This window comes from Glycine soja, chromosome 1 (assembly GCF_004193775.1).
Source record: "Glycine soja cultivar W05 chromosome 1, ASM419377v2, whole genome shotgun sequence".
Taxonomy (NCBI): Eukaryota; Viridiplantae; Streptophyta; class Magnoliopsida; order Fabales; family Fabaceae; genus Glycine; species Glycine soja.
This window is the reverse complement of record NC_041002.1, coordinates 2,808,851-2,874,469: the sequence shown is the minus strand read 5'-3', so window position 1 is coordinate 2,874,469 and position 65,619 is coordinate 2,808,851. Positions and strand designations below refer to the sequence as shown.

General features: G+C 30.7%; 6 protein-coding genes, 1 long non-coding RNA gene and 3 other non-coding genes across 10 annotated transcripts in view; 4 read left to right on the top strand and 6 right to left on the bottom strand.

The window, feature by feature from the left end:
• LOC114400662 (L-tryptophan--pyruvate aminotransferase 1-like) overlaps window positions 1-948 on the top strand; it is a 3,698-nt gene extending 2,750 nt beyond the window's left edge. Inside the window, exons 4-5 of the mRNA XM_028363266.1 lie at window positions 1-250; window positions 716-948. The exon at window positions 1-250 is cut by the window's left edge and continues 52 nt beyond it. Of these exons, the coding sequence (XP_028219067.1) occupies window positions 1-250; window positions 716-912 (447 nt within the window). The 3' untranslated portion in view covers window positions 913-948. The remainder of the gene's footprint in view (window positions 251-715) is intronic.
• A 2,406-nt stretch (window positions 949-3,354) lies between these two features.
• On the bottom strand, window positions 3,355-8,143 carry LOC114409622 (AP-1 complex subunit mu-2-like). Its single transcript, XM_028373139.1, has 11 exons — window positions 7,912-8,143; window positions 7,678-7,824; window positions 7,524-7,586; window positions 7,238-7,414; window positions 7,033-7,136; window positions 5,616-5,723; window positions 5,393-5,489; window positions 5,181-5,278; window positions 4,888-5,029; window positions 4,658-4,780; window positions 3,355-3,897 (listed from the first exon to the last, which is right to left on the bottom strand). Exons 1-11 carry the CDS (start codon window positions 8,038-8,040, stop codon window positions 3,799-3,801), a joined length of 1,287 nt encoding a protein of 428 aa, XP_028228940.1. The 5' UTR covers window positions 8,041-8,143; the 3' UTR covers window positions 3,355-3,798.
• A 5,818-nt stretch (window positions 8,144-13,961) lies between these two features.
• LOC114409617 (lysM domain receptor-like kinase 3) lies at window positions 13,962-18,749 on the bottom strand. The gene is made up of 10 exons (XM_028373128.1): window positions 17,997-18,749; window positions 17,443-17,652; window positions 16,663-16,802; window positions 16,491-16,580; window positions 16,297-16,402; window positions 16,021-16,172; window positions 15,547-15,644; window positions 15,251-15,389; window positions 14,946-15,044; window positions 13,962-14,408 (listed from the first exon to the last, which is right to left on the bottom strand). The coding sequence occupies exons 1-10, from the start codon at window positions 18,655-18,657 to the stop codon at window positions 14,244-14,246; spliced, it is 1,860 nt and encodes a 619-aa protein (XP_028228929.1). The 5' UTR covers window positions 18,658-18,749; the 3' UTR covers window positions 13,962-14,243.
• A 3,025-nt stretch (window positions 18,750-21,774) lies between these two features.
• Window positions 21,775-23,908, top strand: LOC114400585 (peroxidase 28-like). Its single transcript, XM_028363142.1, has 2 exons — window positions 21,775-22,271; window positions 22,914-23,908. The coding sequence occupies exons 1-2, from the start codon at window positions 21,909-21,911 to the stop codon at window positions 23,691-23,693; spliced, it is 1,143 nt and encodes a 380-aa protein (XP_028218943.1). The 5' UTR covers window positions 21,775-21,908; the 3' UTR covers window positions 23,694-23,908.
• Window positions 23,909-24,215: 307 nt separating this feature from the next.
• On the bottom strand, window positions 24,216-24,411 carry LOC114368867. The gene has a single exon (XR_003657438.1). It is a non-coding gene; the product is annotated as a U2 spliceosomal RNA (small nuclear RNA).
• A 2,597-nt stretch (window positions 24,412-27,008) lies between these two features.
• Window positions 27,009-30,242, top strand: LOC114409612. Its single transcript, XR_003666141.1, has 3 exons — window positions 27,009-27,267; window positions 28,541-28,689; window positions 29,936-30,242. It is a non-coding gene; the product is annotated as an uncharacterized LOC114409612 (long non-coding RNA).
• Window positions 30,243-32,061: 1,819 nt separating this feature from the next.
• LOC114368929 lies at window positions 32,062-32,212 on the bottom strand. The gene has a single exon (XR_003657451.1). It is a non-coding gene; the product is annotated as a U4 spliceosomal RNA (small nuclear RNA).
• Window positions 32,213-33,053: 841 nt separating this feature from the next.
• LOC114368806 lies at window positions 33,054-33,249 on the bottom strand. The gene has a single exon (XR_003657423.1). It is a non-coding gene; the product is annotated as a U2 spliceosomal RNA (small nuclear RNA).
• Window positions 33,250-37,089: 3,840 nt separating this feature from the next.
• On the bottom strand, window positions 37,090-41,290 carry LOC114409603 (ribose-phosphate pyrophosphokinase 4-like). Its single transcript, XM_028373113.1, has 7 exons — window positions 40,811-41,290; window positions 39,623-39,938; window positions 39,388-39,483; window positions 38,930-38,998; window positions 38,632-38,760; window positions 38,406-38,505; window positions 37,090-37,620 (listed from the first exon to the last, which is right to left on the bottom strand). The coding sequence occupies exons 1-7, from the start codon at window positions 41,191-41,193 to the stop codon at window positions 37,487-37,489; spliced, it is 1,227 nt and encodes a 408-aa protein (XP_028228914.1). The 5' UTR covers window positions 41,194-41,290; the 3' UTR covers window positions 37,090-37,486.
• A 10,809-nt stretch (window positions 41,291-52,099) lies between these two features.
• Window positions 52,100-59,514, top strand: LOC114409594 (glutamate--glyoxylate aminotransferase 2-like). Its single transcript, XM_028373103.1, has 14 exons — window positions 52,100-52,527; window positions 53,180-53,326; window positions 54,205-54,270; window positions 54,419-54,536; window positions 55,964-56,045; window positions 56,170-56,257; window positions 56,342-56,500; window positions 56,979-57,152; window positions 57,245-57,376; window positions 58,144-58,209; window positions 58,344-58,408; window positions 58,575-58,666; window positions 58,775-58,931; window positions 59,216-59,514. Exons 2-14 carry the CDS (start codon window positions 53,210-53,212, stop codon window positions 59,343-59,345), a joined length of 1,446 nt encoding a protein of 481 aa, XP_028228904.1. The 5' UTR covers window positions 52,100-52,527; window positions 53,180-53,209; the 3' UTR covers window positions 59,346-59,514.
• Window positions 59,515-65,619: the final 6,105 nt, after the last annotated feature.

Here is a 65,619-nt window from a genome sequence, read left to right as displayed (position 1 = left end):
CAGATGAGCTCCATTGGAGTCTCAAAAGAATCCCAAACTCGAGTTGCTAAGATCATGGGAGTGATTTGCGATGGATACCAAAACTTCGAGTCCATGGAGTCTGAGCTCTTCTTTGAATATAGCAAACGCATCTTGAAGAAGAGGTGGGAGAAATTGTGGGAAGTTATTGATGAAAGCAAGGTCTTCTCTGTGGCCAAGTACCCTAAGGCCTTCTGCAACTTCACTAATGAGTCATCTGAATCATTCCCTGGTAACTAATTTTCCCACTCCTAACAGCCATTATTTCTCGAGAAAAAAAAAAGTTATTTATTAAAAATGTAAAATAATTTTATAATAAATACTTTAAAAAAATTATACCAATTGTGATCTGTAATTCAATAACAATATAAAATTATTTTACATATACATCATCAATAATACAAAGTCATTAAATTCTTATTATTTTATGAATGAATTTATTTAAATTTAAAAATAAGTAACTTTAAAATAAATGTTTTTTTATAAAAATATTTTTAAAAAAAATAGATATGATTTGTTTCTTAAAATAAATAAATAAAAATTACTTTTTTTAAAAGCAGAAACAATTTAGACAAATATACTTTTAAAAAATTAAAAATACTTATTTTATTAAAATAAATACATATTTTAATAAATAAGTTTAAACAAAACTGACTATATATCTTATAATTTGTACATGTATATGTATATCCTACAGGTTTTATATGGTTGAAGTGTGAGGAGGGCATAGAAGATTGTGGGAGTTATCTGCTGGAAAAATTGAAGATTCGTGCAAGAGGAGGAGAACGATTTGGTGTTAGTCCAAAGTATGCTAGAATTAGCATGATAGGAACGGATGATGAGTTCCATGAATTTTTGAATAGGGTGTCGAATGCTAAAAAAGAATGTGATTGATTAGATGTATTGGAACCATAATTTATGTAGCTCTGGTTCGAGCACCACCTTATCACAAAATTTAGAGTTTTTTTTGGGGTATAGAATTGGGTGATAAAGGATGAGTTCCATAGAAAACAGAATAAAGAATGTTGCATAGACATTTCATAAATAAGTTTAATGTTTACCGAGTTAATTTATATAACGTTCAGTTACTTATGTTCAAATTAAAATTAAGTTTTTACCTTTTTTTCTTTTTTAAATCTTAGAGTTTGATGTATGAAAAACCAAATTAGATTCTCTCCCACTGATCTGTTTTTCTCCAGCACAAAAAACAAAAGTATTAAATTTGAAAAAATGAATGAAGCACGAGTAAATGATGGAATGAGAAAGAAGAATATTGAGAGAGGTGGAGATAAAAGGCTCAATAGGAGCTACACGAGAGGATTCACGATATCCTAAAAATCACTTTAAATTTTGATTAATTTGTTTGAGGCAAATCGGGTGTGCTCCAAATTAAGTTTTTATCTGAAACATTTATGCATGAAAGTGTGGATATTATTCACCAAAAATAAAATGCATGGATATTAAATACGAAAAAATGACCGCTAACTAGTTAAAACAGTTCTAGTACCAATTTGTTACGTACAAAGTTACATGTTTATATAGGGATTTAACTTTCAATCAGATATGAAATTATGATGCAGTTTTTGTTGGTTCAATTTGTGCAACAAATTGATAGCATTAAATATTTGTCTAATGAAAATGAATATCAAGATTTTTAATGAAAAAAGAGTTGTGAGCTAATTAGTTAGAACAGTTCTAACACAAATTTATAACAAAGTTACATATTTATATTTTATTGGACAAAAGTTAAATTAAAAATTTAAAACGAATAAAGGATTTGACATATAAATTAAATATGAATTTGTAATATAGTTTTCATCAGTTTAATTTGTACATAGAAAATTGTACCATGGTGCATTTCTCTAATAAAAACGAAACAAAGGATGTTTATATTTTATTGGACAAAAGCTAAAGTAAAATAAATAAATAACGGATTTAACATAAATTGGGTATGAATTTGTGATACAGTTTTTTGTCAACTCATTTTGTACAACATGTTCGTACCATGGAATATTGTTCTAATAAAAATGACTGCCTTCATATTTGATAATTAAAATAAAAGGCAGGTAATTAGGTAGAATAGATCTGGCATCAATTTATTACAAAGATACATATTTATATTTTATTGGAAAAAACTTAAATTGAAAATGAATAATGGATTTGACATAAATTAAGCATGAATTTATAATATATTTTTCATCATATCAATTTTTACAAGAAATTGGTACCATGGCGCATTTCTCTAATGAAAATGAATGCTTCGATGTTTAATAACTAAAACTAAGTGCGACTAATTAGTTAGAACAGTTTTGACACAAATTTATTACAAAGTTACATATATAAATTTTATTGGAGAGAAGGTAAATTTGAAATGAACAAGAGATTTCACATGAATTTGTAATATAGTTTTCCTCAGTCCAATTTGTTAAACAAATTTGTTCCATGACTCATTTCTCTTATAAAAATGAATTCCTGAATATATTCTAAAGCAAAGTACTATTCTTAATTTAGATATTTAAAGCAAAGTACTACGGACTAGTTTTAGCAGCTCTAGTACAAAATTATTATTAGTCACGTGCTTATATTTTTTTTGGACAAAAGTTAAAATAAAAATTTGTCTAAATGCTCTAGTACAAAATCATTAAAGTATGCACAATTTCTTGGCCATTAAGCTTTCATTAGATCAGCTAATAATGATCATCGCAGCCAAACATAATTCGAATGACTAAATGCTCATTTTTCTCTCTCTAGAAATTGTAATACAAAAATGTTATTTATACAACAATTTGCATAAATAAAGCTTTACCTCTTGACATAACCCAATTACTTTACTTTAAGACTGTTGTATGAATCACACAACTCAATTATCAATCACTTTACTTCCTGAGGTATCAAATACTCAATTTGATTCTTAACATTTCTGAAATATAATTCATTTTAATAGATAATAGTAAAACAATTAACAAAAATGATACCCTTTAAAAATAAAAAATAAATAAAGATTTTACTAATTTTTTTTTAAGTTAAAAGACTGAAATGATCAACACTTGCTATTTTAAACGTTAAGGTTTACTCCCATTAAATTGCTAAATTACTCACTTTTAAATTTCAGTTGTTGCCTTTTCCAATGAAAAAAATAATCCAAAATTCTACTTTATTTAGCTTAATATCCAGATGAGAATTATCTATATTCACTGAAATTTACCTACATGTTACATACGACTTTATAACAAAGCACAATTTTTCTTTTCTGCCATTGACCTGCAATCAACTTTTTGAATGAATGGTAAATAAAATACGCGGTTTTCGTCCCAGAAAAGGATATGGCACCATATAAATACACAAGGGTCAGGTTGTGAATAAAATAAAGAGGGGAAAAAATATTCAATCTTAGTAATACAAAAGCTAATAATTCTCTTACAAATAAATCAAATTGAAGACAATGGGAAAATATTGACAGATCATCGTAAATAAAATAGAAAACAAGAGGAAAAATAAAATCAGACATTTTGCCAACAAACAGATTCGAACAAAAGGACTTACACAGAAGATACAACCTTATACTTGCCAATTCCAGACTTGAAGTTATGAACTTTATGGACAATGAGCAACTTACGATCTGTTGCCGAAACTATCATGACGCCAGAGGAGATATGATCAGGCCAAATACTAATTTCACTCTCAAGAGTCCCTCTCCCATCCACCACTTTAAAACCATTGATCATGGAAGCTGACCCTGTTATTTGGTGGAATTCCAGCACCAAAGAAAAATACAAGTTCTTAAATAAGCCTTAATTCATACTCTCCGGCCATCGTTATGTATCTCACCCATGGAAGAGCCTGATACCCACTTTTCTCAATAACCTTCAAATACCTTACCTATAAAACCAAAACATTTACATGTTGATTACCATCAGCTAACTGAACAGCACCATCAAAATATGCGGTAAATTTTATTTATATCATGTAGCTGCACATGTTTCATTCAGATGGTCTTAGTCTTTGCATTTCACATGGACCAAACAAACTAATTTTCAAAACTATTCGTCATGGACAATGGAATAAAATCAAGTGTACCAGTTTTTTCAATATTTTTCTGATGTCCCGTTATTTTTCCACTATCAATTCTTTATTTTAATATTACTATTTATAAACATTTATTGTGAATTTCTCAATATCAACTGAATTGTGGGAATAATTTGAACTAAACCAAATTCATCTAGTTCACTACCACCCTCAATCCATTGAAATAATCAAAAGAGGAGTGCTAGCAACACACTCTTTTTAACACACTACTATTGATTAAAATTTATTGAAAACTACAAAAGTAGGAGAGAGTCATTAAATGAATTGTGGGACCCATCAAATTTTGTAATTTTCAATAAATTCCAGCAAATAATAGAGTTTGTGTACAAGAGTGTGTTGCTAGCATTTCTCACAATCAAAATGTTAATAGGCAAATGGAGAGAGAAACAGAGGGAAGGGAACTAGGGAAGAATTATATTGTTGATGTTGATTAAAATAAAGGGAAACATTCACCTAAATTTAATCAGAGATACAAACAAACTTTATTTCTTATGTTGAGAAAATAGTTTAGCAATATTCTGAATATAAGGAAACCATGTTTATGTAGCAATACCTGTATTCCAGATACAGTAAAATATGGTATTTCAAATTTTACACGTATAGGAGCTTTTCTCTCAGGAGTTGCTTCCTCATCCGTTATACTGGGAAGACGAAACTCTGCTCTTAACATATACTCCTGAAAGTATCAGAGAGGAAAACCAGATCCAATAAATCATTATCGAAATGAGGTAACAAGATGGGTGTTATTTAATGATTCAATGTCAGTTCCAAGTGAACTCATACCTTGCCTCCGGGGAAGGATCTAATTTTCCAGATTAATGCATCTTTTTCAGGTGCATATGATGCAGATCCCATTGAAGTTCGAACATTAGGATTGGTTGCATCAACAGGCACAGGCAACTCAATCTCAACGTTTGTGGCAGTGCTATAAAATAAACTCTATTAGTTGGGGAAGCAAAGACAGTTGAGGCAGTCTAACTTCTAGACAGAAAAAACCTGATTTCCCTCATCTTCTATCATCTAGAGGGGTGGGGGAAGAAACATAACAAACATAAGAACAGAAGAAATCTCACTACCTACGTTCCTTAAATTGACTCCTAGCTTTTACCATAATCTCAATCCGACTCTTTGAATGCTTTTCAACACTTGCTTCCACCCAAATTAAAGGCTTAACCTGAAAAAAGAGATGATACAATCAACAGAGACTTTAAAATGCTTTTATTCTCTCTTTCTCTGTCTTTACCTCTCAAAACAGAAACTTATGTCATATCTAGAGAAAAAGATGAACCTGTGTACTGAGCCTATATGTCATCAAATCAAATGACCCATCAGGTGGTATAAAGGAAATTGTTCGATCGTTTTCAAATCGAGCCAAACGCACACACCTTCATAAAATGCCAGATATAATTTGAGAACTAGCATCAAGAAGAGGAAACATTCTTAAAGAAATTCTATAAAATTTTCGCTCTAAATGATCAGTTTGTAAATACAACAAGGTCAAGCATACATACTGATGAAATTTTATGTCTTCCAAGTCAATAGCCTTTCCCTTGGTTGTTCTACCTTGTGCCTCTAACAATACTCTATCATTTAAGCCAAGTTTGCACTCAGGCATACCACTGCATTAGAAAAGCCAAGAACAACACATTTGATTTTTAGATAAATACTCTAGCATATCAGTTAGAATAATAGATACTTAATGGTTAACACAGTCTTCCAAATAACTCTCAACTGCATTATTTTCAAACAACTTTTCTGCAAACTTACCCAAACAAAAAACTGATCTGATTATAATAGATTATAACAATAATCGATTATTGAAATAATCTAATTTTTGCAGCTATCCCAAACATACCCAATAAAGTAGGGAGTAAAATATGGATTCGGTGGTTGGACCAATCTGCAATATACCTAACAAGTGGGCAGTGGATATGTATTATGTTTAGCATGAGTTGTAAAAGAAAGCCACTGGGCTCAGGAGTAACAAATGAATAAAGGCAATGTAAAAAACCCTAGATAGCAATGTGTAGTGGCCAGCCCCAAAAACGCTACACTGGGATAGCCGTTATTTTAATTTTTTTAATATTGTTTATATAATGTATAGTATACTAAATACATATAATCTCCAAAAATGATAAAAATTACTCAAAATTAATGACATCCAATTCATAATTAACAATAAAAAGTCATAGGTGTCTTAAACAAAACATTCATGTAAATAATAACAAAACTCAAATACAAGTTTCCTAGATAGGAATCATCAATTATCATCTTCAAAATATTATCCAAGTCTTTATCATTTTTCATTACTATTACAACTGTAGATTTTGTTTTTGGAAATTGAAATCCCCAAAAATAGCCCCCCCGAAAAAGCCCTAATGTCTTTGCTCAAAGGGCTTTTTTGGAATCAACACATAGTGCCACTATTCAGCCGGCTATTTGATCCGCTACGCCAGACCCTGTAGCGAGCAGGGGCCGCTCCACACTGCTATGCCACTATAGCGTGCTATTTAAAACACTGAATAAAGCTATTGACAAGCATGTGTCATCAGCATAAAGTAAAAACAGAAAAGAATGAACTCCCAAGTCCAGATTTCAAATTTCATTTACATTTTTCAAAATTTACCTATACATAATTCAAAAATAGTTTTAAAAATATTCAATATAAAAACTCAGTTTAGGCTTGGTTCTCTAATCCCTAATGCACCTCTTCAGTCCTCACCAATAACCAGCACACTCGAGTGAACACGACAACAAAAGCATCCAAAACAGAAAATCAGAAAACTGAGATCGCCACATGCTATCCCCTAAACCAACAGATTAGAATTTAGACAGATCAATCAATAGTAGAAAGCCAAGTCAGTTAGCAGCCCATCTCAAACCACTAGCTAGAAATTCAATAGACCTCACGGAAAGTATAAGGCAAACCTCAAATACGTTCTCATCTTCAACGCCCCAACGACGTCAGATCTAATTATTTGTCCATTGCTATTGACAAGTATATTAACACTCTCCACCACATCCAAGAAAACCTGAAAACACGACCGAAAAAGTACAAAAGTACAATTCGACCACTTAGACCATCAAATTACAATTCAAAAAGCTAGAGACTCTTCACTTTTGTAATGTCTACCTCATTTTTCTTATAGTTTATCCCTTCGCTGCGCCACGACACAGCATTAGTCACAGCCATGGGAGGTCTCTGCGTAACTTCCATTCTATAAGCATCGGTCTTAATAAACTCACTAAGAATCTGCGCCTCAGTGTACTGAGGGTAGCCAAAGTCCATAATCTCATCAAGTAGCTCATACTGCCAACGACACAACAAATCCCAAAACAACACAATTCAATTCAACGAATACATTCACACAATTATCAAAAAATATAGAAAGAACGATCTAAAATCGGCGACATTTTACCACGACGACGAAGTTGTCCCTGAGCGATTCCTCTTCCAATTCTTCAAAGTAGTGCTTGAACACCTACGAGAAACACACGGATCGATTATTACTTATACGAACTAATAGCGAAATTCTCGATTTGGAAAGGTTTAAAGGAGAATCTTTATCGTACATCGACGATTCGGTGCAGGAAGAAGAGGAGGCTGGCGGCATTGCAGTTCTGTCTGGTGGCTATCATGAGGTACACGTTGCTGTGTTGGATGAACATGTAGGTCACGCCGTTGTCGTGCACAACCGGATCTTGAGCTTGCGGATCGGCCTTCAACAAAAAAAAAAAAGAGCTTAGAGAATGAGAATGAGAAATTAGGTTTACGAGAGAGAGAGAGAGAGGAAAAGGTGAAGGAACCTGTTTTTCGATGAGTTTGGTGAAGAAGCGTTCGGCGTCGAGGGCGGAGACATCGCCGCGGTAGTCGCGCCAGATGAGGACGCGGCCTTTGATGTCGAGGAGGAACAGAGCAGAGGCTGCCCCTGCCATGGCTGTGATCGGATCCCAGATTCTAATCAGATCAACGCCACCGTCAACACAGAAAGAAGAAGAAGAAGAAGAAGAAGAAAGACTGGTATACAACGACGCCGTTGCCACTCAAGTAATTAACTAATTATTTATTTTTGCTTATTGTTTTTCAAGTGACTGAGGTTTCAAAAAATAATTAATTACAAATAAATTAGTGTGTTTATTTTTTTTTCTCGTTTTGAGAAATGTTTGAATTAGATTGTTTGGTTTTAAAAATATAAAATTTATTATGTTTTAAATTTTAATACTATTTAATGTATGCGATTTTTTAATAATTACAAGAAGTTATGAATAAGTTTTCTAATGTATTTCTGTTTTTATAATTTCCAACTCATTGAGTGTTAAAAACTAGTACTTCATTGTTATTTTCAAGATTAACAAAAAATAAAATAATAAATAAATAATTTTAAATACTAGTACTTCATTGAATTAGATTGTTTGGTTTTGAAAATATAAAATTTATTATGTTTTAATACTTTTTAATATATGTTTTTTACTACGATATTTTAATAATTATAAGCTGTTTTTTTTTTTTACAAAATTATAAGCAATTATGAATACGTGTTCTAATATACCTTTCTGTTTTCTTATAATTTTCAAGTCATTGAGTGTTAATTACTTCATTCAGTTCATTGTTGATTTTAAGATTAACAAAAATAAAATGCATAAAATAAAAAATTTAAATATCTGTGTTATACGTTGATCCACAAACAACAAACAAAATACGAGACAAAAAGATCCCATGATTTAAGTAATTGTCTCATGTTGTACCTTAGTGCATATCAAACATTCTCATAGTTCCAAAAAATACTTATAAGACCTGGACAATTATTTTACAAATTGACTCTTTCAGTTTTAATTATGTCCTAATTTTGAATCCTAGATACCTCTTCTCCCATGCTTTTGGGATGGAGTTTTATTGGCCACATTAATTTATAAAAACCCATATTTGAGGAAACACTGGAACGAGCATAGTAGCTCAACTACAATGGGCCTAGACAACCCAAGTTAATCATATAGTTTAGTTTCACTTAATCATATCCACAATGACTCCCTCCACATAAGTAATCATGTCATAAAACTCGTCATAGCTATTATGAAATAAAGTTTCTACTAAGGTGATAGCGCCAACAATCACCACTTTAATAACTAACTATCTTAATGATTCTTCAATCACCCTATATCCAACCCACATTCCTTCCTGTTTTGTAAATAAATATAGAAATATCACTTAGTAGAAAAGATCATCTTCATATATATGTATTTTGACGCTTTTTTAAGTTGGATAAGTTAAGAAAAATTCTCTAAAATGTTTGTGAGAACAACACTAAAGATCATCTTAAATAGTATTATCAAATTATGACCGATCATTGATTCGATCAAAAATATTGTGTTACTATGGATCAGGATTTAATCTAATGAGTCAATGATTAACTCGTATGACTTGAACTATATTAAAAAATACTAAATAATTTATAATATGTAAACTTTTATGCATAAAAAACAATGTTGATTTGATGATAGTACATATATAATATTTGTTACTAGCTTGTAAATTAATTGGCTTGGTTTAGTGGTTCTACTTGTTGCAAATAACTATAGCTGTAGGGATTGGGTTTCGAATCGCCTCCTGTGCTCTTGGTAAATTTGTTTTTGATTTCTAATACTTAAATGAATACGTGTGGATGTTAATTAGAAAGAAAATCATTCATCTTAATCTTAATAAATAAAATAGTATAACTTGAGTATCTGTTAATAAGGAAAAATCATGTATTTTAATAACTAGCAAATATTTTGTTGATCATACGAGTATTTTAAGTAAAAATAAAAGTAAAAGAACTTCTTAATAAAGTCATTGACAATTTTTTTTCTTGCGATTTTCAAATCACTAAGTGTTAAATGGCCCGTAATTAATTTTGAGATTTTTAAAGAAAAATGATAAAATAATAAAATAAAACTTTTAGATATTTTTATTATCAATTTTTGGAATTTTTTTCACTTCAAATCTGTTTTTTTTTTTTATCTATACGCTCTCTATAAGTCTATATATATTTGAAAACGATATCATGGAAAGTTTTAAGTTTGGACGAGAATCATTCTTATAAGGAATAACCTTTTCTATATCTTTTTTATTTTAACAATAAATGACTTTCTTTTCATTGTTAATTTTTTTTCAAATCCTTCTACGGTTGCATTTGGCTTTTGTTAGTAATAAAGCTATTCAATCGCTTTATCATACTTTCAAAAGAACTGTTTCCCCTTTCAAAACCTACTCGCATCTATCACTTTAAAAAGAATCCATGTTCGTCAAATACTCTATATTGTTGTGTACACCCTTTGAATCAATAATTTGCCTTTTCGTGTAACTCAAATAGTTTGGACGACGGATGCCTTTGTTTTGTGATCCTTCTCACTCGTTGCTATGTTGAAAAGGTTGGTTTGTGCATTCATACTTTGATGCCTTTATCAATATGCCTTTCTTTTTGTTTTCAGGGATGACACATGCAAAGTAGTTTATCACTAGAGAGTTTTGTAAGGGCATGGGAAAGTATGGGTTGGTCATATAGAAGCTTCGAACCTCCATTTCCAGTAGGCAAAATTGCTTTATGTTTATAAATAAGATTTATGGTGAGGTAAGTTTGTTTGAGATTTGAGTTTTTATTATTTGTTAAAAGCACCCTTGGTGGTAGGACTAGAATACCTAAATTACATTATAAAGGGAGATAATGAGAATATCACGTAATGATATAACCAACACAACAACCATTGTGTTTTCTTGTTGGCAAATTAACCATTGAATTGTTTTCTAGGGTTTGTACGCAGGTTATGGACATACTTGGTCAAAGCTTATAGGATGTATATATGGAGTTCTTTAGGCCAAGAGTTAGTATAAGCTAGCCCTTATCATTGTATCTGTTATCTTGTTTATATGTCTTGTGTTTTAAAATAAGAGATCTTATAAATGATTTTGTGTGTTTATAAACTTTCTTTGTGAAGGATTATATTGAAAGGAGGTCCATGATTACTTTCAATTTCTTCCATATGCATAGGTAACTAAATTTATTAAGTAGTGGACAAAAAGTTGGAGTTGCAATAGTAGTAGATGGTCCATTATATTAACTTCTTCGCAACATCAGCCTTAATTTGGTTTTCTTTTCTCCAAAAATATTTGTTTTGGCTTAAGCTAAATTTGATTTCCTTTTCTTTTTAAGTAAATGACCACTACAGTGAAGGATTGAGAAAAACGTTGCACTTACTTAAAGACCAGGTAAATAATAGTTTGTGATGAAATTTGTTTTTGGTGGTGATCGAGGCTATGATTTATTAATTTCAACAGTAGGTTGTTGCAAGTTGCTGAATTGAAGACAAGACTGAGTACTCAATCCTAGTCATTGAGTCAATTAAGCAATATACAATTTTAGATTCAAAGTTTGAAGGTTCGGAGTAATGAATAAGAACAAAAGCATCATTAAAAAGAGAATCCGTCCACATAAGAAATGTCACCTTCTAAGCCTTCAAACTTTGATCATGAAATTGTAGTTGCTTAGTTGATTCAAAAACCTTGTTCCTTTGAATTGAAAACTTGAATTGAGCCCCTGGTTTTATGTTCAATTTAGTAACCTGTAACAACATCATGTTGAAATAAATTATGATATCCTTCTAAAGTGTTCATTTACATAAAAAAGGAAATCAAATTTAACTCAAGCAAAAACCATTTTTTTGAAGAAAAGAAAACCAAAGGATGACGCCACAAATAATTTAATTAATATAACAGACCATCTACTACTATTGCAATTTCAACTTTTTTTCTTCATTTATTTAATACATTTAGTTACTCATGCATGCATATACTAGAAATTGAAACTAAACACAAAGTCACCTCCTATCAATATAATCCTTCACAAAAAAAGCTTATAAACACACAACATCAATTATAATAACTCTTATTCAAAAACACAAGACATATAAACAAAACAATAATAAATACAAGATTTAAATATCTTTTTAATCTTAATAATTAAGCGTTTCTTTTAATCCTTACAAAAATATTTTTTTATTTATAGTCCTTACAAATTATGTTTTTTTTATTTTTTGTTTTTATGACGCTTTAGATAACACTTTATTTTTTTATTTTTAGTTCTTAAAAATTATGTTTTTTATTTTTTATTTTTATGATGTTTTAGATAAAACTTTTTCACTATTCAGATTATTATTTAAAATTTTAAATATAAAAAATAAAATAAATATAATTTAAAAAAATAAAAATAAAAAATAATTTTACAAGAACAAAAAATAAAATAAAAATTATTAAATTATAAGGATAAAAAATAACTTGCATATATACCCCAAAAAACAATTCAATGGTTAAGTTGACTATGAAAAATGCAATGGTTGTGTAGTTTATACCATTACATAATACTCTCCTTATCTCATTTTAATGTACTTTAGTTATTTCAGTCTTGTCACCATAAAAACAAGGAAAGGCATAAAACTAACTTTGAATGCAAAAAAGACAACCTTTTTTCGAGTTGTAATCGAGCGAGAAGGAACGTGAAAAGAAGGTTTCCACTACCCCAATATTTTATTTGACGAACATGGATCCTTCTCAAAGCAAACAATTCAAAAGGGAAAAAAGTTTATTTTGAACGTCTAAGAGAGTGGTTGAACCTGAATTATGCCTAACAGAAGGCAATGGCAGTCGTAGGATTTGGAAAAAAGTAAAGGTGAAGAGAACGAGTTAATTATTAGCTGATAAACACATTGTTAAAATCTTTCCGAATTTAGTATGGGTATAGAAAAAAAAAAATTCTTAAGAGAATGACACTTGTCCAAACTTTTCATAATATGTTTCTCAAATAAGTATAGATTTGTGATTTAAAAGTTTAAATAAGGAGATTGATAAAATTTAAACTATTGTATAAGATGTGATATTAGATTTGAGGGGGGAAAAGTCTTTTTTTTTTATTTAGTTAAACTTTATATTTTTAGTTAGTCAATTTTAAACTAGACCGACCATTGTTTTAAGTGGGTTGATTTACGAAGTCACTCACCTAAGTTAAAATATTTAAAAATTAAAATAAATACGAAAAATATAAATAAAAAAAATCAATAAATACTAATTCATAATAACAAAAAAATAACAACAGCACAGAATAAGAAAATAAAATAAAAGCAACAAAAAAATTATAACTCAAAAAAGGGATTAAAATTGGAGATTGAGTTAGACTCAACTTAAATTTTATGAATTAAAATTTGAATCTCATCCAAAATTTTAGTTCATTTTCTAAAATCTTAAAGTCAATAATAGGGATTTAAATTTTAAAAAGTGATAGTTAATGATGCTAAGATTCACAGAGAAAGAAAAATTGCTCAGTAATTCATTTATACTAAATGAATTATAGTTTAACATATTAATTATTTTTTTAAAATAAAATAGTGTAATTTAATTATCAATTAAGAAGAAAAAAAAATGCATTTGTCTTAATAACTAGGAAATATTATGTTCATTGTACCGAGCATTTTAAGTAAAACTAAAAAAAAAAATACCTCTTAATAAAGTCTTTCACTAACATTTATTCTTTTCTTTTAAACCATTTTCAAGCCACTAAGTGTTAAACACCTTATTATTAATTTTAAAACTTTTAAATATAAAATGATAAAATAAAGTATTAGATGTTTCTATTATTAATTTTGCAATTTCACCTTAAATATCTTTTTTTCTAAAATCTTAAAAGTCAATAATAAAGGCTCAAACCTCCAAATTAATTGTTAATAATATTAAGATTCGACTAAGAAATAGAGAAAATATTCTTTTTAATTTGTTTATGTAGCTCATTGGTGAGCCCACTAAGTTAGTGCTCAAGGGCGGGCTAGTGGCAAAATATTAGTTATATGTTTCAATTTTTTTTTCCAACATAAAGGTGTTAGCATTAACAAGTTTTTTGTACATTAATTAAGAAGTCACACTATCCCGATTTAACCCTATAATCTTCTGTTCAAAATCTCTCTCTCTCTCTCTCTCTCTGTATATATATACACCCCCAACAACTAGAGCAAAAACTCTAAATGGTATAGTAGCATGATACAACTGATTAATAAGTATATTATAACAGCAAATAAGGAAAGGATTATTATACAATTCATTCCCAAGTAACAAAGAGTCTTCATCTTCCATCAAGTACCCCGCTGAAGACCTCTCTGTCTCCACCTAGTGATGCTTCCCATTCTGTGGAGGACATCACAATCTGTGACAATGCCACAACAATCTCCCTCATCTCAGGCCTGACATTTGGATCTTCGCACAAGCACCAATGAGCTAGTTCTGCCATCTGCAAGATTGATATGGAAGGAAAACACTATGTTGGCGCTTATGTACATAATAATACAGAAGAGTAATGCTATTCTCACTAACACTTTTACCACAAGAAAGAAGATAGGAAGAGAAGAGAGAAAAATATGAGATGAAATGATTGATGTGTTAGATAGAAAAAAAAAACTATTGTGGAAAAGTGTGGTATCAAATTTAAGTGTGAATAACATTATTCTAATAAGAAAAGCAACATGTCCCCAACAATATCTAAATATTGACAATAACTTTGTTAAAGGAGTCATTAGCTTGTTCAAGCACAAAATATTTTCTGTGTTTAAACTAAATTATTTTAAAAAATAAAAAAAATAACGTACCCCAGTGCCAAATCAACCCATGACCAACCGTCACCAAGTGACAACTTTATCGTTATGCTAGAGCTCACTCTCAAACTATATTTATTTATTTATTTTAAAAAAAATCTAATTGACTCCATAAAAAGATATTTTAAGTTAAACTGGAGTATGTGAAAGAAGATAAAGATTTAGTTAAATCTAACCTTGTAGACATCTTCCATAGGATAGCTACGTTGAAGATTCCCATCTATGGCATCTGCTAAAACAGTCTCTGGGTCATCATCTTTGAATATTTGGCCAACCTGAATGTGATGAAAAGGAATATCATCTTTCTTCCTTTCAAAGAATAAACATTGTGTGAGAGTATTAAGTCTACTAGAGTTAGGTCTCTCTGAATAAAAGTGCACCAAAGAATTCTCTGGATATCATTTTCATAATACTTTCAACCTTGAATTCAATTTCTCTCCCGTCTTTTTTAAATTTTATCTCAGATATGAGTTTGACTTACAACTGAAGTAAGTGATTTCATATTGCTGGCTTCTTGGTTGTCACGAAATAGTGCACGTTTCCCTGTTATCAACTCTGCCAGAACCACACCAAATGCAAATACATCGGTTTTTATAGTCACTTGAAGCTCCTTCACAGATCTAAAAGGGTAGAAAAAGAAGCAATCATGTCAGAAGAAAAATTAACTGGGGTGTAATTTTTTTTACTTGAGTTTAATCAGATTAGTAATAGCAAGAAAATTGTTTATCTGTTTAACACACCAAGAGTGTAGTTATGATCTGAAAGCACAAAACCTACTCTGGGGGAAGGTAGCCTGGTGTTCCAACAAGCCTAGTCGCTATCAATTCTTCATCGTTGGTTCGTTCTACTAGCTTTGCAAGTCCGAAATCTGCTACCTACATATCAAATGCCATGTTAATGGTTTGAGTTTGAACTACGAGGTGAAGAGACTTTGATTTGATTCAACTTTGCTTTCTTAATTTAATTTTACAAATAAATAAATATAAGTTCATCTCCAGCAAGTTACACTTGGACTTTGAGGTCACTGGCTAGCTGAATTTCTTATAAGATATGTTACATTTAAAAGGACAGGTACAATGTTTGAATACCTTATTGTTTTGTTTTGTTAAACTACATATAACATGTTATCATATGACAACTTGAACAACTGATATAGTTTAACATCTATCTTGTGTAGAAATATCGGTAGTTGCATAATGGGGGCATTTTTGGTCAGAGAAGAAGTGAGTAAAACAAATCAAGGATAAGTACCTTGGCTCTGAGCTTCTCATCAAGAAGAATATTACTGGTCTTTATATCACGGTGCACATATCGTGCTTTTGTGTAATCATGTATATATTCAAGACCTTTTGCTGCATCCAGTGCAATTTGAATCCTAGCACACCAAGACAGTGGCTGGTGACCTGTTTCAATACCGTGGTTTAGAATTCTTGATATTATATAAATATGAGAACAAATATTTTAGAACATGTCTCGTAGGTAATAGGTTTACTTTTGGCATACAAATAGATCTTGGAGTCAATATACCTTTCAGTAATGGATCATGAAGATGTTCACAGAGAGATCCATTTGGAACAAACTCATACACCAAATAAAGGTGGTCATCTCCACTAGCATATCCCAACAACTCCACCTGAAACAGTGATTATATCTATAATATAATCAAGCATCAGTTCTTTAAGACTATGCCAAAAGCTCTCTTAATCAGAAACATCACTTACAATGTTAATATGATGTATCCTGCACAAGGCCTTGAGTTCTGCATAGAATTCTTTGGATTTATTAGACCTCATCTTCTTCACAGCAACCTCCTGGAGTTAAAATAGCTATCATTCTCCAACTTGCAATTAGCACATGAAAATATGCTTCAATATCTAGGTGGGTTTTGCATACCTTCTCCTCTAACATTCCGAAATACACCGTACCGTATCCACCTACTCCAATCCTTCGGGTTTCATCAAAGTTATTTGTAGCATCTTCAATCTCCTCTAGAGCATAAATTACTGGTCTTTCTGATTCAAATGTTGTTGCATCTGCACCAATATTTGCCATGAATAAGCAACAGGTTTTCTTAGCCTCCTTGTAGAGCTATTAGCATATTACTAAAAACTTTGTATCTTCGAAATATAAGTTGTTTTCGGGGTTAATTACGGAAATAGGGAGAATTTTTTAAAAATTATCATAATGGGTATTTTTTTTTTTAAATTACAAAAATGAGTAAACCGTATATACGATTTCACAATGAAAAAAATCATATATTAAAATACGATTTTACCTTTCATTTGTTTAAAATATTTTTTTCCTACTAAAATCCTATGCTAAAATATAATTTGAGTTTTTTTTTTCTTTTTTCTAATGAAATCGTATGTTAAAATAAGATTTCTAAAATAATTTAAAAAAATATTGAAATCTTTTAACATAAGATTTCAACTTTTAATAATAAAAAAAAACTGAAATTATATGTATATATATGATTTCAGTGTAATAATTTTCTGAAAAGCAAAAATGTACTTTGAAGCATGATTTTTGAATAATAAAATCGTACTTTAAAACACGACTTACCTATTTTTATAATTTTTTTAAAATATATTTATTATTTAATTTTTAAAAGAAATTGCACCATTATGGTGCAAGAGCCTTGTTTTTGCTTCCGAAATTTTCTTTTCAAGTTACCTTCAATATATTCTGTATGAAAGTCTCGGTTCTTTATGGAAATAGTTCTATTGGTGATTGATCTTTTAGAGACAACACTTGGATCATTTTTGGCAGTTTTATTGGCTCTGGATCTCCTAAGAACGACACTGAGAATAATCAAGGTAATAATTGAAAGTAATGTCACACCCGCTAAGATGCCAATGATTATCTCCAACTTTTGTTTCTTGTCTGCAAACAAGGGAAAACCAAACAAATACGATTAACACAGACATTAGGATATGAATATATGATCAATTTTAAAAATTACAAGACATGACACAAATATGATACAACAAATAAAATTGTGAGTAAATAATCTATGCAGTGATAATATAGAGAAATTTTATATTATTATCTAATTACAAATTTAATTACAAATTATCATGTAAAATTTTTATGCTGACAGGACAGAGTGAAACTAACAGAATAAAAAAAGTTTAGACATATATTCTGGGCAAAAGACTTTACACTGAAAATGTGTAAAAATCATGAATGATAGAATACAAGTGAGATTGAGGCAGAGAAATCATCACCTTTTCCTTTGGAAAGTGGCAAACCATTCAATTCCCTAGGAACATACAACACCCAAGTAACATCTATGAATGAGGGGTTCTGAGCCAGAACTTCGTTCATACTCACCATGTCATCTAACGTAGCATTTAGCAGAGCAGCAATTGATACAGGTGTATCATTCCGCTGAACCGTGTACGTGACAACAATTTGAGAATCACTTTTCTCTGAACACCCACATGGAAGATGTATTGTTAACTCCTCATTTTGGTCCAATTCTCCGTTAATAGGCCAGGCTTGACCACTGTAAACAAAGTTGTTAATATTCACAAACGTGTCATTGGACTTCACCTTGTAGGTTGTATCATAGAAATATCCGCCAAGTCCATTGGTGTCATTGCAAGAGCAAGGCACTGTTATGAGGTAATCTTGCTCGGTAGTGCGCATTATCGGTTTGATTTGGGAGGTACTAACGGAGTAAAAGGTTGCTATGTCGTCTATGTTGTTGCCGTAGCTTATGTGGTAGAGTGAGGCATTGCATGTGGTGATCTTAGGGGAGCATTTGAAAGGTTCCAAGTAAGTTGTTTTGATTGAAACTTGGAGGGAAAACACAGTTGCACTTAGACATGAAGTTGCAAGAAGAGTGAGGAGAAGAGAAAGAAGTGCCACTAGAGAAGAAGCCATGGTTGTGTGATCATGAAAATTATACTTCTTTGAAAGGGATCAGAAGTACTAGGAAAGAAAATAGTGTGGGCAGGTTAATTTCTGAGTGCATCTGTTGCATGCACTTGTCCTCATCTGGTTGTTGCTTCTCACAAGAACTAGAAACGTTCTCCACTTAGCATGATTTTACAAATTTTGATGATTATTATAAAGTTATTTGGTCCCAATCCTAATTATGGGTGGGGCATCTTTTGTGGGATCTCCGACGGCAATACTGGCCAGATGATACTTGAACATAAAAGCCAGAGACTAATTCCACCAAATAAAAAAGCTATGGTGCCATCACAGGTCACACTCTAGCTCTAGTTTAATGCCACTTGAATGTAGACGAGCGGCAAAAGTCAGTTTGTCATTTGAATTTTCTTTTTTTTCTCATGTAAGTCATTTTCATTTGAAGTGTACTAACTTATATTTTTTTTAAAAGTGTGACAAGAATCTATTTCTTGGTTATATATTATTATGTGATATTCGAAAGGAAAATGTGTGATAGACACTCAATATGTTATCCAACACTTGGAGAGAAAATTATAGATACGACAGAATATGATGTGATAGGAAGAAAGATAGAAAAAAAAATGAGAGATGTTTAAATAAAATATGATTTGTGTATCATTATTCTATTCGAAATTAAGTTCCTCAAATTGATACACTATTCTGAGTTGTGGTAAGCTTTCTTTAATTTTTTATTTTCGTATTTAAATTTGTAAAGAGAATTTGTTCGAATATTTTTTTTCTAGTTCTATGTTTTTAAAACCATTTAACTCGATATATTAAATACATTTTTAATTTGTTTGAGCACGAATTAAATGAGTCTTTTTGGCCCGAATTTGATCAAGTCCTAATTTGAGCTTAACTTGTGCAAATTGTACTTGATCTATTATATTCGAGAATTGTCTAAGATTGAACACTCACCCCTCACCCCCTTCAATGAAATGTTTAATTTGGATTTTAAAATTTAAGCACAATTAAATCTGGACTTTTTTAGTTTGATCCAATCATAGCCTGCTTTGAGTTTAGCCCATATAGGTTGGACTTTCACCAAGTTTGGGCCTAACTTTAGAAGTCCAAATTGAATCTTAGCATTTTGCTTGAACCACTATAGCTTGCAACTAACATTAGGTCTATGAGCAGCCCAACCTGAAACCATTGGGTTGGACTTTATATTTTGAGCATAAATTAAATTAGAGCCATTTTTAGCTCAACTTGGGCAAAAAGCTCATATAAACCAAGCTTTTGCTAAGCATAAGCCTCATTTTAGAAGCAGAATTGAATTTAAACTTTTTGGCCCAATCAACATAGAGTTGTGATTGACTCAATCTGAATTTGCGCAATGAAACATAGGATTTTGGTTTTATATTTTGAACATGAATTAAATTTAGACTTTTTGGCTCGATCCACTATAGCCTATGATTGCATTGAGCCCGGGACTAGCCTAGCATGGACCTTTCCTGATAAAATCTAGGTTTGGACTTTAAAATTTGAGCACAAATTAAATTTATGTCTTTTTAACCCGATTTGATAATGACCCAATTTACATGTGAAAGAATATTGAATTCTCTCATCACAACCTCATGTAAATAGTCCCCTCTTTTTAAGGAATTTTTAAAGAAAAATTATAAGATTGACAAGTTTTTAAAATTGAAAACAAAAAAAGTAAAACTATAATTAAACTAATGAAAACTGGTTTTAATTTTTAAAAATCAAGAACTTAAAACTAACAAACACCAAAAAGGAGTTAAGTTTATGTTAACAAGCAAAAGTTATGGCAATAGTTGTGGAGGGTGATGTCCATGGCCAAAACAATGATTACAATGGTGATGCTAATAATATTGATGATTATAATGGTGGTAGGGTTGGATGACAAATAATAATAGTAATGATAAAGATGATGGTTGTGGTAGTGACATAATAGCTATGGTGATGATAACAATAAAGATCATGATGATTATTAGAATATCAAAACTTTGATCGTAGGTGATGATAATGAAAACAATCACAAGGTAAACATATAAAGGAAACACATTGTAAGTGGGAGAGTTGGAAGTAAAAAAAATATTGATAACAATATACCTATTAATCTTTAACTTCTTCTTTTTTTTTTTTTTGTTTATGAATCTTGCAACATTCAAACATTCAATTTTTTGTTCCTTTATTATAAAAATCAACAATTTATTGGTTAAAATATAAGCTTTTTAACAAAGACTAACGAGAAAGACAAAGATAAAAGAATTGAACATTATAGAGATTATAAATAAAATTAAGACTAAAAATAAAATCTAATATATTTGTAAGGATGGAAATAGAATTTAAACCAAATTTAATTATCGTATCTTACCTCTCGTTAACCTAACTTTTGGGGATAAATTTTTAACTAATAAACAATATAGACTACGCTAATAGAATAATCTAATAAAAAAATTATCCTAGCATATGAACTCACCAAAGTATATATTTAAAATAATATAGTATAGTATCCTATTCTAACCTCTTTATGATTGCTATCAAATAGACTCTTTAGTCCTTTATATATAATATGTTTGTTAGGTTCTAAGAAGTTTAAAACCGTGGTTTGGGGTGTAACTTTTGTCAAAGCCATAATTTTGGGTTCTAAAAGCTAAACTAAACATGTATTAATTTTGATAATATCATAAATAGTCAAAATTATTTTATTTAAACATTTTAATATTAATAATTTATTATGTTGCCGATTAAAATTACCTTGTATTATGAAAATATGCACTCATACAGGCTAAGATCAGGAGAAGCCATTAAACATTTTGCATATACGTGGGCTTTGTAACTAATGAATCATCAATTTTTTCTTACACTACTGGCTGGTCATTATTTTACTCTGTTTAGAACAACTAATTTCTCTCGCCATTCCTTTCTTTAACCAAATCAAGTAAGAATATAAAAGGAAAGAAAAATAGAGGTTCAGAAAGTTCTTTGACTCTAACTTTGTTCTAATTTCCCTTCCAATGGTAATGAACGAAATAAGGCCAAGGTATCCAACTACATATAGACATATCTATAACGGTGGCACCCTCAAACTGTTACATTATTCCTTGCAATCACAAGTTGTCCTAGAGCTGACCATGGCTACTTGAATCAAACACCATAACTAAGAGAAAAACAAAACATCAAGAACCATAACAAGTACCTCAAACAACAGTTTCTTTGGTGCCATAGAACATTGAGTTTTTAATCATCAGATGAAAATGACACGGATCTTCCTTACGACCCTTTCATTGTGGCTCTTGGTCCTCGCTCCTTCCAAGGCCGAGGAGGGATTTCCCGACAAACTTCCATCAACATTTCATTCTCTATTTCCGTTTCTCGGTCGTCAAGATGACCTGAACAAGCCACAAAAGGGTCCTAATGACGAGTCTCAACAACAGAACGTGCCTCAACAAGCGGCTGACCAAAATCCTCAGATACTCAGCCAAGATTTCTACATAAAGACTTGCCCTAATGCACAAAAAATCGTGGCCGATGCACTTGCCAAGATTGTTAAGACCAATCCGGGCGCACTCGGAAACTTACTCCGCCTTCAATTCCATGACTGCTTCGTTAATGTAAGTTTTCCCTAACAATTGCACACCATATAGTCTTTCTTCTCCATAATTAAACCATATCATTACCAAAGTTTATAATAGCAATACGTATAACTATAGCCCAATAATGTATATGTATATGTATATACACACTCACACGTTACAACATCAATTTGGTTCAAATATTACAAAACAAAAAAAAGCAGTTAGCCGTCATTAATCAATATGGTCATGAATTTGACATTATAGCTCAATTTAATTAATCTCTGGTTAGTGTGTTAATTCGCTCTTTAAATTGACAAAAGAACTAAATTTTAATCAATACTTGTTGTTTCAACATAATATTCGGGATTTGTTATGCATGTATATACATAATATTAATCATAATTTTTTTCATCGATCAATGACTGAGATTACTTGTCTCATCCTCTAAAGTGCATTGTTCACCTTATTCGAGTGGGATCCTTTTGATCAACAACTAAAGTGACTAGTAATATTAATTTAAGGAATCAAATTGACATGTGGTTCCAATTTCATAACCAAATTGATGTTTTGCTAGTATTTATATTGGGAGTGTTTGACTGATGAGAGATAGTTATATGAAATGACATTGTGATGATGAGTTTCTAAACCGAACTTGGTCATGTGGAATCAAATAAACAGGGATGCGATGCATCCATCTTGCTAGATTACTCGCCAAGTGGCGACGCTGTGGAGAAAAGTTCAATGGTCAATGGTCTACTCCTCAAAGGAGCTGATATGATCGATGAAATAAAGTTGAAGCTGGAGGAGCAGTGTCCTCAAACCGTGTCATGCGCTGACACATTGGCATTTACAGCCAACGAGGTAATGACCATGGCGGGTTTGGCCCCTCAGAAACCCCTCGGTGGCCGTAGAGACGCGCTCGTTTCCCTTGCAACCGCTGCAGAAACCGACAACATCCCTATGCCAAACTGGACCATGGAACAAATGGTAAAACTCTTCAACAAGAAGGGTTTCAACATCGAAGAAATGGTGATCCTACTCGGTGCACACTCGATCGGCATGGCTCATTGCGACTTGTTCATTGAAAGGGCATACAACTTCCAAAACACAGGGAAACCAGACCCTTCCCTTACTGTGGAAGTGCTTGAGGAATTAAGAAAGGCATGCCCTAATCTTAATACACCTAAGTACCGGAACCCCCCAGTGAACTTTGATGCAACACCAACTGTGCTTGATAACCTCTTCTACAAGGATATGGTGGAGAGAAAGAGAACTTTGCTCATTACGGATTCGCATATATTGGAAGATCCTAGGACTTTGCCAATTGTGCAACAGTTTGCACATGACGCTAGCTTGTTCCCCAGGAGATTTCCTGAGGTCATGCTTAAGATGAGTTCTTTGAATGTGCTCACAGGGAATGAAGGTGAGGTGAGGAAGATTTGTAGGTCCACCAATTAAGCATGGCATGTATGGAGATCATGTTTAACTAAATTTGTTATTCTTTATTTTTTTTATGGGGGCATTTTCTTGATAGTGATTATGATCGGTGCCTCCTTACTTGGTTTCATTTCATGTGGAATTTCTGTCATTTATGTATTAACAGCCAACGGCATTTTATTAGTTATGAATGTGAAGCACTATAGAAGAAATATTCAAAAGCTGATTTTCATCAAGCTATGAAATGAGTATTTTATAGAAATACTTACCTTACTGTTTATTAAAAAAATATTCATAAATCATGGATATTATTAAATAATTCCAATATGCGCTAATCTTTTAATCCCCATTTTCTTTTGTTTTACGCTTCCTCAGTCAGGTTTGGGCAGATTTACGAATCAATTTTTAGCACCCAAATGTACTTAAATAAAAAAAATTACTAAGACTAGCCTCCACTATGAAATTCATCAACCAAAACCCTTTCAAGACCACATAAGAAGACGATTTCACTAGGAATCCCGTCCATTAATTGAACTGTTTTGGGTGGGATGCGCCAGGCACTTGCAGTAGTGCAAGACAAGAGCGACGCTCGAGAATCCCAGTAGCAAGCTACTGTGATGGACCCTCTCCCTTAAAAAATAAATTTAATATCGTGTGGACCAATGGTCCACATATCAGATATTAAACTGATAAGAACAGATACTACACTTGATCTTAGCCAAAAGGCCGAGAAAGGTATGCTTTCAACTATCCAAGTACTCCACTTTTATACTCTCAGCATTAGCTGATTGCCAGTGTTCTGACAAATGTGGGACTTTGTCACTGGTGTCAGATGCTCCTAAAATCTCTACACTAGAACAACATTTTCAAATTTAAATCGGCAGTTGAGTTTATCCAATATTCTTCGAACTTGAGACTAATAATTGAGTTCAAACAAGTAATCTTTCCACAGATATTTTACTTGGATGTGTTACTATTAGTTATTAAGCTGATTCTTCTCCAGGCCCTTGCTAACCATGGATGGTTCAAACTGATAAGACTTGTGATGAAGAGTGGTTAAGATGGCTAGAAGAACAAGATATGGAATCAGCAGCCACTAAATCATTTGAGAGTATTGATTTATCGGTGGTATCAACTTATTGTACCGTTGTGTTGATGTTTTGATGCTTTTTGGAAAGTGGTATTGCGAAAATGTGCAGTCTTTGGTCATGGTAATTCATCTACCTGTTGGCAACAGTCAAAGTAGGTTGTTATATTGGGACATGTTTGCTTATGGTACCGATATCTGTGTGTATACTTTTAACAATGAAATTGGAATGACTCAATCAAGGGGTTAATAACATTAATTAGGATAATGTAGCATAGAAAGAAAAATCCTCCTGCAATTTTTAAATGTGGGATTCAGACTTTGTAGTCTGGTTTTGGGATGTGTTATACATCATGTGTATCATTAATCATAGTTGCTCTCGCTGATATATGAGCATGTGTTAATTCTTGGTATCCAAATTCCTTTGATTTGGCTTGAGTTTATTTGGCAACATCTTCACTATCTTGATATTAACATAATGTCTACTTGCCTCTGTACAAAAAGATGGAGCATTGTTGGTTTCAATATATTTAAGTTTCTGTGGGCTTCTAAAAATCATGTGAGACAGATCAAATGATGAGGGACAGTTAAATTAAACCGAGGAAAGCTGTTGATGGTTCCGATTTGTAAATATTAAACAATTCTAATGCTCCATGCCTGGGCAATTTTAATATTATTTTTCTCTTGATGGGCTCTGGTGAGGTCCTTTCTCCTAGTGAATTTGCTATACTCAGCTTGCAAGCACAAACATTGAATATTATAATTTGGATACTATTTATTATGCTATCCATAATCTTTAATCCTTTTATATTTGTATGTTATTTTTCCTCTGAATGTATTCAGCTATATGCTTCAGTCTCATCATTTTACATTTCTTTTAGTGAGAGTTCATTCTTGCAATGATGCATTGGAGTTTTTTTCCTTTTGAAATTTACTGTGTCGAAGAACATTTAATTGATTTTTAGCAGCTCTCCATTGAGAGAGGGGACCAACATACGATCAAATTATCTTGAATTCTCACTTGCTTGGTGTTGAACTGTTGATGGTGCAGAAAACATATATGTGTAGCTCTATATAAGGCCAAAGAGGTCATTGAGAGTGATCATGCTCTGAAAGGCTCCTACACTACCCAAAAAATAAAAAGATTGAATCAAACATATATATTTTTCCTAACTCTTTTTGTGACCGAGTTAAGATTATATTGAATCAAAGATAATTTTAAAAATTATAATAACTTAACATCTTATTCAACCAATTGAATTAGATTGAATTAGATCTCTTAACGATTTCTATTATATTTAATTTTTATTTAATTGGATTTTTTAATGAGTTTAATTTTTATCTAGTGTGAATATAGAAAATTTATACAATCAACATGCAAAAATTATAAATTATAATAAATATGACTTTTAAAGACGTTTATTTAAACTAAGCAAACTTATAAAATATATCAATTTTGATTTAATAATAATGCAAATACAAAAACTAAAAATTCTTCACATTGACATGATATTAGTATTTTTTTTATCATACTATCATATTGGTATGAAATAGTTCTACTAAATATTGACTAATTTTCGTTAAAAAGTATAAATACACATATGATGGGTATTTTTTTTAAACACGATTTATTTCATTCTCAAAATCAAGATTCAAATTCTAGACCACTTAATTAAGGGAGACAAACCGTTACCACTTACATAACACTTGTTAGTATATGATATATAGTATCTATTGTTTCACTATTATCTTTTTTTCCTTTCTTTAAATGCATTCATACATTACTATGCCTAATTTTAAAAATTAGTCTTAGTCATCTCAAATTAGATTCCTTTATCTTTATTTACATAATTAATACTTAATTTTGTAATTGTCTATTTTTTAATTTACATTTTTTTATCTCCATCTCTGAATTGTATTTCAATAAAATTTTATGAACATTGTTAGTAATTAAAATAACTTTATATCACAGCTTAAATTGTCCATTGTAAATTTAATATATTCAAAAATATTTACTTTTACTAGTTATCATAAGCTTTAAATATAATCTATTTATAAAATATTTATTTATACGGACGAAAATATTAATTAAATTTGTTGTAAAATATTAATTGAATTAATAAGCTCACTCTTTAAGAAAATAATTTTTTATTCATCAGAAAGTAAAATGCAATAGAAATTTCCAGACCAAATTGTATATTTCTTCAACTAATATTAGTAATAATAATTCTAAGTGGACCAGAAAGTAATTGTTAGAACACGAGACAGTGTTGAACACAAGGTTCAATGTTGAAACTTTTTGCTACACACAGCGAGCGCAAGAAGAAGATGAACATTAGGATGAAGACAGAACTCGCAAGCTTAATGAAGACACCAATAGAGAGAGGGTGGTTTAATGGGTTCGCTGTTTCAACTCTGCTTCTTCGGTGTTGAAGGGCATCACCACCCCCACTCTGCTTCAGCCCAGAGTGCTACTTTACGACGCCGTTTCCCATCTCTGCCACAGAGGTATTCATTTCCCTTTCCCACTTCTTCGTTCTTCAGGATCATCACTCTGTTTTAACTTCCTATTCAATTCATGAGGTTTGGTGTTTCGTTTGATCCAACTCGTTGCTTGTTCACTGCCTCGGGTAGAATAAAAATGTCACCTTTATTAATGGGTATGTATGTATCGAAGCTGCTCCAAGAATTTGGCAATTTGGGAAAGCTTAATAAATTTAATGTTTTAAGATAATTAACTAAGTAGTCTGCTAGCATAGGAAAGTTTCTAAATTGCTATTGCGGTCGCAGCAGTTTCATCACAATCCTTGATGTTGTGGGGAATTATAGACAAATGCAGCTGATGCAATCGCCTACGCGGAGACTCCTAAAACCTTGACATTGCGGCCGAAATTGTGGTCGCATACCATTTTTTAAAACCTTGAACATAGGTGACAAATGTTCTAGTTGTTTTTGGAATTTTGTTACCCTCCTATAAGGTTGTTTTTTTTTTCTGTTTTATGGTCGTTATTAGTTTAACTTATTCAGATTCCTTGCATTTTTATACAGCCTTGTGATCGAAGAGAGACAAATAGCTAGGAGTATTCTTAAATCTTAGCTGAGGAGTTGCAGAATTTAGGTCCCTTTAATTGCTATCCATGGTAGATGACAATTTGACTATTCCATGTAATAGGGATTGAAGATGTTTAGATGATGTTGGAGAAATTGCTGACCCTTGTTTGTTCATCCTTTGAACATTTGTATTATTATATTAGCATCTGATAATCAATGTCAACTTGCTGGATTATTTCAGCTGAGCAGTGAGTTTTCCACTAAGCTATTTTCATTTTATGCGGAAATAATCTTAAAGACTAGAGTATAATTTATGTAGTTTCTTGAGGGTAGGTTTAGTTGTGGGAAGGAAACTATCTCTACAAGATAGACTTGGAGAAACTAGAGGTGTTATACTAAGTTTTAGTTGTTATAAAATAATAAAATTATAACACTTCTAGTTGTGGTTCTTTGATTGATGTTTTTAATATCTGACATCGCTGGTTTGTCATTGATTTTCATAAAAAAAATTATGGACAAAAAACAAAGAAAAAACTAGTTTCACCTCCTTTTGTCAGAAAAGTCTTTGCCACTCCCCCTCAACCCTACTCTGGACTATCATAAGCATTGTTCCAGATTTCTTCTAATTTTTTATATTCCATTGCATAGTACAAATTTTAATATGTAGACTTGTGTTTTGTATTACAATTTTATATAATTGTACATTGACAAGAGCGAAATGGGTAATCAGAGCAGACAAGGATAGAAAGATCAAATTTTGTTGTGTTCAGTCTGATGCTGCTGAGCCCTATTTGAGAGCTTGTGGTCTTGAATGAGAGGATGTCCTGCTTTGCATTTTGTTCATTGAAGGCCTCAATGTATACTCTCAGGGATCCACTGGTTAGAATTTTCTTTCTTATTTGATTTACTTCAGTGTTATCCATTCTTTTTTTAAAAAAAAAAAAACTTTGGTCAGACTATTTTACTGCATAACTTTGGCTACACATAAATTTCTAACTTTAATCAAGTGGATCTCTAGTAACTTAGGAAGGACCAATCTGAGATCTGCTCTGTATCATGTGTTTTTAGGTCTTTGCACATGGATACTAAATATAACTAATTCAATTTAGCATTGATAAATTTCTGTGTTGAACTGATCAAGTCAGAAATGCTCCACAATGTGTAGAAAGAGTGGCCTAGTGTACCCGAGGCTCTCACTGTTGGTGTAGGGAAATTTATATCTGTGAAAGAATAGGCATGGGTTATTTAATTTTTAAAATAATATCTAACTGAACTGTAAAGCATTTTGCTTTGATGGAATATTTTTCTTGGGTTCTCTGTTATTATTCTAGGAACAGTCTCATTACATTGTAGAATTTTATTTGCAAATCATCGCATCAATGATTTAGTTCTGCTAAGACTTTTTTTTTTATGATTTTTTCTTATCAAATTTGTTGTCTCTTTTCCCTTTGGGTGCATGGAATGGAAGTCTCAGTCATTTGATTCATTTCAAAATCTCCTTAATTTTTCCATTTTTTGGGGGGAGGGGGAAACTTATTTTATTGATTTATTCTAATACAGTAATACCATATTGAATAAAGTCCCGACCTCACATAATGGGTAAGACTTTTGTTGTACCATATTGAATGAAGTTTAAGCTTGGGCACTTTCTAATCTCATTTTTCTTTCTCATTGTTTTGTTAATAACCAAGTCAGGTTAAAACTGTAGTCTTTTGTCCAAATTAGAATCTTGATTGTTGATAATAATTATCATCTTCAAGTATTTTTATGGACTGTCACTGTTAAACTCTCAACTGTTAACATTTTAGAATTTGTAATTGTTTCTCAAAACCTGTAAATTTTCTGGTAAAGTTCATATTCTGCCATATTTTATGATGAATAAACTCTCAATCTGAATGTAGAGTGGTCTTGCCAAGGGCATCGAGAATCTGGATCATGTTTAAGACAAATTTCAGATAAATATTTAGATTAATATGCATCACAAATGAGCTTTTGTCAATTATATTTTCACCACTATGCTTCTTTCTACTTGGTTTTGTGTGTCAATCTCATTGTGAGTTATGACTCTGCAGCTGCATTGCGAGTACTGTCATACTTGCCACTAACTTACTCTATGATTATGTAGCAAAACGAAGGTACAAATGGTTTGGTGAGGCTGAAGATTATTTGGTTTTGCAAGAGATGAGTCGAGATCTGGATTCGTAGTTTTAGCTGCTGCCTGGAGGCATCAGCCACAATGCACACTTACAGTCATGATTTTTCTTTTGTTAGCTTCCTGTCTTTTACAACGCTAAACTGTAAATTTGAAGTGCTTTCACCAATAGTGTCCTTAACCCAAAATCACTTACCCCTGGATCAAAATACAAACTTTTAAGTATATTTTGGAATGATATTCTTGAGAATTACATAAATATCAATATGGTGTGTAGATATATCATTCCTCATACTTGCAGCTTTTTAGATGATATTGTGTTGCAAATTGGTTTGAGTAATGTTATTTATGCACCACATTTTATACCTTTGGTTGTAAATAAAAATATATATTAATTGCTGTAAAAGATGGGAGCCACACTACTCCATCTCAGTTGTTAGTTGCCACAAAAGAAATATTACAGCACCATCATTTTTTTACCACAGGTTCAAGATAAAGTGCATTGTGAAAACAAGTTGTAACAATGTAAAAAAAATGACCAAATATAATTTGTACTGAGAGGATTCTTGAAATTTCCTTCGCCTCCTCTCATGTGTTTGAGTTAGTATTTGTGTGTACAATGTTGCATTGATATTAATTACTCTTTATTTATCGGTATGCCAAGCATTATATCACTAGCTGCATGGGGTGTTGCAGTGAAAGCAATTTCAAGTGTCAAGAATAAACACTTATTTAAAGGTGTTATAATGCCATACTATATGCACCAGCTAAGTTTGATCCTTCGTTTCACGTATTTCCAATCTGTATATGGAAAGCTTTATTTTATTTTTTCTCATTTCAGTTGTTGTTCTCCTATTTTAGCTGTTTATAACTTATTATAATTGATTAAAACAATAATCAATTATCCGTATAATTGATTATTGAAATCATCTAATTTTCATATCTTTCCAAGCACACCCTTATTATTATAATTTTCATTATCACAAAGTAATTAATAACATTTAATTATATGAAGATTACGCAAATATGCTAACGAGTATTTTTTGTATGATAATAGTATCACTTTTCCCGTTAAATATTCAAGCGTTTACACAATGCTTGGACTATATTCAGTAACTGGGGTTAATATATTGGATTCGATCGATTTTGAGGGGGAGTCATTTAATTCGGTCACTTCAATTTTGTTCTTTGATCATCAATTGGTTTGAATTTATAATCAAATAAATTTCAATCCAAATTATTTTGTTTGGATTACATTGGTTTCAAATTTTTGAAAAATACTCTACAAATATTAAAATTATTGGTGAAATAAACAAATTAATCCAACGTCACATCTCATATATAACTCAACATTTTAAAATAATTGTAAGTTAAAGATAATATTATAATCTCACAAAGAGCAAATACAATAAAATATTAAATTTCTTTTCATACAAGTTCTTTAATACATGAACATATAATTAATTATTGAATGATCTTGAATACACAACAAAATTCAATTCAGTTTTGATTGGATTAGTTTTCAACATAGGATATGAAATTCAATCATTTTTTTATTTTTCAATTTTATTGTTTTTTTTTTTTTTTACTTTTTCAATTACTGATTTTTCAGTCTAGTTCCGAAGGTTTGTAATATATTACAGGTAGAGACGTTTATCAATATATCTAGTCACATGTTCGGAATAAGATTCTATATCAATCATGTTATATAATATGGGTGTTCTTTACTCAACTTAAAAGAAACAAGTCTCACAAAATTTAGGTTGTTTATTAACTATTTTTAAAATTAAAAAAAAAACCATAAAGTTCTTTTTAAAAATAGTTTTAAAACTATGTTCAATTTGTTTTTAAAACTGGGAAATGGGGGAACAACTAGATTGTTTTCGTTTTCACTTTTTAAATTCTAGAAAAAGCAGACAAAATATGTTTTTATCACTAATGACACATTTAGAAAATTAGAAGAAATGAATGGTGCATAAATTAATGTCTAAAATGAAAGTTGGAGTAGAAAAAATAAACTCCATTAACATATCAGGTTTATGTAATGATATTATTATAAATTGATGCCATAAACAGAAAAATTTAACTAAACATTGTAGGGCTTTACCCCTAAGGGAGCCCTTCCAGAAATTCTCGAAGGCCAGGGCTGAACCCAGGCCTAAGAGGGGGTTTGGAAATAGTTTTCAACCAGCAATAGACGCGCCTCGGTTAGAACCTCACTAGCTGCGTCATTGCCCCAAGCGCAAAGATGCTTTGCCACTGTGTCTGATAACTCCTTTTATAATAGCGTCTGTCAGTTTCATCTCTTGCTTTAGTCCATGTGGGACTTCAGCCAACGAGCCACCTCAAGCTGACCTGATTATTATTTTTACCATGGCATAGTGCAGTGGCTTTCACTATTTTTGTCAATATATTCATTTCGGGACATGTGAAGTATCCAACAATAGCCTCTTAAACTGTATTCAGGACCATTTTCTTCCCTCTTATTCAATTTCTCTGCCCTTTGAACTTTCTTCTATGGTAATCTCTCCCTGGCTTGCTGAGCTTCTGCAAAAGCAATCTCGTCCTTACTAATTATCATTCAAACTATCAAAGAAGGACCCAATGGTCAACTCTTGTTTCACAATGTTTATCCAAAATGTGCCAATACCCTACTAGTCTGCAATGCAGCTTATATGTGAACCTCGACCATTTGCTGTCACAAACTAAAACGTTGCGTCCAGAAGGATGGAAATGGATAATACAATAAAGCCCCTTATGAAAACAAAGCCCAATTTCATTAATGATTGCTGCCCAATTTTAGTTTGTTTATGATCATCTCTTGCATCCTTATGTTTGTTCACAGACAACATGAAGCTTCAAGACACCCATAATAACCAGAAATCAAAATTGTTGTCTTGTTTCAGAACACCATTGTTTTAGTTATTGTACTTATCCTCTTAGTGGAATGACAACCTACAGTAAATGACCACTCAACAAATCTTGCAACAAAAGTGGTTTATGCACATAATTTAACCTTATAATGGATCCTCGACACTGTGCTGAGTACAGATTCTCATCGCCAGAAACTGGTCAAATTGAACTGTTTTAGGTGGGATGCGCCAGGCACTTGCAGTAGTGCAATACAAGAGCGACGCTCGAGAATCCCAGTAGCAAGCTACTGTGATGGACCCTCTCCCTCAAAAAATAAATTTAATATCGTGTGGACCAATGGTCCACATATCAGATATTAAACTGATAAGAACAGATACTACACTTGATCTTAGCCAAAAGGCCGAGAAAGGTATGCTTTCAACCATCCAAGTACTCCACTTTTATACTGTGAGCTTCAGCTGCCTGCCAATGTTCTGACAAATGTGGGACTTCTGCGCTTGCAACATTCCTAGCCGAGAGCAACAGTCAAAAATTTAAATCAGCAATTTTATCAAACGTGAAACTAATAGCTGATTTCAAACACTTTCGTATCTTCCAAGTATTTTGCTTGGATATGTTATTATTGCCTACTATGTTGATTCTTCTCCGAAACGTTCCTAATCATCATGATGGATGGTTAGAACTGATAGGACTGTTCCCTGCCGAATTAAGGTTTAACTAAGAGAACATGATCTCTGTGAGTATTTCTTATATGAATTTCTTATCCATATTGTAAATTAAAAATTCATGCTAGTTATTTTGGAACAATGTCCGTCCACCTACTTGAGTCCAGGTTTTTTACAAAAGAAATGAAAATGGCAACTATACAGTTTTCTCAGATTTCAAGTACAGTATAGAATGAGGAAGAACTATGGATCCATATGTCAAACCTCAAGCATGGGAACAAGCACACCATAGTGAATTATCAGTGGTATCAACAACATAACCTAGGAGAGTTTTGTTGATGTTTGTATGTTTTTTATTTAAAATTTAAAGAAAAGTGGGTTTTATGAAAAGTCCTGTCTTTGGTCATGGTTATTCATCTTTTTGTTGGCATCCAGCAAAGTCTACTAAATGTATACTGTTATTTTGGTAAATGTTTTCTGATGGTACTGATATCTTATCTGTGTAACTGTACTAGTAACAATGAAATTGGAATGGCTCAATGGTTAAACATGTTATTTTCTCTGCAACTCCCCATTTATGAGGACAAGGGAGCATGTAAAGAAACATCCTTCAGTAATTTGTAAAGGCGGGTTCAAACGTTGGCTTTGGTCTTCATCTTGGGATGTATATTGCTACTCATCATTGCTCTTCTTGGCATATGAAAATGTGTTAATTCTTTTTATCCTACTTGCTTTACTTTAGCTTGAGTTTATTTTCCAACATCTGCACTATCTTGCTGTTAATGTATGGCTTGCTTGCCTTTGTACAGAAAATGGAACCTTGCTGGGTTCAAACCGCAATTTGGTACTAATTCATAGCAAAGTTACAGCTACAGGCACAAATATATAGAAAAATGTGACAATGTGATAAGGTTTGTTTTCATAAGCTCTGCTAGTTTGAATTGGTCGAAAATAAAATTTTGGCACAGCCAGAGTTTGTTATAGCAAACAATTGTTAAGTTATTTTAATTAAAAAAATCCTGCTAATGAAGGATAAGTGTTTAAGAATTGTAAATTACACTTGTATCTGTAGTGATGGACATTTAATGAGTGGCTTAGTTTAAGAATCAAATGCTAAACTTGTTATTTGATCCTTGTCTTGTATGCTAGCAGTCTTTATTTGATCTCAGCTAAGGGAGAGCTTAAGGGCGAAGAGTAGATTGCTAAAGCACAAGTGCAAATGTTAAATCATGGATGCATTTTGGTGAACCTTATGTTGGGATTCTTGAGAACACATGGTGCTTCAAGAGTACATTGTTGCTGCAGTTATTATTATGAGAGTAAATAATTAGATAGTTGATTAGTTAGTTAATTTTTTCATAGTTAGTTACAGATACATGTTCTATAAATAGGATATCATTATATCCCCATTCATCATTTTTATCAATTATTATTACAATGAGTTACTTCTTTGCTACTCCTCTTTTATTTTTTGAGATTTATGATCATTGGCCACATCAAATGGGTGTGACTTGCATTCCCTATCAATATTCTGATATGTAATCAAAGCTCTCCATTGAGGGAATGCAAAGCAAGAGCAAGTTCCATTGTTGGAGGGAGAATTCATCAAGTTTGGGAGCCACCGTGTGCAAGTACAGATGTCGAAAGAGGAAAATAAAATGAAAATGGATGTGATTTGCATTCTCTATCAAAATTCTGATACTTATTATATCTTGTTAAGGAGAATCTTGTTTGTTTCATGCTGTACATTGGATGCCACCCAAGCTTTGTCGATTTAGCTATCTTGGATATTTAGATAGTTTACATGCCTCATGTAACTTCTTAAAATTATTCTTAATTACTTAATGAATAAATAAAAAGTGCAGAGATAGTTTTAAGAGAGAAAAGAAAAACATTTTACCAAAGCAAATTTTTATCTCTGGTACTCAATATAGCTAGCTATGGATTTGGAATCGTATTTTAGAGTTTAGTTGGCAATCATAAGTTGATGACTGGATTTTTGTTAATTTGATTTAGTCTTATTTATTTTTAACTAAAAAAATGTTAGAAAATAATCTATTTTATATATAAATTAAAGTACAAAACTTAGAATATGAGACTCCCACCTTTTTTCACTCTCTCAAGTCTCTCAATTAGTTCATTATTTATATATTCTCATTTCTCTGTGTCTGACTTTCACTTGCAAGTTGCAATAACTTAAAAGTTAAAAAAAAGTCCTTTTCACTTTTCTTATCCTCACGTAATGTTTTTATCTTAATTTTGTTTTAAACTATAAAAAAAATAATAAATTACAAATATTTTTATTGATACAAAATTTAAATTTATCCTCATCAAAATATTATCCATGTCATTTTTAATTTATTTTAAATAATGAAAAAATTAACATTACAAAAATTATTTTTTTATATCTAATACTATTCACATGACTTTTCTATTTTATTTTAAATTATAATAAGCAAACATTTTATAAATTAAAAGGTCTCCTTATCATTTCACTGTTTTCATATAAATTTTGAAATCTATCATCTTTTATACTTCATCTTTTATTTTCAATTGATCTTTTTTTTAAAATTTTATTAAAAATATTAAGTATTAACAAAATATGAAAGTTACCCACACTTAGTATGAATTGAAATCCTAATTATTATTTAATTGTCAATGCTAGTAGACTTTATAAAATAAGAATGCAGCAGGTCTATGGAGCTTCATAGAACCCTTGATGGAATCCTCAAATGGTTTTAAACAGCTTATTTTCCATCTTCTTGGCACACTTCCAACGTACCACAAAAGCAAGGTTGCCATCATTCTTTGGAGACTTTGGAAAGCCAAAAACCAATAAGTTTGGGAGAACTCAGAAACTCAACCATCTTCAGCAATCAATCTGCCCATGCAATTCTTATCAGAATGGCACGCAGTTTGACAGAACAGCAACATCAACCAGCAAAGTCTTCCGCCAATGCAACTCCAATGATACTTTCATTAAGGCCTGAACTTGCTCTTTCCAAGGCATTCCACATACATCTGAAGCAGAGGTTTTCGCTCTATGCCAAGCTCTTCAATGGATTTCAGAATTGCAACTTCATAATATCATCTTTGAGACAGACAGTAAAATGATTTCTGATAATCTTGTATCCACTGCAACTAGTCCCAACACTTACCATACCATTCTGTCCAATTGCTGGCAAATTTTATCTTCTATTACCAACTCTAGGGCGAGTTATGTAAGGAGACACGCTAATGTTGTTGCTCACAATCTTGCAAGGGCATCAAGATTTTATGCTAGCAGTCATGATTTTAATTACATCTCCTCTTGTATTTTCTCAACCATTATGAATGAAATGATATATGATCTTCCCCTTGTCAAAAAAAAAAAAAGAATGCATCTATCATTAATTTTAATTAAACTACCTTAAAATCAACGGTCAACAGTGGATAAAACTTTCCTTTTTTTCATTTTACACCTCTTGTCAATTAAGAGGAATTAAAATCTATAAACTGTAATGTTAGGACCTCAAACAACTTTAAACTAAAATGAAGCATTCTTTTAGTACTTGAGAATTTGGATCTTCAGAAAGTTCTTTACAAAAATTTTAAGATGGACATTTGAAATCATAATTTATTTAATTTGAAAAGATAGAGTAAGGATGAGACACACGATTGATACTACCAAAATCCACAAGATAGAGTACATTGTTTTTAACACAACAGAATCCTATGGACTACCATTAAGCAGCAATAATTTCTAGATGAAAGCAACCCAGGTAGATGTTGCAGCAACAACCTTGGCAAAACTAGATGACAAAGTTGAGGGGAGATATTATTAAAGATTGAACCAATTTGTGCGGTCTTCTACTCCCTTGTCTACCTGTTACTATAAGCCGCATACTAATGTCTAAGAGCTCAACTTTGACTATTATTATTAACCGGGTCGCTTTGTTTCTCCATATTATTTTGAGCATGAAATGAAAATGACAGTATGTTCCTGTCAGATTTGGAGACTGGCAGATATGGAGCTTGCAAGGCTGAGAATCTCAAATGGTGGCCTATTCATCACGTCTTTCACTGTTAAGGGGCATGAATCTGTGATCCAGAAATAAGTAAATGCAGACTCTGGATGCCCTGTGCATGAAAGTCAGAAATGGCTGAAGGTGAGAAAGAAAGTGTAAATTGTAAGCCATTAAATTAATATTAGATTGACGCTCGAAATAAAAGCCTTGTTAACACATGGAAGTGTATCTTCTTTCCTTTTAACCAAATACAGTACTCAAAATTCAAAAGTAATTACTGGTTACTGAAAGCAATACTAGATTTGTGAGAAGGTTCAATCACAAGAAAGAATGGTTCATAATAGTGTGAGAAGAACAACTGCTCATCCTAATATGTTAAAACTCCTCCATATAAAACAACTAACCAGACATCAATGATGAGCCATCTAAATGCCTATTCCACTCACAAGTGGAACAGGTACCGACATGAGTTAGACCTTGGCAAAAACTAGAAACTTGACTATAACTATAACAACAAAATCATGGTAAACATATGGTCAATGGTCAATGGTCTAAAAGACAATTGATTGGCATCTGTTCTAGGTTTGGCATATTTGTGCCAAACAATAAATTAAAGGGTTCAAACTGGCGGGATCTTGAAGATAACTGACATCTGACCACATGTTAATAGAAGAACTTGAGGCCCACTAAAATGTTAAAAAAAAAAAAAACTACAAGAAATTCAATTAAATCAAATTAATGTAAGAAAACAGGTTAATATGTGGCACCTAGTTGATATCAGCACAAGTTCATCAATTTGTATTATTAATTTATAAACATTTAAAATGAACTTATTTTTCTTTATAAGAAAAAAAAGACAATGAACTTGGCTTTATGAACAAAGTAAAGCAAGCATACCCCCATTATCATGTCCAAAGCGTGCCCATGATTTATTTGGGAAAATACCATGAGTCACGTAAGCACTAATCTTTGTTGCTCCATGAGCTGCCAAGACTTTCTGAAAGATGGTAAATTACCAAGTTAACAAGATATACAGAGAAAGCACCTTTACTACAATAAATAAAACAGCATAAGATTTCACCTTGTGTGCCATGTAAGAATCCATATACACAGATGTTTATACCTGGCATTCTATCAGAGTTCCACCTGATTGAACCAAATCATCAACAATTACAATATGCCGACCCCTAGGGTCTCCCTCCTTAATACGAACTATCCGTTGATCTCCTTCCCGAACCTTTGCACAAACTATCTGCATATCATATCCACTGTGTAAGTGCTAACAGATGGAACCACCATAGCAAGTTAGTCTATGTTCAGACTTCAAAGCTCAAACTAGAAGCCACTAGACTAGTACCGGTTTGATATTTATAACTTTTGCTGAATTTGAGAAACATTGTTAGATTAACTATATACAATACCGTTGGAAAATGCTGCAGTTGCTTATGAAATCGTTTCCAAGCACCATCATCAGGAAAAGCAACTGATATCTGAGAAAGAAGAAAACCACAGTTGTCATTGAATTTGAGATAGTATAAAAACAGTGATTCTCATTCACTTTTCAATTATTATATATTATATATTAAATATAAATATCAGTCTGTTTCACTTTTATAACTTGCAAGCTAAAAGATCAGTAATTTGTTATGAGTTCCACATTGAGTAGAATAGGAAGCTCAGTGAGATAATAAGTTATGAATCTCTCCCCGCTTAATAGACTGGTCTTTTGGGTTGAGTTTACTCATGTGCTTAAGTCATAACATAATTTCCATAATCAAAATTCACAAAAGCATACTGGAAAACCCAGAACTATATGCCAAAAAAAAACTATAAAAACAGAGACCCAAATAGAAGAAATAAATACACGTAAAATCCTCACGTTATCAGAATCAGGAAGATCCTGGAGCCTTCTTTTAAGCAATGGTATGCCACTCTCAAAGCATGGTAAAATGTTATCACCAAAGTAGAATCTCTCCTGAATCGCAACAAATAATCAAATAATTAAAGCCAGGAATTTCACAACTGAGAAAGAAAGACAAGGAAAACATGACAAGGACCAACCAAAAAATGAGAGAAAAAAATAATTGTAGAAAGTAATTCCACCCATATTAGACCTGCAAGGCATGAATGTCAAATGTCACCAGACTGGTAGGTCCTCCCCTAGAAATGGGTATGTTTGACAAAAGTCTGGCCAAAGTAAAAGCTGTGGCAATATCTCCTTCATCCTCCATACGCTCTGAAGTGCCCGTAGGGAAAAATGGAAGGACAAGGGTAAATGAAGCAATGAACAGTTTTGGCAACGCATAAATAACAGGAATCTGCTCAAAAATCACTGCTGGAGAACTGAATGAGGCCAGAAAAGCCACGTGCATCCCACGAATTCCTTGAGCATTAGGAATGAAAATGTTGGGGAAGCCATCAGGAAACTTGCTGAAGTTTTCAGTTGCACAGAGTACTTCAGTGAAACAAATCATACACAATTTACTCAAAACGCAAACTAGCTAGAACAAAACAAACAAACACAAACGGGCTAAGCTTCAATCTCAGGCATCAAGATTTACAATGAGAGAAGCATAGAGTAATGTTATATCCTCTTACTAATACAATGAAAAAGTAATGTATTTAATGTCTTGGAAATATAAAATACATTTAAGACTTATCCTACAAAGGAAATAGGAGGATTAGTAGGATTTAGAACTATTCTAAGTTTCTAACCGTAACGGGAATTTCTAAGTTCCTAAATTGCAACCACGGTGACATCAATTCAAGCACAACAGAGCAATTAAGCTAAATGGGGCACTCGAAGTTGATGAAAAACAGAGACAAGGGAATATCCAAGTTCCTAAATTGCAACCACCAGGAATTAATTCCAACACAATACGACAATTCACCCAAATGAGGCACTCGAAGTAGACGAAAAACAGACACAAATCACTACATTGATCAAAATCGAAACCAAAACAGAAGAGAGGAACAAAGAATGCATGGAGACATCAATTCCAAGTTCCTAAATTGCAACCACGGAGACATCAATTCGAGCAGAATAGAGCAATTTAGCAAAATGGGGCACTCAAAGTTGATGAAAAACAGAGACAAGGGAAAATAACCGTAATGGGCATATCCAAGTTCCTAAATTGCAAAGATCAAGACATCAATTCCAACACAACACAGCAATTCACCCAAATGGGGCACTCGAAGTAGACAAAAAAAACAGACAGAAATCACCACATTGATCAAAATCGAAACCAAAACAGACAACGAATGCATGGCGAGAAGTGCAACGTGAACGAAAAGCAACGAACCCCCAAGAGATGCTACGAAGTTCAATGGCATCAGTTTCGGCAGCGATTTTCTCGGCGAGGGCCTTGGTCTCGGCGCAGTAGAAAAGGACAACTTTTTTGGCATTTTTGGTGGGGAATTGGGAGGCGGAGGTGACAGCGGAGACGGAGAGCAACGGAGAAGAAGGGTTGGTGTGAGAATTGGTGGAGTCTTTGCTCATGTCGGAGACGCGCTCGATGGTCCAACCACGGTGGCTCTCGAAGTCAAAGCCTTTGATCTCACACCTCAGATTCGAAGTGAAAGAGAAAAGGGTTCTGTTTTTGTTAGAAGAGGGGCGAAGCAGAGAGTGAGAGGGTTTGTTTGAATGAAGAACCGAGAAAGACTGAAGGGGTGGCGTGGCCGCCATTGTCGGCGACAACCGCCCGGTTGTTCACTGGAAGATCGCTTTCGCTTTTGGGGACAGTTGGAAAATATTTTGCTAGTTAGTTGGGTACTAGTATATTGTATTCTACAAAAAGTTTAAACAATAAATAATATTTCATGCTTGATTTAATAGTTCTAAATGCTACTTGTACTAGTGTAGATCTCTTTTTAATTGTATAACATGATGTAGGACAAAACTTAGATTAGTATTTTTAATATTTTTTTTAAGAAATACATTGTTGTTTTTATACATGTAATATATGTAATTCAGCAATTGCATATATAAATATTTTTAACATAAATGGTTTTTTTGTAGTGTAACATAAATGTTTTTAAATGTATATATTATATATTGAATTTATAGTAAATAATTTAAATTATAATATAAAAAAAATTTAAAATTGAAATAGATAAGAAAATTAAGTAATTTTTTGGATACTAAAATTTAAGTATGTTGTCTTAAAAAAAAATAAGTGTGCAGATAAAGATATAAAATGAGTAGTTTAAGATGATCGAGAGAGTTAAAATAGTTAGAAAAATGAGAATTTCATTAACCGAGTTAGGTATTCTAGTTTATTTATTTTTTTGAAGAGAGGTATTATAATTTGTAGTATGAGTAAATTATTTTTAAAATATCAAAATTAAAACATGACACATGTTTTTATTAATTCATATTTTACCGTTTTCACTCAACTTTATAGTTCTAATAAAATTATATTACATAAGAATATAATATAAGTGAGGCTTAATTACTTATTTAGTGTTATTATTTTTTTATTCTATTATTAATAAACAGTTTATTCGATTCCTTAATTTTAAAAATAATATAATGTGATTCTTTTTATCCAAATTGACTTAAAGCTATTAGAGTTTACCAATGAAAAGGATGAAATTGCATCATTTAAAAAAAAGGACTAAATTGAACCATTTTGAGCCATTAAATGACCCAATTGAAATATTTATTAATATTGAGATAAAATTGAAAAGCAACAAAAAAAATAGCAACATTAAAAAAAGTAATTAAACCTACAAATAACATATAAAATGTTTTTAAAGTAAGTACAACATGAAATTAAAAAGTTATAACTCATTCTATTTGGTTTTTTTTTCTAAATGATGGAATGAAATCTTTGTTTCATTCTATTATACAATATTTAAACAATGAAATGACATTTTTAATCTATTATATTTGGTATCATTGTGTTCTATTATATTTCGATTCACTCTATTCCATTCTTTATTGTCAATCAAAACATAGCCTTAATTTTTCAAAATTGAAGCAATGTTAAATTTTTCAAAGGAGATGTTCTATGTGGTCATACCTATCATTTTTTTATTGTGTTACACATACAAGAAGTTAACATTATTTTTTGCAATTGGACGGAAAGGATAACATTACATTAATTTTGAAAATTAATGGACCAAACGGCACCTTTTAATAATAAAATTGCTCAATTGAATTAATTAAATAATCAAAAGAACAAATTAACAATTTAGAAAAACTTTAAATATATAGATTATTGATATGAAATTTTAGTTTTATTTAATTGCTTTTTTAGTATAGTAATTTTTTAATTAATTACTTTCTTAATTTCTGTTCTCTATATTGTCATTTATTCCCTAATATATTGACAATAAAATTCTCCTAAAATAATTAATTTTTTTTATTAAATAATGTATTCAATATTTATAAAAATTGAATTGTCAAGTAGGTAGCTTCTTTCATTAAATAAAATATTAATTATTTCTTTTACCTTTAGATTTTGAGCATATAATAAAAATAATTTAAGGAAATGTATCAATATGTTTTCCATTAAATTTATTACTTCAACTTATATGGATTTTTTACATTGTATATTAAGACTTGGACTCGAGACAATTAGTTAAGTTAGAACAAATTTTGGTCGATCAATGTGCTTGGCATAATTATTTTTTTTACTGCTAATTATAATACTTAAACTAAACTTATCTTTTTTTGTTATAAATTCAAGTTTTTATTTTAATTTTTCTAGAACATTTCAAAATACTAGTTAAAAATGTTCTCATTCAAAAATAAAGAGAAATATTTATAATGAAAAATAATGTATCATAATCAACAACAATAATAAACTTTAAAAATAAAGTAATAATTGTAAAATAATACATTCAATTAATTTCTTTTTATGCTCATAATCTTAAAATACAATAAATAATTGGTACTTTTTTAATAAATAAATTAACTATACTTAATATATATTTAAAAAATAAACTTTATAAATAAGGAATACATTATATAAAAAATTATTAAGTTTTTCTGTTGAAAAAATATTATTAAGTTTTAGAGAAATGAGTTCATTTTGAATATATAAGGAGATAGATCAAAACAAAAAGCATACTATTAAGAAAGTAAATAAGAAAATTACTTTACTAAAGTACTTGTCAAATAATCCAAATTCAAAATATATAAATAATGATTTTTTATTTAATGAGAAAGGTATATAATTTTTTTTTCTAATAAATATATAAGGAAATGAATCAAAACAATATATTAATGTCATTTACATGCCAATTCCATTAATAGAGTATTTTTAATTATTTTCCATTGTTTGTGATTTTTTATTTTGATTCATCCCCTTATATATGTAGAATAAATATTCTTTATATAATTTACTATTAAAAAATATTCAATGTTTATAAATTTTGAATTTCAATTATTTGACAAGTCCTTAAGTCAAATAATTTTCTTAGCTGTTGTTCTTTGTATTTTATTCATTTTCTTGTATATTCAAAATAAATTTCTTCTCAAACAATCAATCATTTTTTATTGTATAATGTATTCAATATTTATAACATTTGAATTGTCAATCATATAACAAATGAGTGTGTCTCTTGTTTGAGCATACGTTGAGATAGGATAACAATTTCTAATTATTTTTCTTAGTTGTTGTTCTTTGTATTTTATTCATTTCCTTGTATTTTCAAAATAAATTTCTTCTCAAACAATCAATCATTATTTATTGTATAATGTATTCAATATTTATAACATTTGAATTAACAATTATATGACAAAGGAGTGCCATCTCTTGTTTCAGCATACATTGAGCTAGGATAACAAATAACCTAATCAATTAAGAAGCTGACTCACACTAACCTATTTTGATCCTTAATGTGTGCCCCTTGAATTTGCATAACCTTTATATAACAAATTCTATTGGAATTTCTTATGTCAACATTAGAAAATATCAGTTTGGCTTCTTTTTATGTATAAAAAAATGTCAAATAATGGTTAAAAACATTCTTATTAAAAAATAAAGAGTGGAATTTATAATATAAAAAAATATTGCTTGAGTATGATGTTTGATCATAATAATCAATGTAAAAATAGTCTTAAAAATAAAATAATAAGTATAACAAATCTAATTTAATTAATTTCTTTTTATGCTCAAAATATAGAAAAAAAAATTGATATTTTATTCCATGAACAAATTAACAACTTTATATATTTTTGAAAATTCAAATTTATGAATACAGAATATAAAATTTGAATTTACAACAATGTATCAAGTAGTTAATTTATTCATTCATTTTTTATAAATTGGTCAAAAATAAATAAATAAATAATACATTATATAAAAAATTATTAAGTTATAGAGAAATTAATTTATTTTGATCATATAAGAAAATAAATCAAAATAAAAATCACAACTATTAAGAAAGTGAATAAAAAGTTAATCTACTTAAATACTTGTCAAATAATTAAAATTCAAAAGTTATAAATGATGAATATTTTATTTATTAAAAAGGTATATAAAAATTATTCTATATATAAGGAACTTAATAAAAATATAAAGGTAAATAGTGGGAAATGAAAAAAAAATACTCTATTAAAATAATTTACAAATAATTAAAATTCCAAATTTATAATAAACAAAGATATTTTATGATAAAATAACTACAAATAAAAATTATTATGAATATATAAGGAAATAAATGAAAATTAAAAATAGCTTATAAAAAAATATTTAAAAATTATTATAGTAAATGAATTGACAAATAAATAAATAATATATTATTTAATTAAAAATTTAACTAAATTACATAAATAAAATCAATTTTGAACATGTGTGTGTATAAGTAAACAAATCAAAATAAAAGAAAGACTAGTGGAAAGTAACTAAAAAATACTCCAACTTAATAATAAAAAAAATACTCCAACAAAGAACCTTAAAATTAATTCAATTCCATTAAAAGATCTTACGATTAATTGAGATTCATAAAATTTAATAAACAAATATATTACTAATTAAATGAAATAATAATAAAGATTTCTAAAAATAGATTTAATCTGAATAGGAATATTGAGACTATTGAGAAAATAATTGCAAAAGGACTTAAAAAAATAATGAGGTTCAAAATTTATAAATACCACAAATATTATTAATAAAAGGATGATTAAATTTTATAAAAGTATTTTAATTTAAATACATAATGGAATAAATCAAAATAGAAAACACAATTGTTTGAACAATTAATTGAAAAAGTACATCCTAGAAGACTTAAAAAAAATTCTTTACATATCGCATCAAATAAATCTAGTCAATCTTAATATGCTAATAAACTCATAAGATTGAAATAGAATACGAAATTTAGTTACAAAAGAAATAAGGGAAGAACTTAATGACTAGTTGTAAAAGAAATTTTTTTTTAAACTTTATCTTTTAATTGTAATATTTCATTTTAATTGTTTATATGATAGTGATACTTTCTACTATTGTAAGATTTAGAATTACTCTTTAAAAAATCTCTTGAATATTTAAAATAATATAAATGTAAGCAAAAAGATAAATGAAAGAAGAGGTTGTTTAATCGGGTTTACTTTTGTTTTTCATAAATATGTTTAAAACACAATTAAAAACAAACAATACAAAAACTTTGAGAAGAAGAGAAATAAGTGATGGACCATATACAATTGAGGGGGAACATTTACACCTGGAGACTTGAAGGTAATACTACTTAATTTATTGTTTTTAAAATAAATTGTTCTCACTACTTAGGATCAACTGTATAATAAATCAGACCAATACCCATAAATAAAATGAAACAAGAAACAACATATAGTCACAACAAATGAAGATCAATTTTTATGTAAGAAACCTTTATAGTAATATGTTTTAAACCAAAAAAGTTCTAAAAACAATAGCATCTTTTTTCCTTTTTTATGATGGATTTTACAAAACACAATGATGTGAGACCTAAATTCATGCCTTCAACCTCAATTAGATTAGTAGACAATAAAATGAGTGAGTTCATCTCTATTTAGTTGTTAGGATTTATCAAAATGTTGTGTATCAAAATTGTCAAGTGGAATAACAATTTTATAACCTCTAAATGAATCCAAGTACTTTAATTTAAGTACCAAGTAATAACTCACCAACATAGGCCACTTAAATCATATGTCCAAATAACAAATGTACATGAACATTTTTTATAATAATATAACACTAATTTCAATAGTCAACATTATTTGAGAATTCTAAGTATGTAATTAAAATAATTTTTTAACAAAACATTAATTCCAATGGTCAATATTACTTAATAATTCAAAATTAATATAATAATTAAATAATAATATTTTTAACCTAACATTAATAGTATTTTTTACATAGCATTAATTTCAATGGTAAATATTATTTGATAATTCAAAATTAATCTAATACAAAATAATGATAAATAATAACACTTTTAACATAGCATTGATTTCAATGATATTATTTAATAATTCAAAGTTAATATAATAATTCAAAATACTAATTAAATAATAATATTAATTTCATAAAAAAATCAACAAGTTTTCACTTGGATGACACCAATTAATTTAACTATTAGGGATTAAAAATGATTACTATAACCAAAGATCAATCATGTACTAAGAAGGATCTAGTTTAATTGGTTGAATAATGAGTTATTGTAAACTCTCTAGTTCCTAACTTCAATTCTTATGTATCAAACAAATAATATCAATCATATTTAAAGTACATATCAATAGTCTTAGAAATATAAGCTTTAACTTCACAAGGAATAGTATGTTATAGGAATACATATTATAAGTCTATATTTTCCGCAAAAGATAGATAAACAAAAGCATATGCAACTAAATAAGATAAATATGCAATTCTCACAAATGGTCCAAGCATATTGATAATGTCATAAGAGATATAATAACAAAAGTAGTATTATCAAATATATGATATGCATCTCATGTTAATAACCTTAAGTAATAACACAATTTCAAACACCTACTAATTTAAACATCAAAAGATTTAACTCAATCCATGTGAGCTAAAAGATTTCAAAAAGGTCAAAAATTAAGGCTTTCGTTAATGAATCTACCAACATGCACTCTTTAACAAGGTGCTCAATTTAAGTATGAAACTCTAGAATTTTCTCTAACAACAAATTTTTTTTATATCAAAGTGCTATAAACAATAATAACTTTTATTAGTTTGAGATAAATGCACACTACCACTATTGTCACAATTAAGGGTGTCCATTGTTTTAATCCAATATGCTGAACTTGAGAATCTAATCAAATCTAATTTAATTAGTTTGAAAATTCCAACTTGTGTAGATCAAACCTAAATCAAATCAATCTCAACTAATGTGGATTAGTTTAAGTATCGAGTTCACACTTTTGAAACTAAATATTTAGTACTCGAATCAAACATATTTTATATTTTTTTTTAACTTGTGGTAATTACATATATAGAGACTTTAGGCATATTAAGACTTGAGACAAAGGAAGTCATTAATTGATTTCACTGAAATTTAGTAGGAAGTGTGCCTAAGCAAACAAAGACATTCATTCTCATTTGCGTGCATGACCTCATTCTCTCTATTAGTCATCCCTTATGACAACACAACCTCATTATGTCAATCTCTCACAATAGTGTGACCTCATTTTCTTATAATGTTAATCCATCATAGCTTTATTTTTTCATGATCACTCAATGACTTTAATTTGATGTCTTTATGATTTTCTTATTGTCATCTTTTGCTTACATGTGGTTATGATGTCTCTTTTGCTTATCGTGTCTTTTTAATTATTGTCATTATTAATTGTTGTTGAACCTTGTAAATGTGATGTCTTAGTATATTAACTTTTAGATGTGTTTTAAATTTCATATATGATGGTTTTGATTTCTTACACAGTCAAATTTAGGTATTAAGATAAGGGTTTGTTAGCACAAAGTGACTGCTTAGATTACTGACTTGTGTGTAACTTGTGATAGGTTATGCAACTTATATTCTCTCAAAATAGTTATTTATTGTAAGTTGTATTCAACAATGTTAATGTTTGCATGTTGCTGTTTAATTGTCCCATTTCTTGTGCATAATTTATAATTTTCTCACTAGGAAATCTTGTTTTCTTTAATCTCTTTACATAATGAACACTTACATACCAATGATGTATGGATTTTATAAATTTTCAATCTTTATTGATAAATAAAACCAAAAATTGGAAAATAAGTTTGTTAAATTGATTGAAAAAAAAACAAAACCAACTCCAAATTGAATGTATTGATGTACATTCATTATCTTTACAAAACCACTTCTTTCATCATTATTTTGTGGAATTAAAGTCAATTATCTTCTTAAAAAATTCAATTATGATCCTCTTTTATAATGGTGTTTAAACATACTCTGATATATGGATACAAATCCTCTCTCGTGGTTATCACCAACTAGAGGAGCAATTGAGAGATTTTTGTTTGTTAGATCACATGAAAAACTCTGATTCTGCTACGCATTTCACATTAGTTTTTCTTTTTATTTATTTTCCACTTTGTAGTTTCTCTCTTTTTGTAGCTCAGATTTTAAACAAAATAAAATAAAAAACTCTCTCTCCAATGTTGTCCACACAAAGCAAAAGTCATAGTGTAACTAAAGTTTCAAAGTCACACTAGGCGAAGCAATGCCAAAGTGAATCGTGAAATGAAAGTAACAAGTTCAATTATTAAAGAAAAGTTTTACATTATAATTTAAATCCAATTGCAATGAAGAGATCATTTTCCGATGCAAGATTCTCCCTTAGCAAAAAGGAAAATGAGGGAGTTCCATAGGTGGTGGCGATCTTGGAAGGGCGGACATGGTGGTCATTGCTCCGATGACAATTTGTCATTCTCCAATGACCAACATTATAGACTAGAGAGAAATAAAGAAAAAAGAATTTTTTTTGTTTGAAATTGAGAGCAACGAAGAGAAAAAAGCAAGAGAGCGGAAAAAAAATCAATGTAAAACACATAGCAAAATCAAAATCATGCGTATAATCTAATGAACAAAACTCTTTCAACTGCATCTCCAGTCGACACCAAGTATGGTAGATGATTCGAATGATATTTCATTTTATCTTGTTTATTGACTTCACTTCAAATTTGTTATCCAAACATGTCATGTGTTTATTTTTCAATATCACCTTTGATTTTTTCGGCTTGTGCAGACTAATAAACAATTTCTAATAATATAATATACATTATTAATAACCATAATAAATCATAATAAGATTATCATATAATTCAATATAAATTATGAAAATAATTAGCAATCATATACAAATGATAAATGGAAATAATAAAATAAATGAGATTTGGGGAATAAATCTCTCACATAAACCCAAACCCTTTGATGAAGTAATAGTTATGAAATTAAATATCCTACTCCCCTTTACCCGGCATGATTCTTACACTACTAAAAAAAGGACTTTTTACGACACCAAATTTACGTCGGTTATGTAGGAACCACTCTAAAAAGTTGAATGGTGGCATTTTTGTAATTTTTGTGAAATAATTTACATTTTACGACTTGCAATCTAAGGCGGTTATCAAAAATCGCCTTAGAATATTACAGGCTATAACATTTACACCGGTTTTCATTAAAAACCGTTGTAGAGTTAAACAAAAAAAAATCAAAATTAAACCGCTTGCCCTCAACGTATTGTCTTTTCTTTGAACCCCTGTAGACAGCACTGAGACCTAGCATTGAACCCTGTAGGCAGCCTTGTGACCTTCGATTGAACCCTTCGATTGAACCCTTCACCATTCTCGCTTGCCCTCAATGTATTTGCTGTTTCAGTTTCAAGCATTGAACCCTATTGACGAAGAAGCCCTGTACATTGAAGTGGACGAGGTTCAAAGTTCTCGGCTCGAACTGCCAGTTCGTGAAGAACAACATTGATCTCACTTCGAAGAAACCAGGTTACGTTAATAAGGTTGTTAGGTTAAGCTTCTTTTAGGTTAAGCTTCGAAGATATGGGGTGGTTCGTAAAGCAAGGTCGCGGGTTTGATAAATTTTTTTTAACGTTGATGTTTGCTTATGGTGGTTGCAGGGAAGACACGTGCAGCTCATCGAGTTGTTGTTGAAGAAGCTGGAACCTTGTTTACTGGGTTGCAAACGGGTCAGTGGCCATTTTTGATTTTTTGTGTGGTTCATGGTTGTTGGAATTATTTTTTATCAGTAAAATATATCTATATTGATATATTGGTTAGAATGTTAGCTTCACATGAAAAAACTTGCACTATCTCCTTCATAGCTGATTTCACCTATTTCATTTAACTTAAAGCTCCCATTGCTGTGCTTTAGTAGTTGGCGGCATTGTCTGCGGAGTTTCTCATACTCCTTTATGCATTTAAGGATTTAGCATAAAAGCAACATTATGTTAAACTCAATAAACAGAAGAGGGAAGTACACACAAATTAAGTTTTAAATGATGGATCGAGCATGAATTTGGGGATCCAATATATATGTTTACCTATTTTGAGTTCTTATAACATCTCTTTCTTCTTTTGTATTGTCCAAGTCATAGCTGTATAATTTGAATATGTAATCAATAACCATAATACATATAGAAAAGGTTGGAGAAAAAAAATTCTATTCACATAAATGAGAGAAGGAAATCAATATCCTTCCCAGTACCTAACATGAAGCAAAGAATCAAGTTTGTTGTATTATAATTTATAAATGATAGATGACTAAGGTTCTTCCCAACCAAGTAATGCAGCCTCATGCACTAAAATTTCAAAAGGAGAAAGGCACTTCAAATTGCCCCAAGTAACTTAATGTCCATTCTGTATCTCCTGTGTGTCTAAAGTTTCCATAATCCATATGTCCTAGATCCCAAGTATTTAAGAAAATAAATAGTAAACATTATTTAGAAATGAAAGATAAAGGATAACATGCTAATGTGACAAATAGTAAACATTATTTAGAAATGAAAGATAAAGGTAATTACCAAGGACAAAGAGTTAATGTGACAAATTTTAAGAATTAATTACTATTTTCATGAGAAACAAAATAAAAGAAAGGATAAAACTTTGCCATAAAATTGATGATTTATTCAAAATTAGAACTAATACAAATCATGAGAAAATTATACATTATCATAATTCGGGTTTAGATTCATCTTGTCATTAATTCGAGTTGAACCCATGATCACTCTTAAAATAAAATAAAAAGGATCATACAAATTATTATATAAATTGTTATGTGTGTATAAATTTCTTCCAATATTTTTTGGTTATTGTGACATTGATATTAATAATTTATCAACTTTATCAATAATTAATTTCTAAAAAAAAACATTTACATTGTGTTTGTGTTTGAATGACGTTGGAAACATCCAATGCACTCAATTTCAACACATAAATAATTGCTTCGTCAATTTCAACACATAAATAATTGCTTCTATGTTATTGACACAGTTTGAATGTAAATTTACTTGCAAATACAAATCCAAAATACTAAATAAAAGATTAGAGAATTTGGTAAAAACAAAGAAGAGAAAGGGAAATTGAATTGAGAATATGCCACGGATCTAAACAATAAAAAGAAACCAACAAGAACCACTCCCCCAAGAGACAATGACACATACACACTCTTCAATCAAATTCAAGCAGAAAGCCAAAGGCCAGAGAGAGCCCTGTTATCTACGGAGAGACCCTTACACTCCAAAGCTTGGCCACAATTGAAGGACGAGCATTATCCCTTTGGATTAATAAAGCCATCTCAAATCTCAATTCCAATAATCCGTTAGCACTTTTTTCAGTGGCTCTGGTGCTGCCATTGCGTTCCACCAACCGCCACTGCCACACATACACTTCACTACAGACAAATAAATTTCACACTCTTTTGTCTGACACGTATAACATTCTGAACTAAAACTACTTGGTTTTTCCCACACCGAACACTCTTCTTCAATCAAGCGAAGGTGGTCTCACTTGACTCGATTGCAAGTGATCCACGACACACTGTTCGCTTCACAAAAGCTTCGAATCCAATTCCTCAGGTAACAAACATTTCTCAACTGCACTCGATCTATATGAATACAGCACCAAATGACCCACTTGCAGTAAAATACTAAAAATCGAATCTTTTGCCTTTCGTGTCAACTGGGTTTGTGTCAGATTCTTGTCTCTCTCTCTTAAAAAAATGATTTTTGGTCGCAAAATTGAAGGGATTTTTTCAGGAATCTGGCCTTTTTTTTTTGTTTTATATTTTCTTTTTCATCGTATCATTGCGGAATTTTGACTAGGGGTGAGCACAGATTCCTGAGGGCACAGTGCACACGCTTTTGCTTTTTATACTGTTATTGTTTAATTTTGTTATCTCTATTATTTTGCAAACTGGTTGGTATTGCATTTGTTAAGCCATATGTTATGTTCCTTTAAGTATTCTGTTATGTTCCTTTAAGTATTCTAAGTCTGCATATCAGTATTTACTTCACTAGTTAGCTTGAATTCTGTTATTGAAGAAATCTAAGTTCCTTAACGAAAACACTTCACATGTAGTAGAGTAGGGTAATTTTGTGGTGCTTTGTTTCACGAGGCATGGCTACGTGACAGTTCTCATTTTTTTTTCCTTTTCCCTCATTGAACTGTTCTGGTTGGCAATTGATTTAGTTTGTTGGTTTTTTTTTTTTTTTTCTCTTTCTTATTCAGTAACATCTGCAAGAAGTCTTCTCCTTCACCATGCCACCAAAGCCTTTAGACTATGGGTCAATAAATGAAAACGTGAAGAAGAGTCAATATGCTGTCAGAGGTGAATTATACCTTCGAGCTTCTGAGCTTCAGAAAGAGGGCAAAAAGGTAGGTTATAAGTTATTTTCCAGGTCATTTACAAAATATTATATTTGTTTGACTTGCACTTTGCACCCTTAGGTTGGAGGAATAAATTGATCCTGATCATAAAATTCCTTCTATTGAATTTGTCTTTTATTTGGTATTATAAAAAACTGGGTTTTCAAAGTAACTTTGAAGCCTGCTATTGCGAATTGTTCGAAGATTCTCATATGGTTTTAGAGGGGACCACAAGTATGCACCATGTTGAACAAGTTGTTGTGTCCTAGACCTTTATCACATGGCCATCATAGTAGTGGTAGTATGTTACTTATTACATGTTTAGCATTTGAAACTTAATAGTAAGCACTTTATAATACCCAGTTTTTGTTCTTAATGGCTTGTTGGCAAAGTTGTTGTTTTAATCTTTTTACATTGAAGTATCTTCCGTAAAGCAAATCAGTTGTTGTTAAACTCTTTAGCTGTTTGAAATTAAACATATTTATATTTTTATTATTGTTAACTTGCATTTGCATATCCTGAAAATGGATTTGCATAAAAATACGAGCATCATTACCAATGATGTCTATGCAAACATAGTCTTATTATGAATACTGTCAGCTTACATTACCTTCAAGCCAAATTACACAAATAAAATTACATTTATATTCATGTCATCATCTATACATTTGTGTTCCTGTACTTAGTCATGGATTTAGCTCCTCTAAAATGAACAAATGTGTAATGTGAAGAAGAGTACATTAATTTGAATTGGACTACCATGTAATCTTAACTAACTTTGAATCAACAGTAAATGTGATCTTACTAACACTTTACACATTTGCTAACTTTAGAGGAGCCAAATTCCCTACTCATATTTACAGTAATTCATTTTCAATTGTTGGCAGATTATATTTACTAATGTTGGCAACCCACATGCATTGGGACAGAAACCACTGAGCTTCCCTCGTCAGGTTTACCATTACTGTCATATTTCTTCTTTTACTGGATCTTATAACTTTTCTAATGTTAACAGCTAAACATACTTCTTATCTAATTAAATAGCGTTAAACTATTTTATTTGTTGATTATGCTAACATACAGCAATTTTTCTGGTTGCAGGTTGTTGCTTTGTGCCAAGCTCCATTCCTACTTGATGATCCTAATGTTGGACTGCTATTCCCTGCTGATGCAATTGCAAGAGCTAAACACTATCTTTCATTGACCTCGGGTGGTTTAGGTATTCATATGTCAACTACTTTGTTTTATAACATTGTAGAATTTTACATATTTTGATCTGTTTTAAAAGTATTGCTCTGCAACCCTAGTTTTTATCCTATTCTTGTCTCTTGATTTCTGTTGCTAAAATTAAGTAGTAATGCTGGTAAGTCAAATAATTTAAGCAATACCTGGCAACAAAAAGCTGCATTATTTGTTAAATCTATTTTCTTTTTTTGGTTGTATACTGCCCATGATAAAATTGATTAGATATAGTTTATCAGTTGCATAGTGGGGGGAGCCTTGAAATGAGGGTAAGGTTAGCCTTGTAGCCAACATGCATGTTTTAATTCTGGAAACAACCTCTCTGCTTGCAAGGATGAGGTCCTCATACATCTGGTCCTCCCAAAACCGCACATAATTGAGCCTAGGAGCTTCATGCACTAGGAATCCTTTTACACTTATCAGTTGCTTAATGTTTAGTGTGTAAAACCAGCTTATTCAAAATTCCTACATGGAAAATACTAAAACTTAGTTTATGAAAAATAAAAATTATGTACTGAACACAAATTCTGTGTTTTTCTCTTGTTAAAATATTTTTCTGAAACATTTAGACAATTTCCATTAACTGAGTACACAAGTCAAAGTTTTAAGGTGACTTTTATATCTGTTTGCTGAATTTTCCATTTAATTATCCTTTTTGTTTTTCTTGCATAAGGATCTCAGATAAAGTTTTAGTTGACCAAAGAAGAAATTGCCCCAAAAAGATGGTTGCACTTAAAAATATTATGGAATAATTTATGTTATAAATAAACTGTCTCAAAAGCTTAAATGTTAGGTGAAGGATCATAAATGATATTATATATAACACGCCCCCTCACACCCAAGTGCACTTAGGGATTGAAGCATGGGCAAATGCACATGCCCACTCTACATTGTGCTGAAATTCACATTAGTATATAAAATGGTGTGACAAGGATCAAACTCTTGACAACTCCGTCATAGAGTTCTGCTACCTTGTCATAAATCAACTATCCCTAAAGTTTAAACTGTTTGGTGAAGAGTCACGAATGATTTTATATCTAGCCGTCAGCAAGTTTTTATATATCATTAGTGGCCTTCTGCTTTCAATCTATCACATGTAAATACACCTGGAATTGAAGACTTAATCTGATAAAACAACAGCACAAGCGAAAGAATGTTTCAAAGTCTGAACCATATTAAATGTTTTGTAATGAGAACATGTGAAGTTTTTAGGCCTAGCAGCATTCTTCTTAGCTTGCAAAATTTCTTGCTGATACCATCTAAAATTTACATGTTACTATTACTATTGTAGTATTGTACCATTGGGCATTTTACCAATTCTTCTACTCATAACTGACACAGGAGTTAAGACTTTTCTTTGATATGAGAATCTTCAATAATGAACTGCAACTAATGGTGATGCAGGCGCTTATAGTGACTCCCGCGGCCTTCCAGGAGTGAGGAAGGAAGTGGCTGAGTTCATACTCAGGCGTGATGGTTATCCAACGTATTATACTCTATACAGTCTCATTCTGTTTTCTAATTTATCTTGTAAAATCTTTCTTTAAAGGGTCTCTTAAGTTTCCAATTTGTTATGCAAATGGATTCATTGCTTCTTGTTCCATTTACAGTGATCCAGAACTCATATATCTCACTGATGGTGCCAGCAAGGGGGTGATGCAGATATTAAATACTATCATCAGAGGTCAAGACGATGGGGTAATATAATTTTTTTCTTGTTAGTACTGCAGTTTTCTATATTCAGTGTCATTGAAAGAATTGCCCAACACTTCTTATTGCCAGATTTTGGTTCCAGTCCCACAATACCCACTCTACTCAGCAACAATTGCTCTGCTTGGTGGTACCCTTGTTCCATACTACCTTGAAGAGACAGCAAATTGGGGTCTTGATGTTAATGAACTTCGTCAATCAGTTGAGCAGGCTCGCTTTAAAGGAATAACTGTATGTGTTTTGTCTTTACAATGTTATGTTTCCACTCTGTTTCTACATCAAACTCACAAAACCAAACACTTACATGTTTGGAAGATGCTGAATCAATGTGAAGGGAGTGAATCTTGTCATATTGAAAGTATTTGTTGTTGATACTTCTCTTCCTATTTCTTCTAAGTTGATTACTAGAAATGACTTTGCTGGTTGCTTTGTGCAACATAAAAGGGAAAAGGAAACAAAATAGCACATGGCTGATTGATAAACAATGTTCCCACATGAAATTTTACAATATCTTGGCTGTTTCTTGAAAAGTATTTTCTACCAGTGAAGAAATCATGTAATGATGAATTATTTTTGTTATGCTAAAATTTGAATTGCAAAACTTAATATCCTTCTTATGTTCTTTGTATTTGTCAAAATCTTTTCTTATCTATTCATGTAATGCTTTATTTGAATGAAGCAACAAAATCATAAATTTAATTTTGAGTAGGTTAAAGCAATGGTGATCATAAATCCTGGAAACCCTACTGGTCAATGCCTTAGTGAAGCTAATCTAAGAGAGGTTTTGCAATTCTGTTATCAAGAAAATTTAGCCTTGCTTGGAGATGAGGTTTACCAGACAAATATATATCAGGATGAACGACCCTTCATTAGTTCTAGAAAGGTATGCTTGTTGTGCTGCAGCTGCTGCTAAACTGATATTTTGCCTCAGTCATTAATGTGAATTAATAATATATACTTTTTCTACATGAGAAGGTTTTGATGGACTTGGGGCCACCTATAAGCAAGGAAGTCCAGCTTATTTCTTTTCACTCCGTGTCAAAAGGTTATTATGGTGAATGTGGACAGCGAGGTGGATATTTTGAAATGACCAACATTCCTCCAGAGGTTTGCCTTTTCATATCTTGTGTTACTGAATTTTCTTTTTGAGTTTCAAACTGGTATTTCTTGCAACGTTTGCATTATGTTAAAATTTCAGGACAACTTTGTCACGAATAAACTATTCTAAAAGCTTAAAAATGTGAGGTGAAAACTCATTAATGGTTTTATTTTTGACACCCCCTCTCACGCGAGAGCCATTTAGGCTCCACTTGAAGCATGAACATTGCTCAGGTTCACCCAACCTTGTGCTGAAGTTTAACTTCTATTTAGAAGAATGAGGGTGGTAGACTGGCAGTGATCAAACTCTGGGCCTTATGGTCATACTATGTCATAAATGAATTATCCCAACCTGTTAGATGAAAGCACATGAATGATTTTATATCTATCAAGATTTATTGCATCTAATTCCAGTTTAGTGCTTCAAAGTTTAAACCATTGACAGGCCATGTCAAAACATAGAGGGGTAGAAAAGCTGTTGAACATGAACAAAGAGCACTGGCAATATACCTGAATATATGTCAATGACTATAATGCTCCGAAAATTTACATTATTACACATTAACCAATGGGTTAGGTACATGGGTGCCACATGTAATATGGTGAAATGAATAACTTTTTTGTCGTAAAATACTTTTTTTTCACTCATTGCCTGTTGTCTGGATGTAGGACCTTCTGACTCTACATGTAAGGTGTTCATACAAATTGTCACCTCTTCAATTTTTGCAACAGCTACACTGACGACGTTTTTCTTTTATCCTGATTTTCTTTTGCAGACAGTTGATGAGATCTACAAGGTTGCATCAATATCACTTAGTCCAAATGTTCCAGCACAAATATTTGTGAGTTTGATCTAAATGTTTCTCAGATATTTTAATTTAGACTTAATATACTTGTTCAAAGTGTTATTTTAGTGAGTACTTTCTCTTTCCTTGGGAATTTCCTCATTATTCATATTTCTTACCCTGTTCTACAGATGGGAGTTATGCTCCATCCACCTCAACCTGGAGATATTTCTTATGACAAATTTGTTAGGGAGAGGTAATCATGCTAAGGCTAATTTGATAAATGTCAAAATTTTTGTCAAGTTAACTTTGATTATTTGAGCATGAGAAGTTCATCATTTCTCCCGTACCTTCCCAAATGTCTAAAATCATAAGAAAAAAGGAGTCATTATGTAGAATTGACAATTACCAATAACTTGCAGCACCGGAATACTTGAATCACTGAGAAGAAGAGCAAGGCTAATGACTGATGGATTCAACAGTTGCAGAAATGTGGTTTGTAATTTTACTGAAGGTATAAACAATAGCATTCCAAAACAATTTGATATGTTCTCATGCTTCAATTTCAATCTTCGATTGTCTCGTTCCTAGTACAAAATTAGTGATTCCTCAAGTTGTTCAGGTGCCATGTATTCATTCCCTCAAATACGTTTGCCGCCAAGAGCTTTAGAGGCTGCTAAACAGGCTGGAAAGGTTCCAGATGTTTTCTACTGCCTCAAACTTTTGGAAGCCACTGGCATATCCACTGTTCCTGGTTCAGGATTTGGACAGAGAGAAGGGTACATACTTATACATTTATTTTCTGATGTTTATAAATTATCCCCTTTTCTTTGCCTTTCTTTAGAGTGATCCCACTTGCCTATTCCCATGTTTGTCATGCAATGAGAATGTGCTTTAATTAGGCCATATATGATGTAGTAACTATGGAGATTTAGTACTTGATAATATATTTCTGAAGTATATATACCTTCAAGAACTACAACATATATGATGTAGAAAGAAATATTGCACTGGTTTTCTTTTACTACTTGCTAATGATTCTGTGTCAAACTTTTGCGTACAGGGTCTTCCATTTGAGGACTACTATTTTACCAGACGAGGAAGACATGCCCGCTATTATGGATAGTTTCAAAAAGTTCAATGATGAATTCATGGAGCAATACGAAGACAATAGAGGTTATTCAAGGTTGTAAGAAAATTATCGTAAAAGATGCATTATACTCTTGTGCTTTTGTAAGAAAAACATAACCTCCCTTTCTACTATTTGTCCTTGGAGATAATTCTTAAACCTTACACTTTCTTCTATATCATCTCTGAACTTACAATATTTCGGCTGCATATTTAATCTCTCTTGAACCTTTATTATCTTGTGGCATAGCAATCAAACAATCGTCTTGAATGTGATGGTTCTGTCATGTGTTTAAATGTAACAACCTTACTCCCAGAAGAAGAAAAAATACATTTTTCTTTATCTCAAATATAAGAAAATTTTAACTAATTTTATTTTATTTAATGCTATTATCTTTAAAATATCATTCATTCATTTAATTAAAGTTTTATTTTCAAATGACTTTTTTTATTTTTGATATTAAGTTGCAATGAGGTATACATTAGGAAATTTTTTTTAATTGAGATTAATGTAATTAAATATGATTAGCTAATTTTTTTAATTAGCATAAATCAATTTTTCATATATTTTTGAGACAGAAGAGAGTATTAGTTTCATGTGTTTAAATGTCTAAGAAAAAGGTTCAACATATATATATATATATAAAAGGTGTTACAGGATGTTGCTTGTGATCTAAAACCAATACGGTGCTATACAAAGAGGACAAGTTACTTTTTAAATTCAAACTCCAATATATTTCCTTCGGACTCACATATATAAGTAAAAAAGTGATTTTTTTTATGTTACACTTAAATATAAATAAACTTAATTAATTTTGTCTTTATTTAATGTTATAATTCTTAAAATACTTTTTATTTAGTTTTAGTTCTATTTTTAATTATATTTTTTTATTTATGATAACAAGTTTCAATAAAAAAATATTTTAAAAATAACTTTATTTTTTTTACTTGAGATTAAAAAAATTAAATGATATAAATTAATTTTCTTAATAATGTGAAATTAATTATTTTTGTTTATATAAGAGTCTAGAGGAAGAACTCCATCTTTGAAAAGAGGAAAATTATAATGCCATACACACCCTTCAAAGTGCATTTTTCTATTGTTATTGTTAGGGTCTTGCTAACTAATGTCATTGAGATATTTGTTAAAAAATTAAAAAAAGAAAATGTTTATTGTGCAAAATATAGGAGAACCTAAAAAAAGTTATAGAAAGTGTAATTGTGTATTCGAATAATTTTTTTTTAATTTCTTAACGAATATTCTTACATTTATCTTATCTTATTGTTAATAAATGTATAATGATGATGTTTTCAAATATTTAAAGATTCTCAGACACTGGATGTAGTTGTCTCCTTGCAGAATATTGCTGCTAATACAACTGAGAATTACGAAAATTCATAATCTTTTATTATAAATATTAATCAGTGTTATTAAGATATTATATTACGTTTTTTCTTAAAATGAAAAATATTTTTATTAAAATGCATAAAATTATATTATTTATAACTTTTTTTTACGTTCTTTCTTTATAATGTCTATTATAAATATTTATTTCTTTTAATTTTTTAACTAATATCTTAAAAGTGTTACTCCTCAAAACTTATCTGTTATTGACGTAAACAAAAGTGTTACTTGATTTGATACCTTCATCTACTCATCTTCCTATTTTTATTATTTTTCCTAATTTTTTATTAAATATTATTTTCAGGTTTCCCTTTCATGGTTTTTGCCTTTAGTAATTATAACGATAAGGTATATGGTTGAGTAAGGGGAAATGAAAGAAAATTACAATTTTGGAATACTGATTTTTTTTTTACTGTGTTCACATACAGTTAAAATTAGTACTATTTTAGTCTGCGTAATGTACAAAATAAATATTTATTTTTTATTATTAAAATTTATAGTAAATATAATTATTTTTAAAAATATAAATTATATTTTAGATTTACGATAAATAATTTATAATGTGATACAAAGTTTTTTTTAACCATTGATAATTTCTTAAAAAATTATTGAAATTTAATTTAGAAAAAATAGATTGAAATATAGTGATTTGAGATAATTGAAAAAGATTTTTTTTTTAGTTGGTTGAAAAATTTCTTTTGTTTGAAACCTTAGTTTAATTGCATATATAATATTTACTTGACTTTTTCAAGTGTGTGTGATAATAATTTAATAGTTAAACCTTTCACATCATCTCTTTTATCCAACACTTTGTGGAATGAGAAAATAGTTCAAACACTAAAACAAAATCTTTGGATTTAATGAAAGAGTTTGCAATGTCATAAAGTGTCAAGGTTATCACAACTGATAGATATATTACTCTAGAATTTATATCTTTTTTCTTTGTTGACCGAAAATTTTTGGTGAGTTGAAAACCGGAAGCTTATCAGGTTTATAGATTACTCACTACTAATGTTTTCATATTAGCAACGAAAAATCAAATTCACACCTCCTTTTGAGGTATAAATTTATTCCTTACTGATTGGACCAACATTTGTTGGTTTGTAGGGTTTATATCTAACAATTTTCTTTCTTCATCTTGTTGTTTACCTTTTATGTTTGATTTGTTATCATATTGTGTTCTCTCACATTATTAATATCGAGAAGAATAAATTCTAAAATATTATGTAACTTTTCAAATAATCCTTGACTTATATAATCATGAATTTTTTTAAAATCTACAAAGAAAGAAAAACTTCTATTTATATTGGACTTGCAGGTTTTTAAAAGAAATATCTTAACAAATTATCGTTTCGACGTATTTTAAGAAGATGAAAGTTATAACAATTTAAATGCACATTAGTTCTAAAAGTAAAAACATGTGAATTTACATTAACCTTCCATGTATATAACATAAAGAGTAAATACTAGTTAGTGATATAAGAGAATCTAATAAATTCTTTTACAAACTGTTTAATTAATGTAGTGCATATATATATATATGAAGGAAATAGGTAGCTAATGTACAACAAAAAGTAGCAAGGAATTATGTTTACATTTATTAGAAAGAGATAGAGTGCCGTTGTCGTGGGGCTGGTTTTAATGACTAATAAATGATCATTCAAATTATGTTTTAAGATATTACATATCACTCTTCAACTAATTCATATTCTTGAAAAAATTATAGTTAATTAATTACATAAAATTTATCTATAACTTATATTACTCTTCTAAGATTATCTTTCATTTTTCTCTTTATTTAATTGTTTCTCATCTGATTAATTAATGTGATTTCTTCTATTATTCAATCTTAATAAGAGAGAGTGTAATTAATTAAAAGTATTATAGGAAATAAATGTTAAGCAATGTCCTTCAGATATTAATTAAAAAATTAATTTTTTTTATAGTTTAACTATTGTATAAACCGATAATGTTGTTATTTTATTAAATATCGTACCATTCTACTATAAAAGATCTGTCCTCTTGGTTAATAAGATTCATCTTATAAAAAAGGACAAACAATAAAATAAAGAAAGTCTTATACATAGATACGGATGTAGGAAGGAAGAAATATGGATAGTAATTACGTAGTACACTGGTTTTGGATTATGTCTAATGGCATCTCTTACTGATTTGGTACCGAGTCCTATGTTGTTATTGGTTATATTATTATAATCGTTGTCCCTATCTTCTTATTGGACATTGGACCTTGCTTCCCTGCCCTATAGCTTGACTAATTAAAGCATTAAATAGTATACGTCACTATTAATAATCAATTATCCTTGACGTGACTCGTGAGTGGTAAGGTTTTCCCTCTTAAATTGGGATAACGGGATTTGATTCCAACTCTTTGTAAATAGAAAAAACCTAACCTAGAGGACTCTACCCTTTTATCTTCCATACGTCAGAGAAAGTTATGCCCTAGAATCAGTGGGAGACACTTCTCACAAAAGCAAAAATACAATAGGCCAATAATTGCTTCAAGAAGTTGCAAAGACGTGATGGAATTTGCATTTAATTTGTTTCTTTAGAAATTGGCCTGATCCTTGCCCTTTTTTTCTTTTTCTTATTTCAAGCTGTGAGGTTTTTTTTTTTTTTTTTTTTGCATTTCAATCCAGACGGATAAAAAATCATTTCCTTTTCAAATTGGAAAGCAATGGGAATCGAGATGTTAAAAAAAGGTATTAAGATATGGAATATATTTAAAAGTAACTTTGATGCTTAAAGCGTTGCCGTTTGTTTTCAATTATTCCGTTCTTATCCATATCGTCTGATTTTTACCCAAGAAAACATCTCATTAGCTCTTCAATTTTTCTTTTCTTTTTTTAAATAATAGGAACGGGAATCTCTCTTATAGACTTGAAGTTGAACCAAATTAAGCGACTGAAACGTTCTTAGAATGCCACAAAATAGACGTCTTTCCCAAGCAAGAAAGGAAAAAATTTAGAGGTTGATCATGTAATGAATAATGCTATCTTATTTATTTATTTATTGACAAATGTTAGTTGTTAGTTTTGTTAGAATATTAGTAGGAATAATTTAAATCTTTCACCCCTTTCTTCTTCCTTCAACCAATAATAATGTTATCAATTTAACTGTCTATCATCATGTTTGGAACGAATTATGTAATGTGGATCGGATATTCTCTCTCCACGTCCAATATTCTCATCACGCAGAAACAAGTATTTGTCATTTTTGTTTTGACGTTGTTAATCACATTAAAGAATTGAAAGCAAACACGCACTATATTTGCGGGGGTGTTTGGAGATGAACAGGGCATCATTAGAATCAAACAAGGGTTTGGAGAGGAAACATGAGGGGATTGTTTGACAATGAAAAAGTTCCCTCCCTCAAGGCTTTGAATTAGAATGAGAGCTCTTCATGCATGGAGCGTCATAGGCTGTAAACATTGAGCCTCATATCTCTAACTTCATAACTGTCCAAACAAAAAGTATCAAAAGTGAAGGTTGAAGTGGTGAAGAGGATGCAAAAAATAAAAATAACATTGGTCAGGTCAACGCTAATTCGAACTGTAATTTTTTTTAAAAAAAGGAAGTATTGATTGTTCTTAGTGGCTAATTAAAGCATTGGTCTCAATCATGACTTACACTAAAATAGTCACTAGTGTAGGCTTTTGTGAATGGCATTGGCGTAGTTTTTAACCGATGCTAATATGAGTTTTTATTGTTCTATACTTTCGAATTAGGGCTATCAACTTCATTAATAGTTAGTGTGCTTGCCAAGATATAGTGAATAAAAATCATTTATTTCACTATTCACAATTAGGAACCTCTTCCTATTATAAATATATGAGTACATTGCATGCAAAGGAGCTACCAATTACATATTAACTTTGACAATTCACTTATTGACTTAGCATCATAGTTCTTTTTGCAGGTACCCACCACTGTGTGGAGGAACTTGATATATCGAGTAAGAGAGATAGAGATCAGTATGAAGAACACTCCAAAATTTGATAAGAACAGTTAGCATTGGTGCTTTCATTGGGAGTTAACAATAACTGACATACATTAAAAAAATTATAAAACAGGGAAATACATGAAAACTGTTAAATTATAATTTAAATGATTTTCACAAATCTTTTTGAAGGACTCTGTATCTTAATATTTTAATATTTAAGATGATGCAAAATTGTTTTAATATAAGATTTGTTTTAAATATCTTATCAAAACCTTTTAGGAAAAAAAGATCAAATAAAAATTTGGAACATATTGTTAAACAAATATAAGATAAGAGAACAAAGATAAAAAATACACAAGATATTTTATATTGGTTCATTTCACTCCAAAACTACATCTAGATTTTGATACAACACCAATTTCTAGTATAACTTTGAACATAAATCATAAGTATTCTTCCTATTAGCCTTTCAAACTCAAACCCAAATTGTATTTCACTTGTTTCTAGATCTAAGCAAACACTCAAGTATTCTTTCTAACAAAGTCTCTTCAGGCAGCTTCAATCATAGTCACAGAAAAATTGGTTACGAGTATGGTTCACTAATTTCTATTATTTTATTAGAGTGATGTACAAGGTAAGCTCAAGATTTACAATTGCAAAAGGTTGCTACAAGATTAGAACTTAAGTTTTAGTGCAAAGATAGGATTGTTAGGCTTCAACAACTTTGTTGTCTTGTACAAGGCATCTCTGGTATTTATAGGAAATCTTTGAAAGTATCTATTGAGATTTGAAAAGAGTTTTCTTCAAAGAGTGAACATATTTGTTGAGGTATTAAATGTCTTTCACCAACTAGTCATTTTGTTAAAGATGAAATAGGCTACTTATGTCTCATTTCTTGTATAGAAAAACTTGCGACAATGAGCACATTTGCTTTTGATTAGAAACTACAATGTAATACTCTTTCTTATAGGCAT

Excerpts from the sequence above, each read along its gene's own strand:
- LOC114409622 (XM_028373139.1), bottom strand. The coding sequence starts at position 8,040 with ATGGCAGGGGCAGCCTCTGCTCTGTTCCTCCTCGACATCAAAGGCCGC. Across the intron at positions 7,825-7,911 it reads CCAAACTCATCGAAAAACAG|GCCGATCCGCAAGCTCAAGA; the intron begins GTTCCTTCACCT and ends TTTTTGTTGAAG. Across the intron at positions 7,137-7,237 it reads TAAACTATAAGAAAAATGAG|GTTTTCTTGGATGTGGTGGA; the intron begins GTAGACATTACA and ends TCGTGTTTTCAG.
- LOC114409617 (XM_028373128.1), bottom strand. The coding sequence starts at position 18,657 with ATGGCTTCTTCTCTAGTGGCACTTCTTTCTCTTCTCCTCACTCTTCTT. Across the intron at positions 16,803-17,442 it reads TCATACAGAATATATTGAAG|ATGCAACAACATTTGAATCA; the intron begins GTAACTTGAAAA and ends ATATTGGTGCAG. Across the intron at positions 14,409-14,945 it reads CTATGGAAGATGTCTACAAG|ATGGCAGAACTAGCTCATTG; the intron begins GTTAGATTTAAC and ends TCAATCTTGCAG.
- LOC114400585 (XM_028363142.1), top strand. The coding sequence starts at position 21,909 with ATGAAAATGACACGGATCTTCCTTACGACCCTTTCATTGTGGCTCTTG. Across the intron at positions 22,272-22,913 it reads TCCATGACTGCTTCGTTAAT|GGATGCGATGCATCCATCTT; the intron begins GTAAGTTTTCCC and ends TCAAATAAACAG.
- LOC114409603 (XM_028373113.1), bottom strand. The coding sequence starts at position 41,193 with ATGGCGGCCACGCCACCCCTTCAGTCTTTCTCGGTTCTTCATTCAAAC. Across the intron at positions 39,484-39,622 it reads TTGACATTCATGCCTTGCAG|GAGAGATTCTACTTTGGTGA; the intron begins GTCTAATATGGG and ends GTTGCGATTCAG. Across the intron at positions 38,506-38,631 it reads GAACTCTGATAGAATGCCAG|AAAGTCTTGGCAGCTCATGG; the intron begins GTATAAACATCT and ends ACCATCTTTCAG.
- LOC114409594 (XM_028373103.1), top strand. The coding sequence starts at position 53,210 with ATGCCACCAAAGCCTTTAGACTATGGGTCAATAAATGAAAACGTGAAG. Across the intron at positions 53,327-54,204 it reads TTCAGAAAGAGGGCAAAAAG|ATTATATTTACTAATGTTGG; the intron begins GTAGGTTATAAG and ends AATTGTTGGCAG. Across the intron at positions 54,537-55,963 it reads ATTGACCTCGGGTGGTTTAG|GCGCTTATAGTGACTCCCGC; the intron begins GTATTCATATGT and ends ATGGTGATGCAG.